Raw genomic sequence first — 71563 nt, forward strand, 5'->3', positions numbered from 1 at the left:
CAAATCGTGTCTATCTTGTACAGTTTTCCATCTAATGGGATGAACAGACTTTAAATATATGTTCAAACAAACTGTGAAAAGTGCTACATAGGAAATATACTGAGCACACTGAAAGTATGCAATAGGAGGACCTGACTCAATGGGTGGTGGGTGAAAAAGGTTCCATCAAAGTTGTGCCACTTAATCTAGAAGATGAAGGATAAGATGTTTGTCTTACAGGCCAAGTCTTACAGACTAAGACTGTAAAATGGGAAGAATACATATATGAGAAACTGATACATAAAGGCTGGCAATGGTAAATAATAGCCATTATAGATGATAAAAGGGCAGTGTACCCAAAACTTTGTGTCTCAAGAGTAAGTGGGAAGAGAAGGCCGGAGAGATAAACTGTGGGCAAATAACAGATGCTTGGATTTTATTCTAAGAATAAAAGGAAGATATTGCAAGGTTTTAAGCAGAGAAATGAAACAATTCAAATATCAACTGTTCAATCTAGCATCTTCACAATTATCAGGAATGTAACAGGAAGGATCATCTATTAGGATTGCTCTTAATATTAGTAATACTAACAGCACTTATACTTGTATATATATTATCTCATTTGATCATAATTTCAAGATATAGAAATAGCTGTTATTAGCATTTTGGGGGAACAGAAATTATGTGACTTATCCAAGATCCTACTAAGGATTAGCAGTGCTCTACACTGCTAATCTCAAAAGGAAACCTTTAGAATTCATATAATTTTAATAGCACAGCTCATGCAAATAAACATAAAATGATATAAGAATTTAAATATAGGCTGAAGAACATTAAGAATTAAAAATGTGTTTTAATGGATGGATCTGAAATTGCACTGCAAGAAATAAAGTTGGATGAATCATTTAGGGAATTACACAAGGAAATTTAAATTATAAAATCAAAAACACAATTTCCCCATATATATCCCTTAAGCTAGAAGGCAGGAGAGGAGACTCAAATTAATCAGGAAGAGAGAAAGGAAAAATATATTGAGGGAAAGAGACACCAGAGACTGATAACTGCATAATCTTTCAATAACAGTAATCAGGTTAATTTAGTAACCAAAAATTATATATGTAATTCCTTATGCATCAGAGAGCATTTAATTCCAGCAAAATTTTGTTCTCTGAGTATTTTAGTGTCTTTAAATATCAGAATATCACAGGGTGAAATAAAGACACTTTCTTTCAATCATTTATTCAAAACTTTTATTAAGAACCTATAATCCTCCAGTTACTGTGCTAATCATACAATAAATGGGGAGCTATTGAGAAACATATTCAAGAACCTAAAAAGAAAAAAAGCTTTGAAAACCATAGGAAACCGAAAAGGGAAAAATAGAAGTAGTCACGGGCTTATTTCCAAAGGAATCATAAATGCTCCAAAATTTTTGAAAAATGCAATGCCAAACTAATATTTGAAGTTTCTAAAATTTGGTCAAGAACAAAGACTTAGATTTATTTCCTCATATCTCTTGGATTTTAAGGATGTGCTCAAAGTTAACAGATGGGTTGTAATTTGCTAAAACTGGTAACTTTTAAAGGGGAATTGAAATGAGCAGATGTTTAAAGAAAATTTTTTTTAATAGAAAGCATGAGGAACTACATGGCTTTAAAAACAACTGGACACATGCTATTTATTTAACTACATTTGAGAATATTAGTAGTTGACTGAGCACTTTTGATGTGAATGGTTTGTAGAATCCAGCAGTCAAGGTTGTCACAATCTCTAAGGAATCATAATCTTCACTTATGGACTCTTTAAGGAAGTACATATTTAGAAAAATGTGAGATGTTGCTTTGTTATTGATGAATATGCATATATTAATGGTTTTAGTCAACATGAGCAAACAGAATAGAAGTTATACTAGTCTAAAAGAACATACAAACACAAATATTCTGGGTTGGAAAAAGAATAAGCTTGTGTAGCGATTGCAAACATTTAAAAAGATGTTTTAAATTTTAAGTTCTGCAAAATTACCTAGGAACTGTGCAAGATGAGTTTGGAAAAAGGTGGTCTAACTTAAAAATTAAAGACTTCCGAAAATACAAAATTTACTTTCACACTTTAAGTTGAATTAAGTTACACTGAGACTAATCGACAAAAAGAAAACAAAGGAAATTTGCATTCCTTATACCACAAATGAACACCTTTAGAAACACCAGTAACATGCACTAAATTGGAATAGGATAGCTACTTACCAAATAAAAAGAACCCCAATGACCAAGGCAGTAAGAAAGGACTTTCCACAAATTAACTGAGACTAGGCTCAGTAGACCCGTATTAATACTTAATTGAATTCAAAGTTATCCCTGAAATTGGGGTTTCCTTCACTAATCCTCTCCTCACCCAGACCAAGGAAACTGGGGATAATGGGCTTGAGAAACTTGAACTCGCCGGTCCCTGAGCCTCCCCTCAGACACACCTCATACTGGTAGCTGTGGGACAGGGTCCCCGTGCCGCTGACGTCCACCAGGTGGCCCGCAAACGGGCCCTCGGGCACCGAGCAGCCGCCCCCCGACGCCGCCCGGCTCCGCCTGCACAGCCGCACCGCCACGAACACCAGCACCGACACCAGGAAGAGCGACGACACCGACGCCAAGGCGATGACCAAGTAGACGGTGAGCGGGTCGGCCCGGGCCTCGGCCGCCGCCACGTCCGGCAGCGGCAGGTAGGGCTGCGAGAAGCCGTCCACCAGCAGCACGTGCAGCGTGACGCTGGCCGACAGCGGCGGCTCGCCATTGTCCTTGACCAGCACCAGCAGCCTGTGCTTGACGGCGTCGCGCTCGCTCAGCAGCCGGGCCGTGCGCACCTCGCCGTTGTGCGCCCACACGCCGAACAGCCCGGGCTCCGTGGCCTTGAGCAGCTGGTACGACAGCCAGGCGTTCTGGCCCGAGTCGCCGTCCACCGCCACCACCTTGGTCACCAGGTAGCCCGCCTCGGCCGCCCTGGGCACCAGCTCGGTGCAGGGCGCCGAGCCGTTCTGCAGCGGGTACAGCACGAAGGGCGCGTTGTCGTTGGCGTCCACCACCAGCACGCGCACCAGCGCCTGGCTGCTGAGCGCGGGCGAGCCGCGGTCGGCCGCGCGCACGCCGAACTCGAACGCCTGCAGCGCCTCGTAATCCAGCGCCCTGAGCGCGAACAGCTGCCCGTTGTCCGCGTTGATGGACACCAGCGAGGCCAGGGGCAGGTGCGGGTCGTGGGGCGGCAGCAGCAGCGAGTAGGTGACCTGGGCGTTGGCGCCCGCGTCTCTGTCGGTGGCGCTCACGCTGCCGATGTGCAGGGCGGGGCTGTTGTTCTCGAGGACCCGCAGGGTGTAGGAGCTTTGGCTGAAGGCGGGGGCGTTGTCGTTGACGTCAGACACCATCACTGTTAAGTTGTGCTGGGTTTTCAGCCTGGGGGTGCCCAGGTCGGTGACGGTGATGGTGATGTTGTACTGGGCTCTTTCTTCTCTGTCTAGTGGTCTCTCTGTTACCAAGGTGTAAAAGTTCTTGACTGAAGGTTTTAGAAGAAAAGGAAGGTCACCCTGGATAGAGGAAATGGTCTTCCCGTTGTCCCCAGAATCAGGATCTGAAACACTGAAAACAGCAACTACAATCTCAGGTGAGTTCTCTGGGATGGGACTGGTAAGTGCAGACATGGTCACTTCTGGAGGATTGTCATTCACATCCACTACCTGGAGGAGAAGAGTGCATTTTCCTGATAGACCTCCGCCATCAGTGGCCTTGATGTCTACTTCATAGGATAAAACTGTTTCAAAATCTACTTGCTTTTTCAGTCGAATTTCTCCTGTTACAGGATTTACTTCCAAAGTTTTGCTGATATCTTCTGAAGGCTGAAAGAGTGTGTAGGATATTTTTCCATAGATTCCGCTGTCTAAATCGCTGGCAGAAACAGTGACAACGAGGGAGCCTACCGGGCTGTTCTCAGGAATATGCACCTTGTAGATGGGCTGCCCAAACTCAGGGGCATTATCGTTGCTGTCCACCACTTCAATGCGCACTTGCGCTGTCCCATACCGAGGTGGAGAGCCGCCATCCAGCGCCGTCAGGGTTAATACGATTTCAGGCTCTTCCTCCCTGTCCAGCTCTTCTTCCAACACCAGCTCGGGGTACATTCTGCCATCACTGAGTTTGCGGGTTAGAACCCGGAAATGGGAATTGGGGCTGATTTTATAGTTTTGAACATTGTTGCTTCCTACATCCAAGTCCAGAGCATTACTCAGAGGGAATGCAATTCCTAGAGGACTGTTTTCCGGTATTTTTAGAATCATTTCTCTTTCAGTGAACACGGGAGAATGGTCATTTATGTCTTCCACCCTCAGTTCAGCCTGAAATACCTCTAAGGGTTTTTCCATTAAAAGTTGAAAATACAGTAAGCAAGGGTCAGTTGAACCACATAGCTCCTCTCGATCTAGTTTCTCATTTATGAGCAAATCCCCAGTCTGAACCTTGAGCTGCAAATACTCTTTGTTCCCCTGAGAAATGATCCGAGCCCCTCGGGTGGACAGCTCTGTCAATCCCAACCCCAGATCTTTTCCTAGATTTGCCACAAAGGAGCCTATTTCCATTTCTTCCGCTACTGAATAGGGCTCTAACTCGGCACCCACCCCAAACATGCTCAGCAAAACAAAGAAAACAAGGACTTGCCTTTGTCTCAGATAATGCATCCATCCAATCTCCATTGCTCTTCATGAAAATTTCATTCAGAGAAGCTTAGTGCATGCCCGGGATCCTGGTAGCCTGGCACTGCAGTCCAGATATCAAAACTATGCCACTGAATAGAGTTTTAAAGAGATTCCAGATTGACTTCTGCTGTGGCTAAGAAAACCGTTCAGAGCTTCCGGGCAGTGTGAACTGTTTGGCTGGATACTGAAGCTGCATAGGCAATTCTGTTTTCCATCATTTAACCTGCAGCGCCACCACGTGTTCTCATGGAATTCTTTATTTTCTACAGAATTCTCCTAAATGTACTAAATAAGTTGTGTAAAATGTGTTCTGTACTATAAAACAATGAGCTCTATTTTCATATGGTTGTGTGTGTGTGTGTGTGTGTGTGTGTGTTCAGCTAGAGCTCTGTGTTGTTGCCCAGGAGGAATACAAAGAGCAAACTGTCACTTACGTTACCATTTAAAACTGTTGAGGGTTAAAATAAAATAACATTTCGGTTGAAAAGAATCTAGGAGCAAAATGTTTTCTAAGTAACATGGGAACAGTTTCACAAGTACATCGTTTTCATGGTACATATCATAGAATTACAAATGAGTGGACACTGCAAAATTGCAATTAGTGTCAGTTCTAAAGAGAGTATTTAACCAATGCCTTATTAAATTACATACTTCCTCTTCTTTACAATACCTAAGCCTGAGAGCTGTGAAATTTTGCAATTTTCAATTTATTGGAAAATTATTTCCCAAACAGGAAGTAGGTAGATCGCAAGGTTAGGCCTGCCTTGCTTTTGGATTTTTTTTTTTTTTTGGATTCGTTTAAAAAAATGACAAGAATTATTTGTTTCACTCCTTTTTAAAAGTTTTAATGAGATATAATTCGCATACCATACATTTCATTCATTTAAAGTATACAATTCAGTGGCTTTTAGTATATTCAGAGGAGTAAATCCATCACCACAGTCCATTTTATTTGAGAGACAGCACACACGTGAGAGAGAGCACAAGCCGGGGTGGGTGGGGTGGGTTGGGAGGGGCAGAGGGAGAGGAGAAGCAGGATCCCTGCTGAGAGGGAGCCTGAAAAAGAGCTCTAACCCAGGACTCTGGGGTCATAACCTGAGCCAAAGGCAGATGCTTAACCAACTGAGGCACCCAGGCGCCCCACCATAGTCAATTTTAGAACATTTTCATCACCGCACAAAATCCATACCCTTTAGCTACCACCCTATTCCACTATCCCTCCTGTGCTGAGCCCTACTCAATAACTTTCTGTCTCTGTAGACTTCCCTACTCTGGACTCTCATATGAATGGATAATATAATATGTGGAGTTTTGTGACCAGCTTTTTTCATTTAGCATGTTTTCAAGGTTCATCCAAGTTGTAGCATGTATCCGAACCTCATTCCTTTCTATGGATGAATAATATTCCGTTGTATGATATATCACATTTTGATTATCCATTCATCTGTTGATCAACATTTGGGTTGTTTCCACCTTTTGCCTCTTCAGAGTAAAGCTGCTGCAAACATTCATATACAAGTGTTTGTGTGGACATAAATTTTCATTTCTCTAGGAGTAGAATTGCTAGATCATATGGTAGCTCTGTATTTTCCAAAGTGGCTGCATCATTTTACATTCCCACTAAATATATATCAGCATTCCAATTTTTCCACATCCTCCCAACACTTGTTATCTGACTTGTCAAAAAACTTTTGTTTTGTGTATTTATTTATTTATTTATTTATTTATAAAGACAGCATGCATACGCACACGCATAAGTGAGCCAGGGAAGGGCAGAAGGAGAGGGAGAGAGAGAATCTCAAGCTAACTCTGCTGAGTATAGAGCCTGAGCAGGGCTCCATCTCACCACCATGAGATCATGACCTGAGCAGAAATCAAGAGTCTGATGCTCAGCTGACTGAGCCACCCAGGAACCCCATGACTTTTTGATTCTAGCCACTCTAGTGGGTATGAAGTAGTATCTCATTATGATTTTGATTTGCATTTCTCTGATGACTACTGATGTTGGACTTATTGTCTATTTGCATATATTCCTTGGAGAAACATCTATTCAGATCTTTGACCATTTTAAAACTGGATTATTTGCCTTTTCATAATTGAATTGTAAGGATTCTTTGTATATTATAGATACAAGTCCCTTTAAGATTGTATTCATTTGTTCAGGTTTTCCATTTTTATAATTTGACTCTAACTGTAGTAAGGTTAATATCTTTATCAATTCGATGTTTTTCTTAATGTTAAATACTTTGGGGTTAAAGCATCTAATCAATGAGGCCTAAACTACTCTTATAAAGGCCTTTATTTGCCTTCCTTTGGCCACCAGTGGTACTGCTAGACTGGATAATTTTCTTCCAAGCAGCCAATCTGTGGTAGACAAGAATAATGGCCATACACACGAAGACATCCTAATTCCCCAAATCTGTAAATATGTATCTTACATGGCAAAAGGGAATTTATAGGTGTAATTAAGTAGAGGATCTTATGAAGGAAAGGTTATCCTGGATCATTTCGGTGGGACAAAATTTTGCTAGCTCTGGTCAGAGGTAATTATGAATATGGAAGAATTGGTTAAAGAGATACAATGTTGGGGGCCTGGGTGGCTCAGTAGGTTAAGTGTCTGCCTTCAGATCAGGTCATGACCCCGGGGTCCTGGGATCAAGCCCCACTTTGGGCTCCCCTGAGCAGGGAGCCCATTTCTCCCTCTCTCTCTGCCACTCCCCCTGCTTGTGCTCTTTTATGTTCTATCAAATAAATAAATAAAATCTTTAAAAAGAGAGAGAAAAGATACAATGTTGTTGGCTTTGAGGATGGATGAAAGGGGCTATGAGTCAACTAATATAGGCAGCATCTAGAAGCTGGAAAACACAAAGAAATGGATTCTTGTCTAGAGCCACCAGAAAGATATGCACTCTTGCCAACACTTTTAGCCCAGTAACACCCATATCAGACACCTAAAAAACTATAATACATTTTTTTGGTTTAAAGCCACTATGTTTGTGGTAATTTTTATAGCAGCAATGGAAAGCTAATACATAACACAAGGATAGATGTACATGCATCCAGCAGCTGTGTCAACAACATTTATCACCCTACAAGAAAAGTACTATCATGGCATTTGCTGGAAAATGTCTGATTCAGATCTGGTGAACCATCCTTTCAGAATAAAGTCATTAATGACCCCCTAAATCTTTTTTCAACATAATTTTTGAGGAGTTGCCAAAGACATGTGATTAATTTTAACAGAAAATAGCTAGAGCCTATCAGTTTCTTACTAAATTCCCAGTCTCTAAATTATTTAGTGAAAAAAATTCCTCCACACCATTGCCCATGCTTTTCTGAAATTAGTCGTTTCATTTAAAATTAATACTAGAAATATCAATTGCTTTCAAACAATAGTGTGCTAAAATGAATTACAGTATATTTAAGTTGAATTAGAGACTTAGAAAAAATATATAATAAAGTGAATTTCAACTTTCTAAAGAAAATGAAAAATTTATATCAGGATTGACAGAAAAGAGACTGAAGGCATAGTACAATAAATTTAAGAAATATAACCATAGGATAATTCTATTCCTTATTCAGGGCATTTGTTTCTGCAATAATGAATGTGGTATGTTGAAAAGATAAAGGAAAATTATCAGATTGCTTTGCTCCTAATGAAGATTAATTCTGTTGTCTGACCCAGCTTACTTAGGTCAGTGCTTTTATAAGAACTTTGGATCTACTGGTCCAGAGTAGTGTTTTAATCTATAGTAAAGAAACAAGTACAAACTATACACGCAAAGTTACATTTCTGCCTAGGAGTTCAGTTCATGGAATAGATGGATTTCATTTTGCTTAGTTAGGAAGACAATGCTACCTCCCGGGCATTATAACACATGGGTTAAGAACTGGAGTATTCCATTCAAATAGACTTAGAATATATTTCAAATTTTTCCTTTCATTACTTTGGAATTGTTAGCAAGTTTCTAACCTTCTAAGCTTCAGTTTCCTCATCTGTAAAAAAGGGCAATATGCCAACTTCCTTAGGGTTTGGCATAAGATTAAAAAGAGAATGAATGTAAAGCACTCTGTACTCTACTTTTAACTAAATTAGAAATCAAGAATAAGAGCTTTAAAAGATCAGTTATATCAACCCATACACTTAAGATCTGTGCATTTTACTATAGTGAAGATCATTTTAATACAAAATCTTACTGTTAAAGCTTTAGGATTGGATTCCACTGGAGGCAGCACAAAATCTAAAATGATGGTGGCTTAAATGAGATAGAAGTTCCTTTACTTCTCTAGTACAAAACAAAACAAAACAAAACAAAACAAAACAAAACACCTCAGAAGTAGGCACTCCAGGGATGACATGATGATTCCATAATTACCAGAGACTCACATCTCTTTTAAGTTTATTCTATACTGACTTGTCTTTGTACATTATTTCCATCCTTAGTTTTGCTTTATGATGCAACATGGCTAATTGTGTTCCTGCTATGACTTACACATTCCTAGCTGTAAGGAGCAGTTAGAGAAGGACCAAAAGGGACCTCGACCTTTAAATAGCCTTCATGAAAGTCTCCTACAACATTTCTATATACATTCCATTGGCAATAACCTAGTCAAGTGCTCCATTCCAGCTGCCAAGGTGGGATAATGTACTCTTTTGACTAAATATACTACTGCCCTACATGAAATTCGGGACCTGTTACTTAAGGAAGGAAAGATGAATGGATTTGGGTGGCCAGTACATTTTCTGTCACACATGCTCAATGTTTCTCAAATAGAAAAAGTCCATTTTGTGACTCTGCTATTTCACGTCACTGGATAAACATGATGTTAACAGCAATGACACTAAATGGAAGGCAATAAAATAATTACATTAAAATTAACATCTAGTATATTAATGAGTATATTAATGAGAGGAAGTGCAGTTAGTATAATATTTTTAAAAGAAAACAATTATCAGAGTTAAGGGCTATGAGACCAGAATAAAGCAAGAACCAGATTCTCACTGTACCAGTTATTTCCTTCCCCATTAGGCATTCTTCGTGTGTTAGTGTCTTACTGCTCTTATTTACCTAATGATTTAAAGTAAAAACTCAAGGGGATACAACTGATCATATAGAATTAAATTTTCACTGTTTTTCCTAATCTATTCCTAAGCCATTCCACAAGAATTTGTACAACTACTGACTTCATTAGTGTTTTGAGGGCAAGATTTAGAGCCATTCATCTTCTTATAGTAATGAAAAAAAAGGATACTGTTCTTTAAAACTATTCTTTAAAAAAGGATACTATTCTTTAAAACAAACAATATAAGAAATTGTGCAGGCAGTGGGATTTAAATGTTCTTAATAGGTTGCCAGAAAATCCATATCTTGAACTTACCAATTTTAAATAGCTGTAAGATGAAAAGAATACAGTCACTGAATACTAAAACCGAAGTCATTCCTAAAGTTGGGGTTTTCTTCTACTGCTGGCCCAGGGGAGTGGCCCTGGAAATTGGGCATGATCGGTTTGAGGAACTTGAACTCGCCCGTCCCTGAGCCTCCCCTCAGACACACCTCATACTGGTAGCTGTGGGACAAGGTCCCCGTGCCGCTGACGTCCACCAGGTGGCCCGCAAACGGGCCCTCGGGCACCGAGCAGCCGCCCCCCGACGCCGCCCGGCGCCGCCTGCACAGCCGCACCGCCACGAACACCAGCACCGACACCAGGAAGAGCGACGACACCGACGCCAAGGCGATGACCAAGTAGACGGTGAGCGGGTCGGCCCGGGCCTCGGCCGCCGCCACGTCCGGCAGCGGCAGGTAGGGCTGCGAGAAACCGTCCACCAGCAGCACGTGCAGCGTGACGCTGGCCGACAGCGGCGGCTCGCCATTGTCCTTGACCAGCACCAGCAGCCTGTGCTTGACCGCGTCGCGCTCGCTCAGCAGCCGGGCCGTGCGCACCTCGCCGTTGTGCGCCCACACGCCGAACAGCCCGGGCTCCGTGGCCTTGAGCAGCTGGTACGACAGCCAGGCGTTCTGGCCCGAGTCGCCGTCCACCGCCACCACCTTGGTCACCAGGTAGCCCGCCTCGGCCGCCCTGGGCACCAGCTCGGTGCAGGGCGCCGAGCCGTTCTGCAGCGGGTACAGCACGAAGGGCGCGTTGTCGTTGGCGTCCACCACCAGCACGCGCACCAGCGCCTGGCTGCTGAGCGCCGGCGAGCCGCGGTCGGCCGCGCACACGCCGAACTCGAACGCCTGCAGCGCCTCGTAATCCAGCGCCCTGAGCGCGAACAGCTGCCCGTTGTCCGCGTTGATGGACACCAGCGAGGCCAGGGGCAGGTGCGGGTCGTGGGGCGGCAGCAGCAGCGAGTAGGTGACCTGCGCGTTGGCGCCCGCGTCTCTGTCGGTGGCGCTCACGCTGCCGATGTGCAGGGCGGGGCTGTTGTTCTCGAGGACCCGCAGGGTGTAGGAGCTTTGGTTGAAGGCGGGGGCGTTGTCGTTGACGTCGGACACCGTCACGGTTAAGTTGAGTTGGGTTTTCAGCCTGGGGGTCCCCAGGTCGGTGACGGTGATGGTGACGTTGTACTCGGCCTGGCTCTCTCTGTCGAGTGGTCTCTCTGTAACTAGGGTGTAGAAATTTTCCAAGGAAGATTTCAGAAGAAAGGGTAGATCATCCTGAATGGAGCAATTTATTTTCCCGTTTTCTTCTGAATCAAGGTCTGAAACACTGAGAACTGCAACCACAGCCTCAGGCGAGTTCTCAGGTATGTGCCTAGTGAATGCAGACAGGGTGACTTCTGGGGCATTGTCGTTCACATCCATCACTTGAGTCAGAACGGTGCATTTTCCAGAAAGGCTGCCAGCATCTCTGGCCTCGATATTGATCTCATAGAAAGGTATTCTTTCGAAATCAAGTTGTTTTTTCAGTCGAATTTCTCCTGTCTCAGAGAGGATCTCAAAAGTTTTGCAGATCTCTTCAGAAGCCTGGAAAAGTGAATAGGAAATCTCTCCGTTGACTCCTATGTCTTCATCCGTAGCAGAGACCGTGACAATCAGGAAGCCAACGGGACTGTCCTCAGGAACCTGCACCCTATATAGAGGCTGCTCAAATTCAGGGGCATTATCGTTGATGTCCACGACCTCAATGTAGATCTGAGCGATGCCAGATCTGGGTGGAGAGCCACCATCCTGAGCTGTAAGGGTTAACCTGAGCTCAGATTCCTGCTCTCGATCCAGCGCTTTGTCCAGCACCAGTTCGGGATATTTGCTGCCATCGCTGCGTTTGCGGGTAAGGACCCGAAAGTAAGAATTGGGGCTAATTACATAGTTCTCAATATTATTCCGGCCCACATCCACATCCTGAGCATTCTTCAGTGGAAATGTAGTTCCAGGTGGACTGCTCTCTGATATTTTTAGCAACATATCTCTGTCTATGAATACGGGGGAATGGTCATTTATGTCTATTACTTGTAACTCAGCTTGAAAAAACTCTAAGGGATTTTCTAGCAACACCTGGAAACGCAGCACACAGGGGTCTGTGTGACCACACAATTCCTCCCGGTCCAGTTTTTTAGTTAGCAACAAATCTCCAGTTTCCCAATCAAGCTGCAAATGTAGTTTGTTCCCTTTGGAAATGACCCTAGCTCCCCGCTTGGAGAGTTCGCTCTGACCCAGACCCAGGTCCTTTGCTAAATTGGTTACAAATGAGCGCCCCTCAGTTTCCTCCACCACAGAATAGCGCCTAGGTTCCAAGCCCGCACGAGATAAGCCCAAGAGGAGAAAGAATAAAAGGACTTGCCTTTGTCTGGAAATGAGCTTCCCGCTGGTCTCCATTGTTCTTGTCTGGTAAAGCCTCCTTCCAGGGTGGTTCTGCTGAACTGTAAAGACTTCAGAATCCAAGACTGTGGCTCTTTCCCAAGATACCTCAGAAATATTCCAGTGGGTGGTCCTATCAGAGGACCCAGTCCTCTCTTCTGTGGCACCCAAGCTTCCCGCCGGCTTCCATGTTCTGCCGCTTAGTTTTGTCTGTTAATGGAGCCGCAGCTGCAGTGCTGATTTGTACCTTCTTATCCTGCAGCGCCACCAGGCGTCGTCATAGAATCATACATTTTCCGGGATGAAAATGGATGCAGTATTCAGAACTCTTGCCTGTGTATATTATACGGAGCCTTACCTTTACTATCCCTAGACTTTACAGTGTAGACAATTGTCTCAGGGCCACAGAAGAGAAAAAAAAACACTAGTAGGGACTTCCTGCTTTTCTACTTTCAGGAAAAATAAAATGTTTATGTAACAGCCTACCTAAGAATAAATATATACAGAAAATTCTTTAAAATACACAGTTGGAGTCATATAGAAAACTTTGAGAGTTATATACTTTTATTGCCATGAACTATGGAAATAATTAATAGCTATGAACCTTGGACAAATTATTTAAACTCTGTCTCAGTTTCCTTACCTGTAAGGTGGAGATATCTACCACATAGGGCTACAGTGAGTTTCCCCACCTTACAGATGAGGAACTGAGGCAGAAAGATATTAACCATGCGTGTGTGTGTGTGCGCGCGCACACACACAGAGACACAGACACACACCAGGCATGTAATTTGATGCCATCAGGTAGCAGAGCTTACATGAGTCCATTGACTAGAAAAACACCCAAGATTCAAGATTCATGTGGTAGAATGCATGAGCAGGATTATTCAGATAGAAGTTACCATGTCAAATGATGAAACAAGGAAAGGCTGGAGAGTTTGTCTAATAGAGGTATCATCTGTAACTGCAGTGGTGATTCTGTATCTCAGAAGGATGTCCTAATTTTTTTAATTTTTTAATTTTTTTATAATTTATATTTTGTTATATTAGTTACCATACAGTACATCCCCAGTTTGTGATGCAACGTTCTATGATTCATTATTTGCGTATAACACCCACTGCGCCATGCAATATGTGCCCTCCTTAATACCCACCACCAGCCTATCCCAATCCCCCACCCCCCTCCCCTCTGAAGACCTCAGTTTGTTTCCCAGAGTCCACAGTCTCTCATGGTTCATTCCCCCTTCTGTTTACCCCCCCTTCATTCTTTCCTTCCTAATTTTGTTAACTCCTCTTCTTACATTTGTAAAAAACTTGTTATTATAAGAAATCCAAACCCCATAAAGAAGAATAGTATGATGAATCTCCAGGTACTCATAACTAGCTTCAACAATTACCAATATTTTGCCATATTTGCCCACTTTATCTGCCTATCATTTTTCCCATCTCAAACTAAGTTTTCACCCATAAATACTTCATTATACATCTCCAACTTTTAATGACTCAAAAAACCCCAACTACAATGCCATTCCTATACCTAAGAAATTAGGTTAACATTATTTAATATCCACCTAGGTTCAAATTTCTCCAATTCATTCAAAATTGTTATGGTTGTTTGAATCAAGACCCAAACAAGATCCACCAAGCATTATATTTCCTTAGTATATGTCTTAATTTCTTTCATTGTGTAAAATTCCATCCTCCCTTTCTCCCTTTCACCAATTTGTTGGGAAAACTGGATAATTTTATCCTAACATTATGAAAACAATATAAGATTTTACTGCTATGAGGGTTTTTTCTTTTGCCCTTAGACTATATCCCATTAATAATTCACAGTAATAGTACTATTTTAAGAGTTACCAGTACTTCACTTATAATACATTCAGAATACGGTTATGTAAAAATTATCTGGGTAATTGTTAGAGAAAAAGCAGTGAGATTATTATAACAAACAAAGCTTCTCCTTAATTCTTCAGAATCTCTAAGCAATTTGATAAATTGTTTCTTTAACATGGCATATTTAAACTATTCTTATACTTTCCCGATTCAGCAACTGCAACATATTGAATAGGAACGTTTTTTTAAAAAAACTTTAAAATTAAGGAAGGAAATGTATTTTAAAAGTAGGAAGGGACCACTGTAGAAGAATTACTGCAAAGTAAGAAAAAATAAACTAATAAAATAATCAAAATTATGTATTATGTCTATTCAGGGCCATTAACTTTTCTGTGAAATGAAGGTCATGTGTTCAGATAACAAGGAAAAAGCACAGATTGATCTTCCAATATTTTTTTACTTAAGCTTTGGTCAGATCACAGCTTTAATAATAATAGTTGAATAATTGATCCAGAAAAGCCGGATTATGGGTATATAAGAACATATGACCACAGACCACTACATACATTATTATTTCCAAATGTAGAAAAGACTGAACAGGGATATTAACATGAGAAGATTTCTTCTCCTTAATCAGAGAGAAACTTGCCAGGTGATATCTAAAGACAAAACAATATAGCATCACAGCAAGTCCTCAGAGTCAGACCTAGGAGAGATGCTCAAGTCTACCATTTATTAGCTGGTGACCCTAGTGAATTCACTGGACCTCTCCATAGAGGTCTATTTGTTCATTTCTAAGAATACCTCATAGGTTCACTTCTAAGATTAAAAGTGTTAACATAATGTATGATGCATGGTAAGTGCTTTTTGAAAAGCTTTAAAAGATACTCTACAACCAATACTTCTAAAATTTAGTACAACACTCCAACTCAGAAAATAAGAGTAGCAACAAACTTTAAAGACAAAACCAATTTACAACATCTCAAACAAGATTTATCATGTAATAGATTGCAAACAATGCGAAATTGTTTGAGATGATTTACAAGACATATATATTCCATGCTTTGTGGAAGTTTCCTAGGGCTAAAGCTGGATCCGTGTCTCTGTGAATAAATTTGTTCTAGGACTTTAACAATATTTGAAAAATATGAAAGCACTCCTCTACAGGTACTCGGGATGAATTACATAATAAAAATATATTTACAGACACAATATGAGCATTTATTTTTCATCCTTTATCAGAAACCCAAATCATTCTGACATGAGGGATACTCTTCCACTTCCCTCCCCGTGCTCTGAAGCTGCAGATTAGGGATAATCGGCTTCAAGAACTTGAACTCACCGGCCCCTGAGCCTCCCCTCAGACACACCTCATACTGGTAGCTGTGGGACAGGGTCCCCGTGCCGCTGACGTCCACCAGGTGGCCCGCAAACGGGCCCTCGGGCACCGAGCAGCCGCCCCCCGACGCCGCCCGGCTCCGCCTGCACAGCCGCACCGCCACGAACACCAGCACCGACACCAGGAAGAGCGACGACACCGACGCCAAGGCGATGACCAAGTAGACGGTGAGCGGGTCGGCCCGGGCCTCGGCCGCCGCCACGTCCGGCAGCGGCAGGTAGGGCTGCGAGAAGCCGTCCACCAGCAGCACGTGCAGCGTGACGCTGGCCGACAGCGGCGGCTCGCCATTGTCCTTGACCAGCACCAGCAGCCTGTGCTTGACGGCGTCGCGCTCGCTCAGCAGCCGGGCCGTGCGCACCTCGCCGTTGTGCGCCCACACGCCGAACAGCCCGGGCTCCGTGGCCTTGAGCAGCTGGTACGACAGCCAGGCGTTCTGGCCCGAGTCGCCGTCCACCGCCACCACCTTGGTCACCAGGTAGCCCGCCTCGGCCGCCCTGGGCACCAGCTCGGTGCAGGGCGCCGAGCCGTTCTGCAGCGGGTACAGCACGAAGGGCGCGTTGTCGTTGGCGTCCACCACCAGCACGCGCACCAGCGCCTGGCTGCTGAGCGCCGGCGAGCCGCGGTCGACCGCGCGCACGCCGAACTCGAACGCCTGCAGCGCCTCGTAATCCAGCGCCCTGAGCGCGAACAGCTGCCCGTTGTCCGCGTTGATGGACACCAGCGAGGCCAGGGGCAGGTGCGGGTCGTGGGGCGGCAGCAGCAGCGAGTAGGTGACCTGCGCGTTGGCGCCCGCGTCTCTGTCGGTGGCGCTCACGCTGCCGATGTGCAGGGCGGGGCTGTTGTTCTCGCGGACCCGCAGGGTGTAGGAGCTTTGGCTGAAGGCGGGGGCGTTGTCGTTGACGTCGGACACCGTCACGGTTAAGTTGTGCTGGGTTTTCAGGCTGGGGGTCCCCAGGTCGGTGACGGTGATGGTGATATTGTACTCGGCCTGGCTTTCTCTGTCGAGGGGGCTTTCTGTTACCAGGGTGTAGAAATTCTCTACTGATGGCTTCAGGACGAAGGGGAGATGATCTTGGATGGAGCACACCATCTTTGCATTGTTCCCCGAATCCCTGTCTCTAATCCTAAAGACAGCTACTACTGTCTCTGGGGAGTTTTCTGCAATTGGGCTAGTAAGTGATGACAGGAGCAGTTCCGGTGGATTATCATTTATATCTGTTACTTGGACCACCACAGTACATTTTCCAGAAAGCCCTCCACCGTCTTTGGCCTGAATAGTCAATGTATAAGTTTGTATTGCCTCGTAGTTCAATTCGGCTTTAAGATGAAGATTGCCAGATGTTGAGTTGATTCGAAATGTTTTGAGAATTCTTTCAGTAGCGTAAAAAAATGCATAGACTATTTCTCCATTACTTCCAGCATCTAAATCTCTAGCTGACACAGTGACAATCAGGGAGCCAACAGGGCTGTTCTCAGGCACCTGCACCTTGTAAAGCGACTCTACAAATTCAGGGACGTTGTCGTTTATGTCCAAAACCAGGATGGGTATGAGGGTGTTTCCAGATCTGGGCGGAGAGCCGCCATCCAAGGCGGTGAGGGTTAAAATGAGCTCAGGAACCTCTTCACGATCCAGCACTCTATCCAGTACCAATTCGGGATAAACATTCCCCTCCCCACTATCGCGGACATTAATATGGAAATAGACATTGGAGCTGATGGTGTAGTTTCTCAGGTTGTTGATTCCAACATCTGAATCCTGTGCACTTCCTAGGAGAAATGTTGCCCCTGGAGCGGTACTTTCTAAAATGTTTAAGGTAATCTCTCTATCTAGAAATACTGGAGAATTATCATTGATGTCTGTGACCTGTAGTTCAGCACGGAAAATCTGAAAAGGTTTTTCAAGTAACAACTGGAAAGGCAGCACACAAGGCTCTGTGGGGCCGCACAGTTCTTCTCGGTCTAATTTCTCGTTTAGAAGTAAATCACCAGTAAGCGGATTGAGGAGTACAAATCGTATGTTCTCATCTGAAACGATTCTAGATCCCCGAGCTGACAGTTCCCCCGCCCCCAACCCCAAATCAATTGCTAAGTTGGCCAGAAAGGTCCCTCTCTCCGTTTCCTCTGCCACAATATACCGAAGCGGTTCTGCACCAGCCCAAGACACTCCCAGAAACACATAAAGAAATAACACTTGCCTTTTCTGCGCTGCACGCACCACTCTGGCCTCCATTCTTTGTTTATGCAATCTTTCAAAACCACGTTCACTCGGACTCAAGCAGCTCTCAGAAATGGCAGAAACCGAATCCTTAGAAATGAGCTGGATAATAGCAATACTCATGGGGAAGAGTCCCACTTTTCCCCAACTCCATCACCACAGTTTCCTTTCCTCTATTTTTCTTGTCTGGCCAGCTTTCCTCTGAACACTGGAATTTATAACATCCTTTGTGTGAATATTTTCCCCTCTTTTTAGCCAGCAGCGCCACCTTGCGTTTTGTGGATGTTATTCCCGTTTTCAAGAATAGAACGAAAAGATGGCGGATCAAAGGAACTGCAACAGGAGTGACTTTTTTACCCCCAAGTGTCTTTGCGGTTTTATTACAACTTTTTCTTCAAATGGTCACAGTAACGTTAGTAGTTCACATTGCTTTTTTCTCTGATAGTCTGAATTTGTAGAAAAATAAAGTTGTTTTCCTTAATCTGGGAACATGCAATTAAACTCTGGCTTCCCACCAGGATTAAATCTTAAGAAAACTTTCTCCAGTTTTTAAATGAGTTGGTTTTGTGGCTTTGCTGGTGGTATATCTATGACTGTATTTCCCATTTTACTTTTGGTTATCAATCTGTCCAGGTTTTGTTTACTTTTAAAGTAATTTATGTTTAATTTTATAAGCTATTCATTTTTTCTAGGTTTGCAAAATTCGTTTTTTTTTTTATCTTCAGGTATATCCCTATTATTAGTAATGTTTAATATTTTGTCTTTCCTTTATCCTTGGGGAGACTTGCAAGGTCTCTATTCTGCTGATCTTTTAATATGCATTTTTCCCCAAAATAATATATGAACTTGGTTCAAAATCAAATATTACTAAATGGCTTAGAATAAAATACAATAGTTTTCTGCCCTTTGTTTCTTCACTTTCCTAGCTCCTTCCTAATAGCAAGCCACTTTAATCTCTTTTAGTTATCTCTTCTGCTTTATTCTGTATTCCATATTTTGATTAATTTTAGACATGATCAATTGACTCCTTACTATGTTGGGACTAGGTTTTAGCTCTTGTATACTTTCAAGGCCCATTCTTGCCTTCCTTAAGTTGCAGTATCATTGGGAACATTGTTGTGTACAAATTATATTTTCTCACTTTTTTCCTCAAAGTTAATAATTTCCTTGCTTTTTCATTTACTTGATTTTCTTTTTTTTTAGATTTATTTATTTATTTATTTATTTGAGAGAGAGAGAGCACAAGCAGGGGGAGAGCAAGAGGGAGAGGGAAAGGAAGAAGCAGACTCCCCACTGAGTGCAGAGTGGGAAGCTGAGCTGGATACCAGGATGCTGAGATCATGACCTGAACTGAAGTCAGACGCTTAAGTGACTGAGCCACCCAGGCGCCCCTACTTGATCTTCTTTATATTTACCACTTGTTCTTCCCATACTTCCCACTGCTTCCCAGTACAATTTTCCACATGATCATTCTCATATCTTTTGAGATAGCAATTTTCTTTCAATTGGGTGGTGGTTCTCGAAATGTGTTGCATTGCTATCATCCTGCAACATTCCTTTGCTGTTGTGCTTGGAATTCTCTTTGCCTTTTATTCTGGTTGGATTTCCTATTTTGAGGGTTTTATTTCTTCCGCCTTTTTCGTTTACTCTATGACTTTAATAGATCACATCCTATAATACCTATAACAGTTTCATCTGATTGAAGAGATGTCAGGGGACTTGCTGATGATATCCTCCAAATGACTGTCTCTTGAGTTATACAGCTTCAAATTGGACTACTTTGTCCTTGAGACACAGTTGTCATCATGGGATCATCCTTGAACATCATCTAGAGATTCATTTCACTTCTTTTTTCAAAATTGTCTTTTGTTTCTTCTGACTTCCTCTCTCTTGGACTACTCTAACATTTTGATAGATATCTTCTAGTAGTTTCCAGAGAAGAGTATATGAGAGTTAAATTTTGTTGTGACCTTGAGTATATTAAAATATCTTTAGTCTACCCTCAAACTTGATTGAAAATTTGATTATAGAGTTCTAGGTTGAAAATATTTTTTCTTCAGAACTTCAAAATATTTTGTCAGTGAGTTCCCTAAACCAATGTATTTATTAAGAACTCTAAGGCAAACCTTATTTTATATCTTTCTATATGTGACCTGTATTTTTATTTCTTTTTTTTTAAAGATTTTATTTATTTATTTGACAGGGAGAGCCAGCAGAGAGGGAACACAAGCAGGGGGAGTGGGAGAGGAAGAAGCAGGCTCCTAGCGGAGGAGCCTGATGTGGGGCTCGATCTGAGAACGCTGGGATCACGCCCTGAGCCGAAGGCAGACACTTAACAACTGTGCCACCCAGGCGCCCCTGTATTTTTATTTCTTGTAGTATTTAGTCATTGCACCAAACATTTTCAAATTAAACACTGATGTATTGTGGTTTGAGTTTATGTTCACCCACTGACAATTAGTAAGACCTTTATACTAAGAAACTAATTTCCTTCAGCTCTTAGAAATTTTCTTGAATTACTTCATGGATAATTTCTCTCTCTCTCTCTCTCTCTCTCTCTCTCTCTCAATTACTACAAACCAGATGTTGGGCCTCTACGATCTCTAATTTCCTTATTTTTTCTCTCCTGTTTGTCATTTTAAAATACTTTCTGCAATATTTCCTGGAATATTTTCTTAACTTTACCTTCAAGCTCTTCTTGAGATTTTCATTTCGTTATGTTCATATTTTACAAGAGCCCTACTTTTTCAAGAGAGGCCTCTGTACTTATTTCTCAGATGTAACAGCTTCTTTTCTCATCTGATGATATTAATTATAGTTGTTTTTTCAAGTCTTCTTCTCTGCAAACGTTTTCTCCAATTTACCTTCTTTCGTCTTTGCTTGCTTTTTGTTTCTGTTTTTCTTTTTAGAAATTTTCTTCAGGTGTCTCATTCAGGTGTCCGTTCTTAATCTAATTTGGTAGACTAAGTAATAGCTCTGAGCATGTTGGCAGGACTTATTCATTTTTAATGTGTACTAAGGTGAACCGAGAGCACTCTTAGTTGGAGAAACTCCAGTGTTAGTCTGATTAGGTTTTTCCACTTGGACTGGTCAGATTGCCCAACTCTATAAAATCTCCTACCCAAAAGAAAAAGGCATAGATTGAAAAGGTAAAGAATTGATGGGAGAAGAGGAGTGGAGATCTGCATCACTCAGGATATGCTAGGTAATGCTTCATTATCAAACAACTCCAAACTTCAATGGCTTGAGACAATGAAGGTTGATTCCTTTCTTATACTACATGTCCTATACAGTTCAGCATGGAGCCCATATAGTGGTCAGTCAGGGATCCAGGCTTCTGGAGACTCCATCTCCACCTATGCTTTCAGGATTACTATGTTGGAGAAAGTAAATGTGTTAAACCATGCACAGTCTCTGAAAGCTTTAGCCCAGAAGTAATATATATCATTTCTTCTCACGTTTTATTGGCCAAAGGAAATTACATGGTCATACATAATTTAAAGAGGAAATAGAATTAATATTCTGCCAGGGGTGCCTGGGTGGCTTAGTCAATTAAGTATCCAACTCTTGATTTCAGCTCAGGTCATGATCTCAGGGTCATGAAATCGAGCCCTGAATCAGGCTCCGCACTGAGCATGGTGCCTGTTTAAGATTCTCTCTCCCTCTGCCCCCTCCCCCCACCTTGGTGCACCTACGCTTTCTCGAAAGAAGGAAGGAAGGAAGGAAGGAAGGAAGGGAGGGAGGGAGGGAGGGAGGGAGGGAGGGAGGGAGGAAGGAAGGAAGGAAGGAAGGAAGGAAGTTAATTCTGCCATGTGTCTGAAAGGAGAACTGAAACATCTGTAATTGGTCCCAGTGATTATCATAGCATTTTAACAATCAGTCAGCATTCAATGTTTAGATGGTCACTTATTCCCACTACCCATATTACACTGCCCTCAATTTTTTTTTGCCAGTGGAACCTCTAATTTAATGACTCTCCTTTTTGCTGTCACGAGAAATCAAAACTCCAGGATCAGAGAAATAGGTTGCTCACTGACTGCAGTGGGGAAAAGTTATCTGTTACAGATTTAACCATTTTTCAGGCAATGATGATGACCCTCCATATTTGGCACCCCATCATCATTTCCAGAGTCTCCAGGGCTGACAGCTCTGATGCCTCTGAAAATCCTGCAGTCTAAATAGGATTGGTTCTCAGCTTTCCCACTCCAGGACTGGTAGTTGTTTTGTCAGTCTACTACGTCATTCATCTACTTCCTAGCTACTAAGGTTTTTCTCTGTTGTCTTCTATTTTATTCTTTCCATTCTGTTAAGTTTATGTTTTTGAAAATAGCTCTTCACTTTTATGTTAATGCATATTTAGAGGAAGTCATATTAGAGATATATCTCCAATCACCAATTTAACTCAAAATAAATACCCTTGAATTTTTCAGAGAAATAGACTTATGTTTAAATCTTCTATGGTTATTACTCTTTTAATTAATTTATGCTTTTATACTTAGAATCAGTTTCTTTTATTTTCTTCATTTTAAAAAATTATTTTTTTTTAAATCTTGGGTTGTTTCCTTTGCCTATTCTCAATAAACCTTGATTATTTTCTTTAATCATGTTTTCTTTAATCATTCTTTGGTTCTTTTTTTTTTAAGATTTTATTTATTTATTGGACAGAGATAGAGACAGCCAGCGAGAGAGGGAACACAAGCAGGGGGAGTGGAAGAGGAAGAAGCAGGCTCCCAGTGGAAGAGCCTGACGTGGGGCTCGATCCCAGAACTCCGGGATCACGCCCTGAGCCGAAGACAGACGCTTAACGACTGAGCCAGCCAGGTGCCCCCATTCTTTGGTTCTTATCTTAAATATCACTTTGTTAAAGAAGTTTACTATATCAGCCGGAATTATGTTCTATAATATCTATGTATAAATATGTCCTCTGTAATTTCAACCTATTATAGAAGAACCTATAATGACAATGGCTAGCACAAAATAGAATTTTATTTTCTCTCATAAAAGGCTAGTGGCTTGAAATGCATTCAGTGTTATCTCTGATAGTCACTTTCCATCTTGTTTCCATCTTCAAATCATGGCCTTTAGTTTATAGTCCAAGAGAGCTGGTTAATATTCACCCATTAGATCTCCATTCAGACCAACAAATGGGAGAAAGGGAAGGTTTTGTCTTCCTTTTTAAAGACTACTTCCATGAAATAGTCCATGGCACTTGTACTCCTATCTCAATGGCCATAACTTAGTCACAAGACCAATTCCAATCACAACAGAAGTTGGGAAATACAATCTATAATCCACATATCCACATGGGCAACTAAAAATGAGAGGTCTATTAGTAACAAATAAGGGAAGAACATATATTTGGGTGAAATGAGTAGTTTATGTCATACCCACTCAGACCACACCTATAGTTCCCACTGCCCACCAGGAGCAGATAGGGTCAACTAAATTGCCTGTTTGCATTGATTATTAGAGGAGCATATGATTGCATTGCTACATATTGGTGGTGTGATCTGTAGCCAAAAGAATTCTTATTCCACAGAACACTTAGCCCCAAAGCAATAAATGACTTCAATTGCTGGGACAAGATTCTCTTTGAACTAATAATGCTTCCCCAGTGTGCTACTGGCAACTGTCATCCATTTCTACTTCCTTTTATGATTTTTAAAAAAAAAACCTTGGGTCCAGAAATCATAAAACTCCATTTTAAGGACTCCTTTGAACTATTCTGGATGCAAATTAGGCTTTACCAGTGAAATGCCTTCAGATGAGCCTGAGAAGACAGGCAAAGGTCATCTACCCACTGTTGTTCCTGTTGACCAGCAAGGTCAGAGAGATGTGCATGCTTGCAGCCAAGCCAGCATTTCTGTGTCTAGCCATCAGTTTCAGAAAGAATTGGAGGCCATTGTGGCAGCAAGACACTAAGTTTCTGGGCATTGTCACTAGTTTTGGAGGTGATGGTGGGAGAGGACATTGTGGGAGCAACAGTTTTGGCAGTAATAACGGCTTCCTGATTTCTGTACTGCAGCAATAGGAGAATGCCTTTAAAACTCGGAGTTCAGTGCTGGTTCTCTCAGTTTTGCTTGTCCAGTTCTTCTGATTTTGTAATTCCTTCTAGTAAGGATCTTTTTTTGGTTAGATATACATAGAGCGGCTTCTGGGTTTTTTTGTCCTGAAGTCTGAATAATTCACCTAAACTCAAAATTGTACATCTTCACTCAAATTATAAGGAATAGGAGCTTCTCAATTAGAGTTTGTAAAGGAAAAGAAGTAAAGTATAAAATCATCAAGCAGTTAAAGCACTATTCCCTTAAGCTAACACATCTTAGTTGGTTTAAGAATATGGAAAAATAAAAAAATTACAGGTGTATTCCTGAGAAACCAAGGATGAAAATGTTTAATAAATTTAATATATATTTTTATATTTAAGATATATTTAAATGTAATATATATATTTAAATGTAATATATATATATAAAGTATATATATACATATGTATATATATATATATATATATACTTTAAAACAGACCATCGTCTGAAAACAGTCATAGACACTTTCTTTCTCCCCTTATGTGTAACACAATAAGTTTAAAAATTTAATTATTTGGAGCACCTGGGTGACTCAGTTGGTTAAACGTCCAACTCTTGGTTTTGGCTCAGGTCATGATCTCATGGGTCATGAAAAGGAGCCCCCTCTTGCTCAGGCTCTGTGCTCCGTGGGTTGTCTACTTGAAGATTCTCTCCCTCTGCCCCTCCCACCTCTCTCTCTCTCTCTCAAATAAATAAATATATATATTTAAAAAATTTCAGGGGTGCCTGGGTGGCTCAATTGGTTAAGTCCCTGACTCTTGATTTTAGCTCAGCTCATAATCTCAGGGTCGTGGGATCTGAGTCCCAAGTAGGGCTCCAGCTCAGGCAAGGAGTCTTGGGATTCTCTCTCTCCTTTTCCCTCTCTCTCTGCCCCTCCCCCCTCTCTCTCCAAAATAAAATTTTTAAAAAACTTCATTGTTTGTGAATAAATAAGAAAAGTGCTCAACATCACATCATACAGTTTAAAAGATGATAGTTGGCTCACTAGGTGATAGTCTAATGATATTCTAAATGATAAATTGTTAGGTGAACAAAGCAAATATCAAATAGTGTAAATAGTACATGAGCATTTTATAAAAATAAGTAATTTTGTTGTAGTTTTTAAGTTTATAAAGCCAGATGATAAAACACACTGAAATTCATTAATTTATTCAACTCTCATTCATCTATATTTACTGCAATTTGTATTTTCCTAAGCGTAATAGAAAAAGAGCCCACTTTATGAGGAGATTAAACTTTAGTGGGGAAAGATCATTTGTCTGGGTGGAGTGCCCAGTGACTGGAACATTGACTTCAAAGAAAAATAGACTCATATATCATCGGAATGATGGCAAAACTGAATCTTCAAATTGAAAAGATGTTAGGCAGAGCTTCTCATTTCTGAAATTGATGGTATAGATAATATGGATGACCCTCACATAGAAAATAATAAAAAATAATCAACAAGACTTTTAAAAAACATTAAAAATATTGAAGAGCCAAAAACAGTAGAAAACATAGTGAAAAGAAACCCCAGTTTTTGATGGAAGCCTGCAACGGAGGGGTAAACAATGTATCAGAACAATGAAACTTATTATTCCTTCAGGGCATTTAAAAATATCTGCCTTTGGGCTTGATTTGATGCTATTCATGAGATTAAATAAATATCAACCAAGGCTCAAGGCCAAACTAATTTGCAGCATGTCATACAAAGATCCTCCCCATTTTAAGGGACCCCCAGGGCTACACCCCATACACACACACATACACACACATATAAATGTTTATGCAATGTAAACATTAACAAATCTAAAGATTCTCTCTTTCCCCAACTCCTAGGAATTATATAGAAGCCCCCCTGATGTCAAGTACAGCAAAAGAAAAAGAAAAGAAAAGATGTCTGGGAACCGGTAGCTACAGGTTGGTCCTCACGTGTGTTTATATTTTCAATATGCACACCTTGGGTTGTGAGAAACATCAAGCCTTAAACTTGGTTTGCAGTGGTTCCCTACTGATTGATAGCGTTTCAAGGGTCCTAGCTGAAACCAATGAAAATACATTATGAAGGATGAAACATACAACCGAGGCTTTGAGGGCATCCTACAAATAAATTTTCAAGGGCAATCAACCATATGAGTCACACAAAGAAACAAAGGTAACATGCATGCGAAGCATCAGCAACAATACAGCACAAATAGACCCATACAGACTTCAGCTATCAGAAGTATCAGATAGATTTAAAAACCAATCATGCTTCCCATACATAAGCAAATAAATGATGTGCTTGAACATTTGCATTAACAGACTGAAAAGGTACACTGACTTTTAAACCATAAAGGGTCTAGGGGCACCTGGGTGGCTCCATCGGTTAAGTTTCTGCCTTCAGCTTGGGTCATGATCCCCAGAGTCTTGGGATGGAGCACAGCGGCTTGCCTGGCTTAGGGCTCCCTGCTCAACAGGGAGCCTGCTTCTCCCTCTTCCTCTGCCACTCCCCCTGCTTGGGCTTTCACTCTCTCTCAAATAAATAAAATCTTAAAAAAAAATAAAAGGTCTAAACAATTATGGGGATTATCTTTTAAAAATACATCGTAAATACTATAAACATTGATAAGGTACTATATATAACAAAAAGCATAAAGTAAGGTGAGGAGAGGAGGCAGGATGTGTAAGAATGTTTCTTTGCTCATTTTCAGCAGGCAGTTAAGTGATGCCAATTCTTAATATGCATCATATTCTTTTTTTTATTGACCTTATAGGGATTATTTATCTAAGCTTTGCAAGATCTATAGTTTCATATAATTTTGCTTTTTATATTCAAGTAAAACATGATAGCTTTAATTATGAATCTAGCAATTTATTATAGATCCATTTTATGAAATGATTTTCATCTATTAACTTATTCTTATGTGCATCCATAGAAATATTTTAAGGATATTGACAATAATTATTTGAGTGGTGAAATAATTATGTTAATTTCCTATGTTTTCCAGTATGGGGTTTCCTCAAAAAGTTAAAAATAGAACTACCCTTGCATCCAGCAACTGCACTACTGGCATTTAACAAAAGGATACAAAACTATAGTTTTGAAGGAGTACATGCACCCCAATGTTTGTAGCATCATTACCAACAATAGCCAAACTACGGAAGGAGCCCAAATATCCATCGACTGATGAATGAATAAAGAAGATGCGGTACATACACACAATGGACTATTACTCATTCATCAAAAAGAATGAAATATTGCCCTTTGCAACAATCCAGATGGAGCTAGAGTATATTATTCTAAGTGAAATAAATCAGAGAAAGACAAATACCACATGATTTCACTCGTATGTGGAATTTAAGAAACAAAGCAGATGAACATATGAGAAGGGGGGAAAAAAGAGAGAAGGAAACAAACCATAAGAGATTTTTCATGATAGAGGAAAAACTGAGGGTTGATGGAGGGAGGTGGGTGGGGGATAGGTTAAATGGATGATGGGTATTAAGGGGGGCACTTGTTATGATGAGCACCGGGTATGTAAGTGATGAATCACTACATTCTACTCCTGAAACCAATATTATACTGTATGTTAACTATAATTTAAATAAAAATTTGAAAAAGAAAACAATTCCTTTGTTTTCTCTTCATATTAAATGTGTTTGAATCATGTAACCCTATATCATATATATATATATACATTTTTTAAAGAATAAGAATCATTATTTACATACCCAAACCATTTATTATGAAAAAATAATCATCAGTCCACTAACACCTTTTCTACTTTTTCTATTTCACAGGGATTGAATTCTTTAAAATCTTATCAGAGAGTCTTGTTCAAAGATATCAATTTTGAAAGAAAATACTCAATTCAGGAAACATCCAGATAAAATACTAGTTCCTTTGAGAAAAGACAATACTGTTTTCAAAACAACACTACCAGAAATCCAACCATTTCCAAGGTAAGAAAAATTTTTGTATAAATGAGAAGTATTTTTAAAGTTGAAAGCCATCATTTACAAGACACTATGCTGATAATAATCAGAAAACACAATTCCCTTAGTCACAAGAAGCTATCGGTGAACAAGCTCAAACATCAGGCATCTGAAAACATTTCCCGACCCCCCAAAACTGAGAAACACCATTTCTCCACTATTGTATGAACATGCAAAATGTGACCTGGCTAAAAACAACAGCAAAAGCAACAAGCACCCAGAGATTCAGAATGTAAAATATTTAAACAAGCTGAAATAACTGTAAATATGACAATAATTATTAATGTATGAATAAGTAGCTCTTTATGTGAAAAAACGGGTTGCGAACTAATCATACATTAATGTTATCATTTATCTCCTCTTAAGGTGAGATGCCTAACTGAACCCAAAATGATTTCTAAAGTGAGAGTTTTCCTCCGTGCCCCTATCAGCCCCTTCACCCACGAAATTGGGGATAATGGGCTTGAGGAACTTGAACTCGCCCGTGCCTGAGCCTCCCCTCAGACACACCTCATACTGGTAGCTGTGGGACAGGGTCCCCGTGCCGCTGACGTCCACCAGGTGGCCCGCAAATGGGCCCTCGGGCACCGAGCAGCCGCCCCCCGACGCCGCCCGGCTCCGCCTGCACAGCCGCACCGCCACGAACACCAGCACCGACACCAGGAAGAGCGACGACACCGACGCCAAGGCGATGACCAAGTAGACGGTGAGCGGGTCGGCCCGGGCCTCGGCCGCCGCCACGTCCGGCAGCGGCAGGTAGGGCTGCGAGAAGCCGTCCACCAGCAGCACGTGCAGCGTGACGCTGGCCGACAGCGGCGGCTCGCCATTGTCCTTGACCAGCACCAGCAGCCTGTGCTTGACGGCGTCGCGCTCGCTCAGCAGCCGGGCCGTGCGCACCTCGCCGTTGTGCGCCCACACGCTGAACAGCCCGGGCTCCGTGGCCTTGAGCAGCTGGTACGACAGCCAGGCGTTCTGGCCCGAGTCGCCGTCCACCGCCACCACCTTGGTCACCAGGTAGCCCGCCTCGGCCGCCCTGGGCACCAGCTCGGTGCAGGGCGCCGAGCCGTTCTGCAGCGGGTACAGCACGAAGGGCGCGTTGTCGTTGGCGTCCACCACCAGCACGCGCACCAGCGCCTGGCTGCTGAGCGCGGGCGAGCCGCGGTCGGCCGCGCGCACGCCGAACTCGAACGCCTGCAGCGCCTCGTAATCCAGCGCCCTGAGCGCGAACAGCTGCCCGTTGTCCGCGTTGATGGACACCAGCGAGGCCAGGGGCAGGTGCGAGTCGTGGGGCGGCAGCAGCAGCGAGTAGGTGACCTGCGCGTTGGCGCCCGCGTCTCTGTCGGTGGCGCTCACGCTGCCGATGTGCAGGGCGGGGCTGTTGTTCTCGCGGACCCGCAGGGTGTAGGAGCTTTGGCTGAAGGCGGGGGCGTTGTCGTTGACGTCGGACACCGTCACTGTTAAGTTGTGTTGGGTTTTCAGCCTGGGGGTGCCCAGGTCGGTGACGGTGATGGTGATGTTGTACTCGGCCTGGGTCTCTCTGTCGAGTGGTCTCTCTGTAACTAGGGTGTAGAAATTTTCTACACTAAGTTTCAGAAGGAAGGGAAGATGGTCTTGGATGGAACACATCATTTTGCCATTTTCCCCAGAGTCTGGATCTGAAATTCCAAAAATAGCGACCACCGTGTCGGGGGTATTTTCTGGAATATCACTAGTGAACACGGACATAGTCAGTTCGGGTGTGTTGTCGTTTACATCCATCACTTCTATGGCTATAGTGCATTTTCCTGATAGTCCCCCGCCATCTGAGGCCTCAATTTCCATACGATAAGATTGAATTTCCTCATAATCCAACAGTTTTTTTAATCGAATTTCCCCTGTGACTGCGTTTATTTCAAAGGCCTGCATCACTTGATTTGAGGACTGGAAAAATGAGTAGGAGAGCTCTCCGTGGGTCCCAGCATCTAAATCTCTAGCAGTCACGGTGATGACATGGGAGCCTATGGGGCTGTTCTCTGGGATTTGCACCTTATAGAGCAGCTGAGCAAATTCAGGAGCATTATCATTTATGTCCAAGACTACAATGACAACCTGAGACGTTCCAGTCCTAGGCGGTGACCCACCATCCAGGGCCGTGAGCGTTAACCTGAGCTCTGACTGCTCCTCCCGGTCCAGCACTTTGTCCAGCACCAGCTCGGGGTATCTCCTGCCATCGCTGTGATTTCGAGTGAAAAGGTGGAAATGGGAGTTGGTGCTAATAGTGTAGTTCTGAACTGTGTTACTGCCCACGTCTAAATCTTGAGCTATTTTCAAAGGAAATGCAGTCCCTGGATGGCTGCTTTCTGAGATTTTCAGGAGGATTTCATTTTCCAGGAATTCTGGGGCATGGTCATTTATGTCTCGTAGCTGTAGTTCACCTTGAATAAACTGCACTGGGCTTTTTAGTAACAACTGGAAATGCAGTATACATGGATCTGTGTCACCGCACAACTCTTCCCGATCCAATTTTTCTTTTAGGAGCAAATTCCCACTCTTCTGCTCGAGCTGCAAATACTGTTGATTCCCTTTGGAAAGAATTCGAGCACCCCGCTCAGCCAGCTCCCCCAAGCCAAGCCCCAGATCTTTTGCGAGGTTGGCCACAAAGGAGCCGCTTTCCCTCTCTTCTAGAACCGAATACTTAATGGTCGTACTGCCCACTTCCCACAGTATTAACAGTATTAGGATAATAATGGCGGTCACTTGCCTTTTCTGCGGCGCTTTGGGTACCGGTGTCTCCATCGTTCCTCGGGGTCCAAAAGATGCAATATTTAATCACAAATTAATTGCTGCACAGCCAACTCTGCTATCTTGATTCAATGATCTTGAGTTAGTTCCTAACATTGACTGACATGGGGATAGCGGCCTCTCTGAAACCTACTATCCCTCAATAGTGAAAAACGTTTCCTTTTCAAGTAGCCAGAAACTGCTCAGCTGTTATGGAGACTGCAGAGAGTTTTTCACTTTCTTAGCCTGCAGCGCCACCAAGCGTCCTGCTTTACAACTTCAGCTTTTAGTTTTTTCGTGGTTTTTGTTGTTGTTGTTGTTTTTCATTTCAAAGCATCATGCAACAGTTAAAACAAATAGAAAGCCTTTTGGGGTATAAACTTCCCTCCACCCCATCGTGCAGTATTCTTCAGGTAGATAACAACATTTGTGAGAGCAAAAGTAATACTTATCTATATCTATATGCATTTTCCTTAAAGGTACAAGTTCAGGACACAAAACTCTGCTCAAGACAAATTCATTTATTCATTTAACCAATATTTCTCTATGCAGGCATTTTTCTAACTTCTAATGGTAAATTAAACACAAAATTCTTGCTCTTGGGTGCTTGCATTCAATTACAAAAATAGTAATTTGCTGTGTTGTGTTAGAAGTTATGAATTTTAAAATCCGCTTTCTACTCCCAAATTGCAATGTGCCTGTACTCCCGAAAAAAATTTAAAATGTGATTTCTTTGCAGTCTCTGGGCTAGATACCTTTGGCAATTTTTTTCCTTCATAAATTCACTCTGTGTAATACTCAGTAAGACTAAGGGGAAATGGCCATTTGTTTTGTTAAAAATCAATGTAAGTTCAGAATTCAGACAATGTTTCTACTACAAACATGTAGAAGGCAAAAAAATTCAGTGGAGTCAAAGATATACTTTCTTGGGAGGGGTTTTGACCTGTCAATATTGGACAGTGGCCCATCCCAGTGTACATCCCCTGGGACTATGGAAATGAGTATTTTGAAAAACACCACAGCACCAACTAAAGTCAAGTGGTTGCAGTGACACGAGCAGGAAAAGTAGTTTCCCAGAAAGAAGAATGCTTTTCTAAGGAGGAGGAGATAAGTATCTAAGAACACAAAACAGTAAGTGTTCCCTATACTCATTGTACCAAATGGTAATCATCTATGACAATTCACTTATTTGGACACAAACCTCAGTGAAATATAATTTAGTTAAGGCTAGTTCCATTTTAATTAAGGATAAAAACAAAGTGTTCATTCAGCTATCAGTTTAGTATAAATTACCTGACTTTGATGGAGAGTTGAAAAGAGAAATTTTTCTTAAAATACTACAAATAAGACACAAGAAAATATGGCCTAAACTGTGAAAGTAAATGATTTTATGATCAATAAGATAAATGATACTTTCACAGCACTTTATTTATGACATTACCTAATAACCTGCCATTAATACATACTTAGTTCTTGGCAGATACCACACATGAGAAACTAGGAGGAAGAGTTTGAAAAATATAATTTGGATTTTATTAAATAATACATTTTAAGGAGCACCTGGGTGGCTCAGTCAGTGAAGTGACTGCCTTCAGACTATGTCCTAATCCCAGGGATCGAAACCTATAGCCTGCTTCTCCCTCTCCCTCTGGTTGTTTCTCCCTCTCCCTGCCTCTCCCCCTGCTTGTGCTCTCTCTCCCTGTCAAATAAATAAATAAATAAAATCTTTAAAAATATACATTTGAACTTTCAAATTGGTTGACAAAGACAAGGAGATAAAATATACTCTCAACATTTTATATTCCGTAATAGAGTTTAGGGTGTGTGGAGGGTGGTTTCTGTTTAGGAAGAAAGTAAAAGAATGATATTTAATTTCACTTATTGACAAAGGTACCACATTGTAGAGAGAATATTAGCATTTTTCTGTATTCCCTGAAATTAATTTTTAAAATTCACTGTTGGAATGTTAATAACATTCATCAAATATTTATTATGCATTTAGAATTGGCTTGGTATTATTAAAAATACTATCATATGCTTACGTGAAGCTTACAAACTGGAGTTTAATTTATTGACACTTTTGCAAAGTTTATATGCATAGAAACATGTATTAACTATTATGGTATATTGAAATACACATAAATATGAATGGCTATCTTAGCATTTAGCCATCTTTAGTGTTTATCACATTGTAGCCATTACTCCAAAATGAGACTTACACTGGCAGATTAAATAACATCAAACACTCACATTTTATTCTTTTTTTTTTAAAGTAGACTCTATGCCCAGTATGGGGCTTGAACTCACTACCAAGATCTACAGTCCCATTCTCTACCAACTGAGCCAGGCAGGCACCGCCAAACATTCACACTTTAAAAATTTCCCTACATGGTAATAGTGATGCTAATTGTCACCAATAGTTAGATATACAATCTTACCTAAGGTCTTTGTATTACAATTTTTCTAAAATGAATAGATGATTGAATTTCAAAAATTTTAAGCTATGCAAATAAAAATTTATTTTATTCAGATTGTCAAATAAAGTTGACAGTAATACAAATCTACTAAGTATGATATAGGGAAAACACTGTGTATACCCAGTATCTGACTTTTTTTTTCAACCTAAGTAGGTGTAGTAAAATAATTAAAAAACAGACTATCAATAACATGTAACTAAGTTAAAAGAGATTTTCAAACTTACTAAGTAGGGCTTAATACGATAATCCAATACTTAACTGAATAGGAAACTATCCCGAACGGTGGGGTTCTCCTCCATTTCCTTCCCAGTGCCCTGGGGAGGGAAGTTGGGAATAATGGGCTTGAGGAACTTGAACTCGCCCGTGCCTGAGCCTCCCCTCAGACACACCTCATACTGGTAGCTGTGGGACAGGGTCCCCGTGCCGCTGACGTCCACCAGGTGGCCCGCAAACGGGCCCTCGGGCACCGAGCAGCCGCCCCCCGACGCCGCCCGGCTCCGCCTGCACAGCCGCACCGCCACGAACACCAGCACCGACACCAGGAAGAGCGACGACACCGACGCCAAGGCGATGACCAAGTAGACGGTGAGCGGGTCGGCCCGGGCCTCGGCCGCCGCCACGTCCGGCAGCGGCAGGTAGGGCTGCGAGAAGCCGTCCACCAGCAGCACGTGCAGCGTGACGCTGGCCGACAGCGGCGGCTCGCCATTGTCCTTGACCAGCACCAGCAGCCTGTGCTTGACGGCGTCGCGCTCGCTCAGCAGCCGGGCCGTGCGCACCTCGCCGTTGTGCGCCCACACGCCGAACAGCCCGGGCTCCGTGGCCTTGAGCAGCTGGTACGACAGCCAGGCGTTCTGGCCCGAGTCGCCGTCCACCGCCACCACCTTGGTCACCAGGTAGCCCGCCTCGGCCGCCCTGGGCACCAGCTCGGTGCAGGGCGCCGAGCCGTTCTGCAGCGGGTACAGCACGAAGGGCGCGTTGTCGTTGGCGTCCACCACCAGCACGCGCACCAGCGCCTGGCTGCTGAGCGCGGGCGAGCCGCGGTCGGCCGCGCGCACGCCGAACTCGAACGCCTGCAGCGCCTCGTAATCCAGCGCCCTGAGCGCGAACAGCTGCCCGTTGTCCGCGTTGATGGACACCAGCGAGGCCAGGGGCAGGTGCGGGTCGTGGGGCGGCAGCAGCAGCGAGTAGGTGACCTGCGCGTTGGCGCCCGCGTCTCTGTCGGTGGCGCTCACGCTGCCGATGTGCAGGGCGGGGCTGTTGTTCTCGCGGACCCGCAGGGTGTAGGAGCTTTGGTTGAAGGCGGGGGCGTTGTCGTTGACGTCGGACACCGTCACCGTTAAGTTGTGCTGGGTTTTCAGCCTGGGGGTGCCCAGGTCGGTGACGGTGATGGTGATGTTGTACTCGGCCTGGCTCTCTCTATCTAGCGCTCCTTCAGTTACCAAGGTGTAGAAATTCTCTACTGATGGTCTTAGAAGAAAGGGCAGATTGTCATCTATAGAACAAAGAACCTGTTGATTTTGTCCAGAATCTGCATCTGACACAGTGAAAACCGCTACTATGATTTCTGGCAGGTTTTCGGGGATGGGACTGATGAGTGACGACATGGTCAATTGAGGAGCGTTGTCATTTACGTCCAGAACCTTGATGACTAAAGAGCATTTTCCTGATAGTCCCCCGCCATCTGTAGCCTCAATATCCACGTGATAAGATTGAATTTCCTCAAAATCCAAAGTCTTTCTCAGTCGAATTTCTCCTGTAATTGCGTTTATTTCAAAGGGTTGATTAATGTCATCTACCTGAAATAGGGCATAAGATACCTCCCCAAAGGATCCTGCATCTAAATCTCTGGCTGAGACAGTGATAATCAGAGAGCCCAGGGAATTGTTTTCAGGGATTTGTGCCTCATAGAGCTCCTGAGCAAACTCGGGAGCATTGTCATTGATGTCCAAGACCAGGATCTTAATCTCCGTGGTCCCAGACCGGGGCGGAGACCCACCATCCAGCGCTGTGAGGGTAAGCCTAAGCTCGGGCTGCTCCTCGCGGTCCAAGGCTTTGTCCAGCACCAGCTCCGGGAACTTCCTGCCGTCGCTGCGATGGCGAGTGAGAACGTGGAAATGAGGATTGGAGCTAATTATGTAGGTCTGAAGACTGTTGCTACCAGCGTCTAAATCCTGTGCCATTTTCAAAGGAAATAGCTTTCCTGGTGTAGTGATTTCTGATATTTTAAGTAGCATTTCTCTGGCTGGGAACTCCGGGGCGTGGTCATTTATATCTCTGACTCGTAAAGCAGCCTGAAAAAACTGCAAGGGATTTTCCAGTAACACTTGGAAAGGTAGCACACATGGCTCAGTGGAGCCGCACAGCTCTTCCCGGTCCAGTTTCTCATTTAGCAGTAAATCATGGGTCTGTGGGTCAAGCTGCAAATGCTGTCTGTTCCCTTTGAAAACAACCCGGGCACCCCGCGCAGCCAGTTCTCCTCTCCCGAGTCCCAGGTCCTTTGTCAAATTGGCCACAAACGTGCCCCTTTCTGACTCCTCCAATACAGAATATTGAATCGATTCTGAACCGGCTTCCCACAAAAGCATCCATATAATGAGAATTGCCACTTGCCTTTTCTTGCGATGTACTTTTGTTCGCGCCATCTCCATTACGTCTGATACCAGAGGAAAAAATCCTTTTCCAGTCCCCATCAGCACGTCCACCATCTACCCTCCGAAATGTCTTTGCTGCTGAATTTCGAATTCGTCTTATAACTTGTCTGGTGACGACTGCCTTCCTGAATACGTCTATCTTAGCTTTAGCTGTAAGTGTGCTCTGTTTTGGGGGCGGGGGCTGGCTTCTGAATAAAATGGAGTCCACCGAATCCGCGAGCTCTTATTCACTCTCTTAGCCTGCACTGCCACCACGCGTTCAAATTAATAACTTCAGGAGGTGTGTACAGGCAACACCATTTCCAAAATCTGAGCCTTATAAAGACTTTCAGGTAGACTCTATTTCTCAAATTGTAGTGTGTGAACTATATGCATAAATAATTATCCGGGAGCCTTGAGTTGTTTTTTTTTTCAAGGTTGACTCCTGGGGTTTCCTCCAGACCTTGAATGAAATTCTCTGGTGGTGCTAAAGGCTGAAATTCTGCACTTCAATCTAAGTGATTCTCTTGCATACTAATGTTTAAGAATCACTCCCTCAGAAGCTTTTTATCTTGACGAAGTCCCACAAGTTCATTTTATCTTTTGTTCCTCTTGCTTTTGGAGATGTGTCATGAAAAAGATTGCTGTGGCTGATGTCGTAGAGGTTGCTGCCTATGTTCTCCTCTAGGATTTTGATGGATTCCTGTCTCACATCGAGGTCTTTCATCCATTTGGAGTTTATCTTTGTGTATGGTGTGAGAGAGTGGTCAAGTTTCATTCTTTTGCATATACTGTATGGTGACTAACATAATATAATAAATATTATAATAAAAAAAGAAAAAAAAAGGAAAAAAGAATCACGCCCTCAGGTAATGTAAACTTCCTACAATCAATTTTTATTCTTTGACAGTGAAATTTATCTCATGAGTAGTGTGATTTGTGAATCCAAGAAGTACACTATTTAATCGTCCCAACAAACAAGTCAATAAACTATACAAAATGTAAAAGTTGGTTAGCAACACCAATTATAAAACAAACAATTGTTTCTCTAAGTTATATGGCTCATAAAATGGCATGAACAACAGACCTAATTTATTTTATGGTTACACCTGCACAGTAAGGGGAACAATTAGGCTATTAGGAGGAAAATTGAGGCCAACACATACTTATGATAGGAGTACCAAATCAATTAAATTATTTAAAAGAGGAACTAGCAGGGCACCTCGGTGGTACAGTCAGCTAAGCCTTGGACTTTTGGTTTCAGCTCATGTCATGATCTCAGGGTTGTGAGATAGAGGCCCCAAATGGCTCTGAGCTCCCTGACAGTCTGCTTAAGACTCTTGCCCTCTCCCACTGCCCCTCCCTGCTGTGCTCTCTCAAATAAATAAGTAAATCTTTAAAAGAGGAACTAGCAACAATCAGTCTGTCTTAAGTAGGCATTTTAGGATTTTACTTCATTTTGTATGGGAAGAATTGGTCATGATTTTATTAGGTTTGTTCATTTTATTATAACTCTTAAATCAAATTTCCCTCCTATATTAATTAATCAAGGCCCAAATATATTGCCATATTGTAAGGACATAATGCAATGCAGAAAACAAAGATTCAAGAATCACCTCTACCATCCTCTCACAACAAGGATGACACTAGTTGCTATAAACACCAAATAAGGTAGTGAATTACATTTGAGTGGATTCCACAGAATTCAATGATGGTTCATCATGGCTATACCCATTTCTATCTCACCAGTTTCTGTTCAGATAAATAGGAAAATATGTCTTTAAATATCCTCAAACTATATGAAATGGGTCAGTGCACATATAAGAACACAAAATGTGCCAAACCTAATCTCATTTCAGATTGATTTCAGATTTCTTGGGAGGTGAAATCAATTGAGTTCAACCAAATTTCACTTCAGGTAAGAGCCAGAATGATGGAAGATTAAAAATGAGAATCTTTTTCAAGATGTTTCAACTCTACGTAAAATAAGTAAAGCTAAGTAAATCTAAACTCTGAACAGATGAAATAATTTTGTAGTTAAGAAGCATCTCTATCTACCCAGAAGGATAAAAAATAAGATCACTGTGACCAGTCTCCATGGTTCACTTGATAAATGTTACTGAGAATAGACTTCCTTGAGAGTATGAATGACAAAATAAACTGATGAAGCAAAACCAGCAATCATAAACATATGAGATGGGTTTAGTTTCTTTTTTGAAACAAAGTTATTTCCAATTCAATCCTAAGTGTTTCCGTCCTTCGTTGGGCATTCCAGTTCCAGCTTGACGCCCTCCCAGGTGTCTGTGTAGTCCTTCGTGCACTCTCTTTGCCTGTGGTGCCACCAGCCATCTTCACATACAGCTTACTGAATTATTTTTCACTTTAAAGCAAATTTTACTAGCAGGACAGTATCTGTGAAACTCAACTGAAACATTGAAGTGTCTTTGAGAATGTTGCTTGTTATGACGGAGAGGAAGAGGATAATATCTTAATGTATCATCCAAGGCTATCAGCTGGTATGTGAAGACACTGCCTTTTTATGGAAATGGATTACTTCAGATTCTTTCAGAAGAATGCTTCTCTGTGTTATTCTCTTTTGCTTTCCTTTGCTAGAGTAGAACTGAATTGACATTTATAAACTTGTCTCACAAGTAATAACTCACTAACGTTTGTGCGAAAAGTTCAACACATACAAAGCAAACAGCATAACTTCCATGTACACATCACCCCGCTTCACAACGTCTTCATCTATACCTTCCCCTCCACTCTCCACTTCCCACTTTTGAATCTTTTCTTAAGTTAATGTTTACACAAATTGAAATGCACCAATCTTAACTGAATAAATGGATCCATCCATGTCACCCACAGCTCTTTCAAGATATAGAATATTTCCATCATTCATTGGGAATCTTCTTAGTCATGGTTTCCAGCTTAATTTCAATAATTAGGTGGCAAAACCTTGGTCTTCTCTGGACACAACATGGAAAGTGTAAACTGTAAGAAAACCACCATGCCCTAGGCTCATTATGCGCATGTATGCTTATGTAAAGTGACATCATTAAGAGTAATTTAACTGATTATTACCAGTAAGCTGAAATAATACTTTGATGAAACATTGTAAAGTGAATTAAACTTAATTTTATTTAGTTAGCTTATAATTATTACGTAGCTGATCAAGCTGGTTTCCATTTTTATGCTATAAATGTTTGTTTTCCTCTCATTCCATTATAAATTTTTAAAATTATTTAAGTTCTAAATGTGAGAATCCATCAAAATCCTAGAGGAGAACACATGAGAACCTCTTTGACCTCGGCTGCAACAACTTTTTCCTAGACATGTCTCCAAAGGTAAGGAAAACAAAAGCAAAAATGAACTATTGAGACTTCATCAAGATAAAAAGCTTTTGTACAGCAAAGGAAACAGGCAACAAAACCAAAAGACCTACAGAATGGGAGAAGATATTTGCAAAGTCTTATTGGATAAAGGGTTAGTATCCAAGATCTATAAGGAACTTATCAAACTCAACACCCCCAAAATAAATAATCTAATCAAGAAATGGGCAGAAGACACGAACAGACATTTCTCCAAGGAACACATACAAATGCTACCAGACACGTGAAAAAATGCTCAACATCCCTCAGCATAAGGGAAATACAGATCAAAATCACAATGAGATACCACCTCACACCAGTCAGAATGGCTAAAACTAACAAGTCAGGAAATAACAAATGTTGGTGAAGATGTGAAGAAAGGAGAACCCTCTTACACTGCTGGTGGGAATGCAAGCTGGTGCAGCCACTCTGGAAAACAGTATGGAGGTTCCTCAAAAAGTTGAAAATAGAGCTACCCTACAACCCAGCAATTGCTCTACTAGGTATTTACCCAAAGGATACAAACAGTGATCCGAAGGGGCACCTGCACCCCAATGTTTATAGCAACAATGTCCACAATAGCCAAACTATGGAAAGAACCCAGATGTCCATCAACAAATGAATGGATGTGGATAAAGAAAATGTAGAATATATATATATATATATATATATATATATATATATATATATATATATATAATGCAATATTACTCAGGCATCAAAAATGAAATCTCACCATTTGCATTGACATGAATGGAACTAGACGGTATTAAGTCAAATCAGAGAAAGACAATTTTTATATGATTTCACTCATATGTGGAATTTAAGAAATAAAACAGGATCATAGGGGAAGGGAGGGGAAAATAAGATAAATCAGAGAGGGAGACAAACCATATGAGACTTTTAACTATAGGAAACAAACTGAGGGTTGCTGGAGGGGAGATGGGTGAGGGATGGGGTAACTGGGTGATGGGCATTAAGGAGGGAACATGATGTAATGAGCACTGGGTGTTACAGGCAACTGATGAATCACTGAACTCTACCTCTGAAACTAATAATACACTATATGTATAATACACTAATTGAATTTAAATAAAATTTAAAAAAACAAAAAATTAAAAAATAAAAATTCTTCAAGTTAACTAAAACTGAGAGACAAAGACTAACCTTTCTTCCAAATCTTCTTTTTGTTATGAATCTCTTAAAAATCTTATTTAATTTAGCTATATCCAAGGAAAAACAATAATTCAGGGCAAAGATGGAAATATGTAAGCAATCACTTAAAGAACTCTCTGAATTGATGGGAGAAATGATGCAGAAACGTTTGAAAATATAAAGGATTTTTAGGGGTTCTTGGGTGGCTCAGGCAGTTAAGCTTCCAACTCTCGATTTCAGCTCAGCTCATGATCTCAGGGTTGTGAGATCATTGAGCTCCGGGGCATGGCTCTGTGCTGGGCATGGAGCCTGCTTAAGATTTTCTCTCTCTGCCTTTCTCTCTGCCCCTTCCCCTCTAAAAACAAAAACAAACAAACAAAAAAAAAAAAAACAAAGAACTAGCTTTTTATTTCATTGATTTTCTCTCTTATTTTTATTTTGTATTTCATTGGTTTCTTCTATTATTTTTGTTATTTCCTTCCTCCTGCTTCTCCTGCTTGCTTTGGGTTTATTTTACTGTACTTCTTCTAGATTCTTGCGGTGGGAGATTAGACAATTGATTTGAGACTTTTCCTCTTTTCTAGAATGTATGCATTTTTATTGATGTCCCTCTCTGTACTGCTTTAGCTTTGTCTTACAAATTTTAATTTGTTGTCTTTTCATTTTCAATTCAGCTTGGTATATTTTTTATATCCCTTGAGACTTTGTCTTTGATCCAGGGATGACTTAGAAGTGTGTTGTTTAGTTCTCAAGTGTTTGAAGATTTTCCTGTTATTTTTATGTTGATTTTATAGTTTGATTCCTTTGTGATTGGAGAACACACATTGTACGATTTCAATTCTTGTAAATCGGTTGAAGTTTGTGCTATGGCCTTGTTTATGTAGTTTATCTTGTATATTTTCTGAAAGCATTTGTAAAGAATGTGTATTATAGTGTTTTTGGCTAGGAATTTCATAAATATGGATTAGATTCTGTTGGTTGATGGTGCTGTTTAGTTCTAAGTTCTTGCTGATTTTCTATCTAGTTGTTCTATCACTTGTTACGAGAGGGTGCTGAAATATCCAACTTTGATCGTAGATCTACTTTTCCTTTCACATCTGTCAGTTTTTGCTTCACATAATTTGCAACTTTGTTACTTGGTGTATACATACTATATGTATGGAATACATAGGAATGCTTTGTCTTCTTTTATCATTATATAATTTCCTACTCTGTCACTTTCTTCCCCACTTTCTGGTCAACTCTTCCCTCTGAAGTCTACTTTATCCGATATTACTATGGTCACTCCTGATATATTTTTATTAACATTTGCATAATATATTTCCCATCTTTTTACATTCAATCTGCCTATTTCATTATATATGAAGTGAAGTTTCTTGTAAGCAGCATACAGTTGGACATTTTTAACCCATTCTATTAATCTCTTTGCTTTAATTGATGTGTTTATAACCATTTACATGTAATGTGATAACTGATGTTAGAGCATAAGCCTAACATTTTTTTTGTTGTTTTCTATTTGTTCTCTTTTTTTTTCTTTTTTTTTAAAAGATTTTATTTATTTTTATTTATTTGACAGAGAGAGACAGGCAGTGAGAGAGGGAACCCAAGCCAGGGGAGTGGGAGAGGAAGAAGCAGGCTCCCAGCAGAGGAGCCCGATGTGGGGCTCGATCCCAGAACGCCGGGATCATGCCCTGAGCCGAAGGCAGACGCTTAACAACTGTACAATCCAGGTGCCCCATCTTTTTTTGTTTGTTTGTTTCTGTTTTCTTTTTCCTGCCTTCCTGCGGGTTATTAGAACATTTTTTAGAATTCCACTTTGATTTATCTATAGTGTTTTTTAGTGTATCACATTGTGTAGCTTTTACATTGGTTGCTCCATACATAACTTATTACAGTTTACTGGTATTGTCATTTTACCAGTTCAAGAGTAGGGTAGAAAACTTAACTCCCTTTATGTCCCTTTGCCATCTGCATTTATAATCATCTTAAAAATTTCTTCTCTATATACTTAGAACTGTATCAGACATAATCAAATATAATTTAGGATTTAACCATCAAACATAATTTAGGAAACTCAAGAGAAGGAAAGTCTATCACGTTTACCCATATTTTTGTTTACTGTGTTTTTCTTCTTTACTGATGTTCCAAGATGCCTTTTTTTAAAAAGTAGGCTCCATGTCCAACATGGGGCTCGAACTTATAACCCTGAAATCAAGAGTTGCATGCTCTCACTGAGTCCCAAGATTCCTTTCTTTTTAATTGATTCCTTTCCATTTGGAGAACTTCCATAAGCCACTCTTTAGGGTCGGTGTACAAATTCTCTTCCTGAAGGGTATTTTCACTAGATATAGGATTCTAGGTTAACATTTCTTTTCTCTCAGCACTTGAAAAATATGTGTCCTTCTTTCTGACCTCTATGGTTTTTGATGAGAAGTCTACTGTCATTCAAATTGTTATTGCTTTGTGAATAGTGTGTCATTTCTCTTTCTGCTTTCAAGATTTTTTCCTTGCCTTTAGTTTTCAGAAATTTGACTATGATGTCTTTTGGTGTGGATTACCAAATATGATGTCATGAGGCTTTCCCCCTATGTTTTCAGCATGTTGCTCCTCTGCTGTGAAGTTGCCAGGATCCCCCTGCTTCCTGTAGCAACAAATAACAACACTTCTCCTAGGGGAAGAAATAGAAATACTCAAAGTACAGTGAGGGACTCACTTTAAAAAGGGATGGAGAAGAAAAACCAAAAATGTAAAATAAAAGAGAAATATAAGAAACATAGAGAAATAATTGAGAATGTTCAATATCTGACAAACACGATTCTCAGAGGAAAAAACAGATAAAAATAGGAATACAGTTTTTAAGGAAATAATAGTAGAGATGAAATAATCCCAGATATGAAAAAGCATGAATTGTTAGAATATATAAGACATTAAATGACATACATAATACATATCAATGAAGTGTAAGAGAAAACTAAATGCATTTTCAGACATGGAGAGACAAGAGTTTATTTTTCATGTACCCTCTCAGGAACCCACTTGAGGATATACTGTAGCAAAGAGAGGGTTTTTTTAAAAAAGGAGATAAGTAATATATCAATGGACTTAACTAGGAGAGGTATGAAGTCAAGATGATAGTTTTGTCCACATTTAGAGATAATTTAGTCCATAAAGAAGCAGAAAGATAGAGGGCTTCAGGTAAGAAATACGGGAACCTGAATTATTGATTTAAAGATATTTGAGGATATGGTAAAGCCAACTGATGGAGTCTAAAATGGTGAATCTACTTGATCTTGATTCTAGGAACACTCTATTTTCAATGACACAGGAAACACAAGAATAGATCAAAGGAGCAGAAAACATAGTCCTTACCACTAAGTAATATGGCTCTGCAATGAACAATGTATTTTATTGTAGTTAAAAATATAACATAAAATTCACCATCATAATCATTTTTTGGTATACAGTTCAGCAGTGCTAAATATATTTACATTGTTGTGAAACAGATCTTAAGAACATTTTCGTTTTGCAAATCTGAAACTCTAAACCCATTAAACAAAACTCCCCTGTTCCTCCTCCCCCCATCCCTGGTAACCACCATTCTACTTTCTGTTTGTATGGATTTAACAATTTTTAAATACATGATTTAAGTGGAATCATACAGTATTTGCCTTTTTGTGACGATCTTATTTCACTTAGAATAATGCCCTCAAAGTTCATCCATGCTGTAGCATGTGATAGGCTTGCCTTCCTTTTTAAGGCTGAATAATATTCCATTCTTTACATATATATACACACACACCACATTTTGTTTATTCATTCATCCATATGTGGGTATTTGGGTTGCTTCCATCTCTTGCCAGTTGTGAATATGCTGCTATGAATATGGGTGCACAAATATCTCCTTGAGACCCTGCTTTCAATTCCTTTAGATATCCACTCTGGAATGAGATTTCTGGATTATATAGAAGTTCTCTTTTAAACTTTTTGAGGAGCCTCCATACTGTTTTTTTAGCAGTTGCACCATTTTACAATCTCACCAACAGTGCACAAAGGTACACGTTTCTCCACATCCTTGTGAACACTTGCTATTTCCTGGTTTTTGATAGCAGTCATCCTCGTGTGTGAGGTAATACCTCATTGTGGTTTGGATCTCCATTTCTCTGATGATTAGTGATGTTGAGCATTTTTTTCATATTTTTGTTGGTCATCTGCACATCATCTTTGGAGAAATGTCGATTCAAGTACTTTGTTCATTTTTTAGTGAGGTTACTTGATATTTTGTTGTTTCTGTTGGGTTGTAGGAATTCTTAAATGTTATGGACAATAACCTCTTATCAGACAAAAGATTTGCAAATATTTTCTCCCATTCAATAGGTTGCCTTTTTACCATTGACTGTGTTCTTTGATGCATAAAACTTTTTAAGTTTGATGTAGTGTCATTCGTCTATTTTTGCCTTTGTTGCTTTGGTGTCATATCCAAGAAATCATCGCCAAATTCAATGTCATGAAGCTTTTCTCTTGTGCTTTCTTCTAGGAATTTTATAGTGCAATGAATATTTTGAGAAAGAGAAAATCAGCCTCTTATAAATAGGAACTGGCCTAGCACTCACAAATAGGCCATGATCTTCTCCTGTTGAATATAAACAACTTCACAGAATGACATCATGAAAGATCATTGTGATAAGATAGAACCATAATAAGACGATATCATGATCATGCTTGAGCAGAGACAAAAATAAGAACATTGTAAAAACAAACCAAAAAAATGACCAAAGTCCTCTGTCCTGGCTTATTATGAATGAATGCTGGCTTTAAAAAAAACAATTACAGCTTTAACCTCACTTTGTTCTTCTCACCTCCTAAATAAAATTCAATAAGAGACCCTATAAGAGAATTACTGCCATTCACTAAAAGCACCCAATACCAGGGCTACTTCCTTGAACCCTATGCAAAATCACCCAACACAAGCCCAAAACCTATAGCTCCTTTTTAAGGCACTATTACTAAGGTGACCCATGCTCTCCCAGGGTGTGCAGTCTCCCTCATTACAACAAGTCAATAAACCCAACTTTGTTCTGATACAGTGTGTTCCTGGTGATCTTTGGCTGCGGGGCATTCATAATTTATATGTCATTAAAGGTGAAGTTTTAATATTGGTTTTCAGAAAATGGATCTACAGACAAAAGGGGAAATTCTTGGCTATGGTTGTAGGGTAAAAAATATCATCAGCCTTGGCAAAAGTAAAAGTTAATTTGATAGAGGTCTGAAAGTTTAAGGGAGAAAGAGGTAAGAGAAAAAAATAAAAATTGTATTCTATTCTGTTATACAAGTAAATGCAAAGGAACTGTTGTTAGTAGAATAATCAATGAAAGGTTTCAGTTTGTGCAGGGAAGTATTGGAAAATAGTGACACGGCCAATGTGAAGGATGGATGAGAGAAGTTTTAAGTGTGCTAGGTACTAAAGAACAGCAGAAAATTGAGGAAATTATTTAGTTTATTTTAAAAAGTTACAAAGACATTCTTTAGTAGAAAAGAAATGAATATAAAAAGAACTAGAAATAAAAGGTTTAAAAGTACTTTCCAATGGGATAAAATGAAAAACAAATAATACCAGGTGTTGGCAAAACTGTGGAGGACTGGTACACCCAGACCGTACTGACAGCAGTGTAAATTGGTTCCACCAGTTTGGAAAAAGTACATGTTTTCATGTACTTTGTAAATGAGCCGCAATTTCACTCCTAGGTATATGCCAACATAAAGGCACATACATGTTTGCCATAGGACATGTATGAGAATGTTCAAAGCAGTATTATTCAAACAGTCAAACCTTGCACCAACCCAAATATCCACCTACAGTAGGATGGGCAATAAATTGTGAAATAGTCACACAATGGAATACTATACAGCAATGAGAATAAAAAGCTAAAGTTAAAAGCAATATCATGGACAAATTTCATAAACATAATGTTCAGTGAAAGAAGCCCAACACAAAACAGTTCATACTCTACTATTCCATTGATATAAATTCAAAACAGGCAAAAACTAAAACAAAGTATTGGCAATCAGGATATTTCTTATACTTGGGCTGGTAATGACTTTAAGAGGTAATTTGTGTGCCACCTGAAATGCCAGCAATGTTTCATTTCTTCATCAAGATACTGGTACCAAGTATGTTCACTTTCTGAAAACACATTGAGCCAATGTTAGGATTTGTTCCCTTTTCAAGTGTATAATTCAATAAAAAATGTTTGTTTAAAAACAATGTTTGCCAGTATGGATCAGAGCTAGGAAAGAAGAGTAGAAGATTAAAACATAGAAGATAGAAAACATTACAAAGAGTAGACATAAAAAGCATTCACATATTTATTTGAGAGAGCGAGGAGGGGGGTGAGAAAGGGCAGAGGGAGAGAGAGAGAAAATTTCAAGCTGACTCCCTTGAGCCCAGAGCCCCACACAGGCAGATCCCCACCCTGAGATCAAGACCTGAGCCAAAATCATGAGTTAGACGCTTAACCCTCGGAGCAGGTGCCCAGAATATTGTTGCCTTTTGTCAGGTTTTCTCACATATTACATTTGTTACCATGTGCCTGTATTCCTTTGAAAACAAAATAAAATTATGCAAACACATTTTTATTTTTGCTATTTAGCATCAAAAAACACTTAGAGTGTGATGAAACAACGGACAGAATACAGAGGAAAACAATATTTGACTTCATTAAAATAGCTCACCCTGACAAATACCATCAGGAGCAAACATTTCAGAAAAATCAAGAGCATGCATAGATTTGGAGTGGCACTGGGTAAATAGATGCAACGATGCAGAATTCGGTTTTTCAAAACTAGACGAGATAAAGTTCAAAGGATAAATTAGCTACAAAAGGGAAATCATACCTGAGGGTAGGGTTTTTCTCCACGACGCTCTCACACTCGGTATTTGGGGAAATTAGAGATAAATGGTCAAACACACGACATTACAATCAGATCCCTAATTGAATCCAAAGCTATTCCGGAAGGTGGCGTTTCCCTCTATTTCTTTGACAGCGCCATGGGGCGGAAATTTGGGGATAATAGGCTTCAAGAACTTGAACTCACCGGCCCCAGGGCCTTCCCTCAGACACACCTCATACTGGTAGCTGTGGGACAGGGTCCCCGTGCCGCTGACGTCCACCAGGTGGCCCGCAAACGGGCCCTCGGGCACCGAGCAGCCACCCCCCGACGCCGCCCGGCTCCGCCTGCACAGCCGCACCGCCACGAACACCAGCACCGACACCAGGAAGAGCGACGACACCGACGCCAAGGCGATGACCAAGTAGACGGTGAGCGGGTCGGCCCGGGCCTCGGCCGCCGCCACGTCCGGCAGCGGCAGGTAGGGCTGCGAGAAGCCGTCCACCAGCAGCACGTGCAGCGTGACGCTGGCCGACAGCGGCGGCTCGCCATTGTCCTTGACCAGCACCAGCAGCCTGTGCTTGACGGCGTCGCGCTCGCTCAGCAGCCGGGCCGTGCGCACCTCGCCGTTGTGCGCCCACACGCCGAACAGCCCGGGCTCCGTGGCCTTGAGCAGCTGGTACGACAGCCAGGCGTTCTGGCCCGAGTCGCCGTCCACCGCCACCACCTTGGTCACCAGGTAGCCCGCCTCGGCCGCCCTGGGCACCAGCTCGGTGCAGGGCGCCGAGCCGTTCTGCAGCGGGTACAGCACGAAGGGCGCGTTGTCGTTGGCGTCCACCACCAGCACGCGCACCAGCGCCTGGCTGCTGAGCGCCGGCGAGCCGCGGTCGGCCGCGCGCACGCCGAACTCGAACGCCTGCAGCGCCTCGTAATCCAGCGCCCTGAGCGCGAACAGCTGCCCGTTGTCCGCGTTGATGGACACCAGCGAGGCCAGGGGCAGGTGCGGGTCGTGGGGCGGCAGCAGCAGCGAGTAGGTGACCTGGGCGTTGGCGCCCGCGTCTCTGTCGGTGGCGCTCACGCTGCCGATGTGCAGGGCGGGGCTGTTGTTCTCGCGGACCCGCAGGGTGTAGGAGCTTTGGCTGAAGGCGGGGGCGTTGTCGTTGACGTCGGACACCGTCACTGTTAAGTTGTGCTGGGTTTTCAGCCTGGGGGTGCCCAGGTCGGTGACGGTGATGGTGATGTTATACTCGGCCTGGCTCTCTCTGTCGAGTGGTCTCTCTGTAACTAGGGTGTAAAAGTTCTTGAATGTGGGTTTCAGGAGAAAGGGGAGATCGTTCTGGATGGAGCAAACCATCCTACCGTTGTCCCCGGAGTCTGGATCAGAAACACTGAAAACAGCCACTACGGTCTCTGGTGAGTTTTCTGGGGTAGAGCTTGCGAGCGTCGACATGGTAAGTTCAGGGGCGTTGTCGTTCACATCCACAACCTCTATAGCTACAGTGCATTTTCCTGAAAGGCCCCCGCCGTCTGTGCCTGCAATTTCCACATTATAGTATCGAGTTGCCTCAAAATCCAATGCCTTTTTCAGACGTATTTCTCCTGTAATTTCATCTATTACAAATGGTTGAGTAACTTCATCGCCTTGGAATAGAGTGTAGACTACATTCCCGTATGTTCCTGAATCTAAATCTTGGGCAGAGACAGCGACAACTAAGGAGTTTAGGGGGCTGTTCTCGGGGACCTGTACCTCATAGAGAGACTGTAAAAACTGAGGGGCGTTATCATTGATGTCCACGACTTCAATGCGGACTGCAGCGGTGCCTGACCTGGGCGGAGTCCCACCATCCAGCGCCGTGAGGGTTAAACTGAGCTCAGACTGCTCCTCCCGATCCAGAGCTCTGTCCAGCATGAGCTCTGGGTATATTCTGCCAACTCCGCGATTACGGGTGACAACGTGAAAATGGGAGTTGGGGCTGATTGTGTAGTTCTGCACAGTGTTGATACCTACGTCCAAGTCCTGAGCTATTTTCAAAGGAAATGTGGTCCCTGGCTGAATGCTCTCTGGGATTTTTAGGAGCATTTCCTTGTCTAGGAACTCTGGGGAATGGTCATTTATATCCGTAAGCTGCAGATCAGCCTGAAAAAACTGCACAGGGTTTTCCAGTAATAACTGGAAATATAGTACACAGGGATCTGTCGCCCCGCACAGCACCTCCCGGTCTAGTTTTTCATACAGCAGCAAATTCCCGGTTTCTATATCCAGCTGCAAGACCTGTTTGTTTCCTTTGTAATGGATTCGCGCGCCCCGAGTCGGTAGCTCCCCCACCCTGAGCCCCAGGTCTTTTGCCAGGTTGGCCACAAAGGAGCCACTTTCTGTTTCTTCTGGCATGGAATACCTAATCGCATCAGAGCCAGCCTCCCACAAAAGCAACAATATAGCAAGAAAGATAACTTGCCTTTTCTGTGGCGTTTTTGCTAGCGCAGTCTCCATTGTTCAGATCCAATTCAAGAAGGTGCAGTTTCTTCAACTCTGTATACAATCAACCCAGATGATTTGGCTAAATAACCTCGATTTAGATATTTCTGACTGACTTGCCCTAGAATGATGTCCCCTCTGAAGATATCTGCCCCTAGATCTTACTAAAATGCTTCCTTCTTTTAGGAAGCACTCCTCGTTCTGATTCCCAGCTTAATGGCGTCCGGGACAGCCACAGAGCCTTTCATTCATACTGCTAGCCTGCAGCGCCACCAGGCGTCCTTATTTACTATGGCATGTAGTATTTGCCATTTCATTCCAAATTATCACCGTATACTATCAAAGTTCTCTTAAGTCACAGAAGTGCGCCCGATCGTAACTCCAGTTCTTAGGCATTGGAAATTCTAAAGAAATATTTGTTGAGTTAACTTTCAGTGCAATAATACTTTTCAGAACAAACTAAATGATATATTAGTGTTCTTCATAAAATACAATTTGAGAAGAAACCTTCTCTTGTTGGGTTTCTTACTTGATTACATTCAAGAAATAAGTGACACCTGATGTTTACAAAAGTTTACCATTTTACAGAAGTTATTTTTATTTTGAAATATAACATATCAGAAAGGGTACAAGTGATAAGTGTACAACTCAATACATTTTCAGGAAGTGAACACACTTCTGTAAGTAGAAACTAAACTAAAACTAAAATGTTACCAAAACTGTAGAAGCTCCCTTATGTTTTTGTTTGGTAATTACTCTTTCCCCTAAAGGTAAGCATGCTTCTTATATTTATTATCACAGATTTTTTTCTTTTTTTTTTTGAACTTTTATACAAATGGACTTATGTAGTATTTCTCTTTTATGTTTGGCTTCTTTTACTCGACATTATGTTTTTAAAAATTCATCTATTATGTATTGTCCTAATTTATTTTATTCTCGGTGCTTTATATTATTCTGTTGTATGACTGTACTACTGTATATCTGTTCTCCAGTTGATGCACATTGGGGTTTTCCAGTTTGGGGATATTTTGGATAGTGCTGTTACCGACATTCTTGTTCTTGTCTTTTGGTTTCTATGTGACCATTTATGTTGAATATATTCCTAGGAGTTAGGCTTCTATGTGCAAAGATGTGCACATATATTTAGCTTTAACAGATATTGCAAAAGTTTACAAATGTGGTTTTACCGAAACCAGCAAAAAAAATGACAGTTCCAGTTGCTCCATGTCCTTGTCAACATTTGACACTGTCTTTTAATTTTAACCACTCTGATGGGTGTGTAGTGATACTATATTGTAACTTTAATTAGCATCTCCCTGATTAATTAAATTGAGCACTTTTTTCACATGTTTAATGGCCATTAGGGTACATTCTTGTGAAGTGCTTGTCTTTTGTTTCTCTTTCTATTTATGGTATTTGATTTTTTTCCCCATCAATCATTAGAAGTTCCTTATATATCTGGAGTATAAATGCTTTTTCAGAAGTACGTATTGCAAATATCTTCTCCCACTCTATGGCTTGCATTTCACCTCTCTTCTGCTATCTTTGATGAACAAAACTTCTTACTGTTAGTCTAATTTATCAATATTTTTCATTTATGGTTAGGGCTTGTGTTCTCTTTAAATCTTTGCATATATCCCAAGATCATGAAAATATTCTTGTATATTTTTTAAATCAATTGCTTTACTAATTTCACATTTAGAGCAATAATCATCTTGAATTTGATTTTTTTCATGTGAATGAGGTTAGGGTTACATTATTTTTTCATAAAAATATCCAAATGACTTTGCACTATCTACTGAAAAGAAGATCCATTCCCTATTGTTTCTGAAGTGTCATTTTGTTGTAAGTTAGGTGACCATAGGTCTGTTCAAGACCCTTTTTTCAATTTTTCTCTTCATTTATCCTGCAATACCATATTGGCTTAATAACTATATCTTTATAATAGGCTTTATTATCTGATAGGTAAATCCTCCACTTTTGGGGGGCTTACTATTTATATATGACAAATACCCACATCCAAGATCCTTTCCAGAAGTTCTTTGAAACGACTTCGGCATTGGCCAGTTTGAGGATGGAGTCATCTGACTCACCCATTCTGGGAATGGCCCCGCAGATGGCATAGGTTTTAAACTGGCCATTGAACCTGCCTGTCATCTTCTCAACCTTGGCCACGTTCATCTGGGTGGATGTGTGGTCCTTGGCGCTGACGATGCGGTTGCTGGCGGAGCGTTTCCGCGGTACTTAGAGGTGCAGGAACCGCCAGGGGTGTGAGCACAGAAAGAAGTCCTCCACTTTTATTCTTTTTCTTCAAGATGGTTTTGGTTCTTATTATCCCTTTGTATTTCTATATAAATTTTAGATTTGGCTTGTCGATTTTCACAAAGAAATCTGCTGAAATTTTGTTTAGAATTGTATGCCATCTATAGATTGCTTGGGGAGAACTGCCATATTCCCAACATCGAGTCTTCCAATTATTGAAAATTATATATCCCTCTATTTTAGGTCTTTAATTTTTCTCAATATTTTATAGTTTTTCAGTATATAAGTCATACACACGTTGTTAGATTTGTTTCTAGATATTTGGTATTTTTTAAACTATTGTAAATGATACTCAAAATCTTAAATTTTATGATTTTTGTTGTTACCAGAAATACAATTTATATTTGTATGCTACTTTATATCCAGTGGAATTGCTAACTTAATTTATTAATCCTAATCATCAATAGATTCCTTATCACTTTTTATATCTAAAGCCATGTCATTTTTTAAAAAAGACATTCTTATTTCTCCCCTTTCAATCATTGTGCCTTTTATCTTTTCTTTGCCTTATTCCACTGGTTAGGATGTATGGTATAATACTGAAATGAAATAGTAAAGGCAGGCATCCTTGTCTCATTCTTGTTAAGTAAGGGAAACTTCAATAATTTACCATTAAAGATAATTTTTCCTGTAGGTTTTAAAATACAATTGAATGTTCCCTTCTATTTTGAATTTGCTGAATACCATGAATGTGGGCTGAATTTTATCAAAGGACTTTTTCTGTATTCACTGAGATAATCATATTTTTCTTCATCTGTCCATGTAACTAATTATATTAATTTTCAAATATTAAATTGGATTTGCATCCTTAAAATAACACATTTTCTCATAATTTATTATTTCCCTTTCATATATTTCTGAATTTTATTTGCTGATATTTTGTTTAGAATTTTCCCGTCTATGTTTATAAATGAGATTGGCCTCTGCTTTTCCTCTCTTGTCTTATTCAGGTTTGGATGCCATAACCCATTGAAGTTATGCTAGCACTGAAATGATTTGAGAAACATTTCCTATTTTTCTATTCTCTGAAAGAGTCTGCAAAAACTGGTGTTAGTTCTTCTATAAGTATTTTGGAAGAATTCACAAGTGTGAATTGGACTGGCAAGGTTTCTTTAATAACAAGTTTAATTTACTTAATAGATATGCCTAATCAGATTTTATATATCTTCTTGTTGCAGTTTTAGTATATTGTGTTTTTCAAATATGTTTTCCATTTTAAATAGTCAAATTTATTGGCATAAAGTTATTCATAAAATCCCTTTTTATTTTTTTAATGTCTGTGAGATTGGTAGTGATGTTCCTTTTCATTCCTGATATTGATAGTTGGCGTTTTATTCTTTCTTGATTAGTTTTACCTAGACGGTTTTTTAAAAAAGGTTTTATTATTTATTTATTTATTTATTTATTTATTTATTTTTGAGAGAGAGAGGAGAGGGTCAGAGAGAGGGGCAGAGGGGGAGGGAGAAAGAGAGAGAAAGAATCTGAAGCAGACTAGGGGTTGAGCATAATGACCCCAAGATTATGACCTGAGCCAAAACCAAGAGTCTGACTCTTAACCAACTGAGCTACCCAGGTGCCTCATAAGAATTTTTAATTGTATTAATCATTACAAAGAGCTAACTTTCAGTTTTGTTGATTTTCTGTGCTATTTGTCATCTATTTGTTTATATATGTTTTCTTCCTTATTTGTATTTGTTATTTTTCTAGCTTCTTCAGAGGAACTCTTGGATTAGTGATTTTTAATATTTTTCTAAAATGCACATTTAAAGTTTTTAAATTTCCTTCTAAGAGCTGTTTTGATGCAGCAAATCTTAATATTTACCCAGTTCAAAATATATGGAAATTTCTGCTATGACATCTTCTTTAACCCACGGATTATATTATTTACTTTTGAAGCATCTGGGGATTTCTTGTTATATTTTTATTTTAAATTATATTAAATTAAATTTATTTCATTTAATTTCATTTTATTTCACTTCAAGTAGGCTCCACATCTAGCATGGAGCCAACATGGGGCTTGAACTCACAACTGCGAGATCAAAACCTGAGCTGAAATCAAGAATCAGACTGAGCCACCCACGTGCCCCTTAGTTACATTTTTAATTCTGTCCTAATTCCACTGTCAAAAAGCATACTCTGAGTCATTTCAATTATTTTAAAATTTTTGATGTTTGTCTTTGACCCAGAATATGGATAATTTTGATATCTTTCAAATGCACATAAAATATCGTGTATTCTCCAGTGTGCTGTGTATGTCAGTTTATTCCAATATGATTATTGTGTTGCTCAGATTTTGAATATTCTTGGTATTTGTATGTTTGTGTGTATATGTCTTCTTTTTCTACCAGGAATCAAGAGAGTTGCATTAAGTCTGTTATGACCATTTGTGTATTTTGTGTATTTTTCATTTATATTCTCTCAGTTTAACTTCTATATTTTGTAATTATCTTATGGGCATATATTCAGTCTTAGAACTGACATAATGCTGGTAGATTTACGTCTTTATCATTATGAAACATCTCTTTTATCTCTATGCATGCAATGCATCTTTCCTCAAAGTCTCTTTGTCTTATATGACTACAGCTACACTAGGTTTATTTTGGTTAGTGTCTGTATTGTATCTTTTCCTATTTTTTTAAACTTTCAACCTTTTTGTTATATCTCACACAAACACACATTTATATGATACCATATACAATAGTTGAAATATTCTTTTTTTTTTTAAAGATTTTATTTATTTATTTGACAGAGAGAGGGATAGCCAGCAAGAGAGGGAACACAGGCAGGGGGAGTGGGAGAGGAAGAAGCAGGCTCCCAGCAGAGGAGCCTGATGTGGGGCTCGATCCCAGGACTCTGGGACCACGCCCTGAGCCGAAGGCAGACGCTTAATGACTGAGCCACCCAGGCGCCCCAATAGTTGAAATATTCTTATACCTACTCTGAAAATTTTCAGTTGTATAATGGGATCATTTAATCTAATCACAATAAATGTAATATTTGATAATTCTCTATTTATACTTACCATCTACTTTTTAAATTTGTCCTTAAAGTTTTATTCTTTTTTGGATTATTCATATATTTGTTATTTTTCATTTTCCTTCAATTCGTTTTTTCGTTAATCTTGTGGTAATTATCCTACACATTAAAGCATGCATCTTTTATCTAGAAGAGTCTAATATATATATTTTTAATTTTACTGCTTCCATGATAATGCTTAGAACTAATTAACTGTATTTATACCATCTTCCTTGTACATTATTGTCATGAATTTAAATCTTATATATATTTTAAATCCTTTAAGAAACTTCTATTTTTGCCTTCTATAGCCAATATTAATTTATATTTACCCTTCCTGTTACTCTTCATTTTTTCCTGCAAGCCTGATTCCTTTAGGACTGTTTTCCCTCTGCCCAGTGAATTCCACTAAAAGTGTTTCTTTTAGTGCAAACATGACTATGTTTAATTCTCTTGGTTTTCATTTGTCTGAAAGCTGTATTTTTGAAATATATATTTTCTGGTAATATAAGAGTGCTAGTCTGTTTTAAAGGCATCATTTCCTTGTCTTTTGGTTTCATGATTTATGTGGAAAAGTCCGCTATTTTATTGTTGCTCCCTTAAGAGTAATGTCTCATTTTTTGGTGGTTGCTTTTAAGGTTTTCTCTTTGACTCTGGTCTTCAGCATCTTTCCTATGATACATCTAGGTGTACTTTGTATTTTATTTCTCTTCATTGGGTCTCCCCAAGCATCTTAAGTGGTGAAGGATTTTCACAAATTTTGGAAAATTCTTGGCCATTATCTCTTCAAACATCGCTTATTCTCTATTTCTAACATCTCCTCTCCTTTTAGGATTACAATCATATGTATGTTACAGTTTTTCATTATATCCCACATGTCAGTAATGTTCTTTTCTGTATTTTTCATTATTTTCTCCTATGCTTCTATTTGGACATTTTATATTGGCTTGTCTTGCATTCACTAATCCTGTATTCCTGTATATCTACTAAGCTATAAACTACCGAAATAGTTTTTAATTTCAGATTTTATTTCTTTCAGTTCCATAATGAATTTCCATTTTAAATTTCAGTTCTGTGGTGAAATTCTCTTTTATTTCTTTCCTCTATTCTTCATTTGTAACCTATTAGTCCCACTTATTTTAACATCACTGTCAGTAAGTTTTAGTATCTGTTTCTTCTTTGGATCATTTGTATTGTCTGTTTTTTTCCTCTAGGTTTTACTCATGTCAACCAGTTTTTTTTGTATGTGTGCCTAGTAGTTTTTAATTGAATGCAGAATATATACGTAAAAAGCTGCCCAGGATCCAGATGATATTATCTTTTTCCAAAAAGAGTTCACCTTTTCAACTCTGTTAACTTGATAGAGTCATGTCTCATCAAATTTCCTTAATCCAAACAGGCTCTGTGCTTAGTCAAGGTGCTTTGCAGTCCTGATAAGCACCTAATTCTCCAGAATTATCAGTTGAGAACTTAGTGTATTTTCCACAGTCCCTTCTCATGACAGGTTTTAAACCCTAGTCTTTATGTATCAAGACTATCAAAACTGACTCTGCTATTCAGAGATTTTTTTACTTAGGCTTTTAGTCTTCTTCCTTCTCATGACAGGTTTTAAACCCTAGTCTTTATGTATCAAGACTATCAAAACTGACTCTGCTATTCAGAGATTTTTTTACTTAGGCTTTTAGTCTTCTTCCTTGGACTGTCCCTGAGTTTGACTGAGGGGAAAAATTGGCCATGAGCTTGACTCTTCCAGTCTGCCAAAGGCTACTGAAGTTGCTCTAGCCCATAGCAGGAGCCTTTTGTCTGTTCCAAGACTTAGCAAATTTCTGCAGGTCAAACTGCAGAAGTCAGTTCACAACTCCAAGAAATCTTAGCCCTTTGAGTTCTTATTATATTATCTGCTGTCTGTTGTGTCAAACAGATAATTTCTGAATTTTAACAAGTTTTTATGCTGTTAGGTAATCCATCCATTCTACCTGGAAGGAGACTTCCACCAAATAACTACATAACTTTTAACCTTCAGTTAAAGTTCTGCCCCCAAAACAGCATATGTTCAACTCACTATGTGCTGTGCCTAAAAAAATAAAGGAATTGTAAAAGATGTATATCTCAGATGGATGTTAGCTAAACCTATTTTGTGTGGTAGTCACTTCACAATATATGTAATTCAAAGCATCATGTTGTACACCTTAAATTTGCACAGTGATGTATTTCAATTATTTTTAACTAAAACTGGGGGGAAATGTACATATAACAGAAGCATGTAAGAAAACGTAAGATTGAAATGACCGTAATTATCAAGATATTTGGCCTCCATTCTTTATTTTTGTTTTGAAACAATGGAACTGGCCTATTTTTCATAAGGTATGCATTTTGTAGAAGTTATTTGGGTCACATTTACTATTAAATTCAAATTATTGAATTTCAAAATATTGACCCATTCTACACCAAAGTCTGGTGTACAGAATGATCCATGTGTTATGGTAAGGAATGGTCTGTGCTTTATGAATATACACAGTAACCAATAAAATAATACACAAAGTAATTCACAAATTTACACAGAAATTCATAAAGGTGGGTTTGGGTGTTTATTTGGCCAGTCTCATTTGGGCAGTTATACAAATTGGCCTTTTCTGGCATAAACAAAAAAAAAAAAGGGAACTTGGATTTTCATAATGTTGCAATATACTGGTGAAAACTTCAGTCAGATTTCTTATCACATATAAAAGCCATTCATTTAAATTGCTAATAAATGGAGTAGTCATTAAAGTTGACTACCATATTTTTGTCTAAATATACTTGTGTTTAATTTTGTTCTCATTTTTGTCACTTTCTCATTTCAATTTTTAGACTGGATGAAGACTAAAAATTATGTTTCAAGAATAACTTAACCAGTAATTTTCCTTTTTTATGTCATTATTATATCCTTAGGGAAAAAAAGTAATTCAGGGTTAAGTACAAATAATTAAATGCCAGTATGATCCTGATATTTAAAAATAAATATTTAGATTATAAAGCACGCTCTTCAATTGATCACATTGTGTCAAAAGTTCAACTAAGAGGTGTTTCACTTATATCCATATAAATTTAGTTGGACACCACATGATCAGCTTACTTTGCTTATTGAACATGACATAAAACAATTATACTTCAGATAAGTTCATTTCTTAATTAATTGCTATTTCTATTCTATTGTCCAAAATGACAACATAATGCTTATTTCTTATCAATGAAAGTTTAGCATAATTGATAAAGTAAATTTACATAAAACACCTCAAAGCTCCATTGAACAGAAGATAACTTGGACATCAAAAATAAAACATTATTTTGTTGATAAAGGATGTTCATGTCTGCAAAGTACTTTAAAGTGAAAACCTCCTATCACCCAATAACCTTGAATAGGCCTGAACAGAATAACCCAAATTCAGAAGAAATTCTCTGACTCTTTTGAAAAGTGGGGAGAAGCTGCAAGAAAACCAAAAGAAACATATACATTAAATTTCACTTGAACTTCTATTTATAGGGCAAAAGGAAGGACAAGGAAGATATGATATCCTTCATATCTTGAATCCTTTGAAAGGATTTAAGGTTCATTTAAGGTCTGAAATTGCTTTAAAGGATTTTATCAATCAGTGATTTAGTTTTGGTTAGTGAGCATGATGCCAAATGATAGATTTTCAATTATTACTTATAAATGAAAGTAATTTTTTAAATTTAGTATTAGTGTTTACAGAACACATACAGTGTGCTAGGTAAGTAGCAATCAAAAATTTTAAAAAAATTCTAGCATGTATGGTGTTCACATTAGGAAGTCACAATTTTAGTGTTTTAATATTTTAATCAAAGTGCATGTTCATGTACAATTTCAGAGAAACAAGTAGGTTAAGTTATATGCTCATGGCTTTCCAGGGGCATAGACTGGAGAACAGTCAAAAAGGCCTAGGTAGCTAAAACAAGTCCAAACACTCTAAAGATAAAGCTGATGGTAAAGACAAACACCACAAATACATAGAAATGCACAATTACATAAAAGCTTTAAGACAGTAAGGAGTGGATGTAAATAAAAATTTCTTCTTAAACTACTTGAGTAATTTATAGTTATGGACAGATTAATCATGAAGAAAAGGTCAAATATGGAGAATATACATACTCCATAATCAGTGTAAGTGAAAATGCTACATTCAATGAATATCAATAAAAGGAGGAAAATTTAGCACAATCAGGGACATGCATAAGTTTGGAATAGAGATATACATATTTAGACAACAGAATTTCTTAAAAGAAAGGCATTGCAAAGGGAGTTAGGTTTGCCAAAATTAAGGAGAGGCTGACTTAACCAAATACACTCTTTAACTGAATACAAAGCTATTCCTGCAGTTGGGGTTTTCTTCAATTTCTCTCCCAATGTCCTCAATCAAGAGATTGGGAAATACTGGCTTCAAGAATTTGAACTCACCAGTCCTAGGAACTCCCGTCAGACGCACGTCATACTGGTAGCTGTGGGACAGGGTCCCCGTGCCGCTGACGTCCACCAGGTGGCCCGCAAACGGGCCCTCAGGCACCGAGCAGCCGCCCCCCGACACCGCCCGGCTCCGCCTGCACAGCCGCACCGCCACGAACACCAGCACCGACACCAGGAAGAGCGACGACACCGACGCCAAGGCGATGACCAAGTAGACGGTGAGCGGGTCGGCCCGGGCCTCGGCCGCCGCCACGTCCGGCAGCGGCAGGTAGGGCTGCGAGAAACCGTCCACCAGCAGCACGTGCAGCGTGACGCTGGCCGACAGCGGCGGCTCGCCATTGTCCTTGACCAGCACCAGCAGCCTGTGCTTGACGGCGTCGCGCTCGCTCAGCAGCCGGGCCGTGCGCACCTCGCCGTTGTGCGCCCACACGCCGAACAGCCCGGGCTCCGTGGCCTTGAGCAGCTGGTACGACAGCCAGGCGTTCTGGCCCGAGTCGCCGTCCACCGCCACCACCTTGGTCACCAGGTAGCCCGCCTCGGCCGCCCTGGGCACCAGCTCGGTGCAGGGCGCCGAGCCGTTCTGCAGCGGGTACAGCACGAAGGGCGCGTTGTCGTTGGCGTCCACCACCAGCAGGCGCACCAGCGCCTGGCTGCTGAGCGCCGGCGAGCCGCGGTCGGCCGCGCGCACGCCGAACTCGAACGCCTGCAGCGCCTCGTAATCCAGCGCCCTGAGCGCGAACAGCTGCCCATTGTCCGCGTTGATGGACACCAGCGAGGCCAGGGGCAGGTGCGGGTCGTGGGGCGGCAGCAGCAGCGAGTAGATGACCTGGGCGTTGGCGCCCGCGTCTCTGTCGGTGGCGCTCACGCTGCCGATGTGCAGAGCGGGGCTGTTGTTCTCGCGGACCCGCAGGGTGTAGGAGCTTTGGCTGAAGGCGGGGGCGTTGTCGTTGACGTCGGACACCGTCACGGTTAAGTTGTGCTGGGTTTTCAGCTTGGGGGTCCCCAGGTCGGTGACGGTGATGGTGATGTTGTACTCGGCCTGGCTCTCTCTGTCGAGGGGGCTTTCTGTTACCAGGGTGTAAAAGTTCTTGAATGTCGGTTTCAGAAGGAATGGCAGATTATCTGGTATAGAGCAAATCATCTTTCCATTGTCTCCAGAGTCTCGATCTCGAATTCTGAAGATAGAGACTACAGTCTCAGGAGCATTTTCTGGTACGGAGCTGGTGAGTGAAGATATGGTAAGTTCAGGGGCGTTGTCGTTCACATCCACCACATCTATGACAACGGTGCATTTTCCAGAAAGGCCTCCTCCGTCTATAGCTTCAATTTCCACGTGGTAAGATTTAATTTGTTCAAAATCCAGTTTCTTTGTCAGTCGGATTTCTCCTGTGACTCCATTTATTGAGAAAGTTTGTTTAATTTCATCTGATGCCTGGAACAAGCCATAGGAAACACTCCCGAAGTTTCCAGCATCTACATCTCTAGCGGAGACACTAAGTACTGGGGAGCCTAGTGGGCTGTTTTCCAAGACCTGCACCTTATACGGGGTGTGCACAAACTCCGGAGCATTGTCATTGACGTCCATGATCAGGATCCGCACTGTGGTGGTGCCAGACTTAGGTGGAGACCCACCATCCAGTGCAGTGAGGGTTAAGCTGAACTCAGGCTGCTCCTCTCGATCCAGCGCTTTGTCCTGCACCAAATCTGGGTATTTCTTGCCGTCACTATGATTTCGAGTTAGAACATGAAAATGAGAATTGGGGCTGATAGTGTATTTTTGAAGACCATTGCTGCCCACATCCAAATCCTGAGCTAATTTCAAGGGAAACAGAGTCCCTGGCTGGCTGTTTTCCAGTATTTTCAAGAGCATTTCCCCAGTCGGGAATACCGGGGAGTGGTCATTTACGTCCTGGATTGATAATTCTCCTTCAAAAAATTGAACCGGCTTTTCTAGGAACACTTGGAAATGCAGTACACACGGTTCAGTAGGGCCACATAGCTCTTCCCGGTCTAGTTTCTCCCTCAAAAGCAAATCTCCAGTCTGACGATCCAGCTGCAAGCGCTGCTTGTCATCGTCAGACACCACCCGGGCCGACCGGGCGGCCAGGTCCCTGATTCCCAGGCCCAGATCCTTGGTCAGATGGGCTACAAAGGAGCCACTCTCTGTTTCTTCCATCACAGAATAACGAATAGGCTCAGCAAGAGCCGGAGACAAGAACACCATCAAAATAAAGACCATCACTTGCCTGTTTGGTTGAATTCTCTCTAGCGTCTCCATGTTGGAGACCCGGTGCTTACATCCAATCCCTTCTGGCACCGACAGAGGTATTAAATTACGATTTCTTGTTTGGTAGAGTCCTCACAAAGTTGCCTTGAATCTTAAAATTCGTTTAGTATACCGCAGTCCAAACTCGCTGGTAACCCAGCACGGCTGGCAAAGCTCCTCTCGTGTATTTTTGATTCCTTTTGCAACAAAGGAATACGCGAGCTTTTTAGGGCTCTGTATTCACAACCTTAGCCTGCAGCGCCACCCTGCGTCTTGATTGAGAAATTAATATTCTCAAGTCAAAGTATATTTTGGAAGTGTCCAAAGTTAAGCTACTTTTTAAAGTGTATAGAACTTTCACAAACTTTTTAATTCCATTAACTTGCATAATTTATAAGGTTACTTCTTCATATTGCATGAGCTACAGTAACTGAGCACAAATCAGGAGGATAACCTGGTCTCCCCACACTCTAATCAGTGGAACTTCAAAGAACTCCGTTTCCCCTTTATGTAATCTAACCAGGGGAGATAAATTCTTATAAAATTATAAATCGAATTTGTTTATTTCCAAGTATGTGAGGAATTTATGATGATGCAAAAGTTTGTTAAGGTGCTCGCTATCACATGGTCTCAGGGAGACTATTTTTCAAAGAAACTTTCTCTGTCCCTACAAACAGTAGTATAGTTGAATGAAGAGGCATCTTGCTTTGTTATGAGTCCTTTTACAGTGTAAATCCGCATTAAATTTAGAAGGAAATCAAACATATTAGAGTCAGATTCTTAGACTGGAGAGCAAATGCCAGGGGTTTTACAGACAAGGAAACTGAAGCTCAGAGGGTGATAGGACTTGATTAATTGACTATTATCAGAATAATATAAAAACAAAATCAAGTGAGTAAAAATCATAAAATTTTGTTAAAGTAAAGGCTTTAAGATTAAACTTATTTAGAGCAAGTTTACTTCTTACTGCATTCATTCTTTGTATCCCAGATACCATATTCTTCAACCAGCTGATTTGGGCAAAATAAGAAGCCCTGATTTAAAGCATTTTAATCTGTGAGCAAAGGGTGCCTCAGGCCTTGTCTATTCATATATCATAAAGAGGAGAGACTTATTTATAAAATGGATTCCAGCACAGTGTGCAGCCATTGTGATTACCCTGATATAGTAAGTTAACTGAGATACAGTTAAGCAGTTTCTCGGTTACAATTAGTATATTGAGTGTATTGAGTAGAGTACCATTTATCTTGGCACATACAGGATTTCCCCTCTTTAAATATCTTGCTATTTTATTTAATTACTTAGTTAACTTAATAAATTATAATTCATGTTGAATGAATTATTTTAAAAGCATTAATATTTAAATTCTGAGAGTGACAGAACGTATTAGAAAAAATATTCTTGAAAGAAGCTTGGATTATGGTAGTCATTAAAAAATGTCAAACAAATAAATAAATTAATCCATTCTAATGATCATGTTTCTATTTATATATGAAGATTACTGCCAGATCATATATTCAGCCATAAACATGTCTGAAAATAAACAGAATTCTCAGAGTATAATACATGCTAAGTACTATTCAATTAAATTTACTTTGATTCTAGTTCTAGTAATTAATTCCTATAAGAGTCATAGCAATGGCAATAATAACATTAATACACTTTAGAATTCTTTCACATTTAAAGCAAATCAGAGGTGAATACAATATATATGACCATTAAGTGAAATAAAAAATGATAAAACACTGAAAAGAGCAAAAGGCAAAACTATTATTTTAGATATAAATGGAAAACAAATACCCTGGGCAAAACAAAAGAGCAAACTGTTTATAATAACCAAGCTCTAGTTAGATTCAAGTTGAGGTGTTCAAAACAAAACTTAAACTACATTTTGTTTATTTATTTATTCCTATATGTTGACGTTGAAATAGTGTTGCAAATCAGCTCTTTTCATTTTTGCCAACCCAAAGCAAATGAAATTTAGATAATATTAATGCATATGTGCAACTATATGCTAGATATTATTCTAAGCATTTCCACATATTAGTTCATTTTATCCCGCAACAATCCTACAAGGTAGACACTCTTATTAGCCACATTTTATAGATGAAGAAATTGAGGCATAGAGAGTTTAAATAACCTGCCCATAATCACACATCATATGAAATGGTAGAGCTAGGATTCACACCACTACAGTGTGGCTCCAGAATCTATTCTCTTACCCACATAAGTGGAATTGGAGAAGTGAACAACTTTTTAGATAATTTAGATCCAAACTTCAGCCTTGCCTTGGTTACAGAGATATCACAGGTGATATATTTGTGTTCAAGTTTGCAATTAATATAAGAACCTTTAAAATGGTCTGTCTGCCTTTAGAGATAGATACCAGCAAAAACAGGTGCTTACACAACTTAGAAATCGGAAGGGAAACTAGTAGTGTTTTGTTGAGATCATTAATTAGGTAAAAATAAATACAAGAGCGATATATATCATGAATTCCCTGTAGCCTTGATTACGGAAGAAAAAAATACCTATGTATGGATCTTTTGGAATGTTATTAGGGTATAAAGTTAAAAACAAGAAAAACAATCTAAGAGGGCAGTCTTACATCATGGATTATCCCCCCCCCCAAAAAAACTGCTAAACTTGGAAAAAATACCTCTTATGTTGTACCTGCATGGAGGAAGAGTTAATGATATCGAGGATGATCACCTGAAAAACCATTCTATTCCAGTCAGGAAAGCTGCATTTTCCACTCTGAAGGACTCATACGACTACAATTTACACAATTTTCACCAGACCTGAAGCATGACATTTAAAGTATTTTTTCCATGTTGAATATACAAAGAGAGAGAGAATAGTTTTGATTCCTCCCTGGTGTAGTATAAGCAAGAATTTTTAATTTCCTTGAAGAAAAGATAAAAATCATTTTAAAGGAATTTGATACAAGTAGGCCAGAAGTTCAAAATGCAAAATCCATACTCTGAAGTTTTGAATATTCTCACTTGTTTAAAAAAAAAGTGAACGAATGTTTTTTAAACCTCATGATGACTTGAGGGCTGTTTTGTTCTTAATGTGAAGAGGGAGAGTAGAGGGAAATTAAACCAATTGTTGAGAGAAAGATTAATTGGTGAAATAGGAATTAGATTTTAACTAGTATTTTTAGTTCCTTAAATCACACTTCAATAGTATTATTTCAAAATATTAAACTAACATTAACAATCGGTTCATGTTGATGGCGTGTGGATTTTGTTAGAAATTCTTACAAATTTTTGAGTTCCTCTACTAGACAGATAAATTAGATACATCAGGCTGGCCATTTGAGTGCAATAACTATAAAGCAAACGATACTGCTCACTGGTGAAAGCAAATTAAATTTAATATCAGTTAAAATTCCAAACTAAACCTGTAGGATATTTTTAAAAATCACATTTATTGGGACACCTGGGTGGTCAGTGGGTGAACATCCAACTCTTGATTTTGGCTCAGGTCATGATCTCAGGGTCCTGAGTTTGAGCCCAGCACTGGGCTCCATGCTAAGTGTGCAGCCAGCTTAAGATTCTCTCTCCCCTCTCCCTCTCTCCCTCTGCTGCTCCCCATTCACAGTCTCGTGTTCACTCTCTCAAATAAATAAATAAATAAATAAATAAATAAAATCACATTTATTGAAATGCAAATTTTGAAAGGAGATATCTGAATGATGAGAATTTGGCTAGAGAAATTTATGATGGCATCTAAGATAATTTCTAATAATTTCTTGTAGAACATTCTAAATGAAAAGAGTATTTGTATGTTTAATGTATCGAAATGTTCAAAATCTAATGTCTAACTTTAAACTCAGGAAGTATGAGTCCTCCAACTCTGTTGTTCTTTTTCAAGATTATTTTGGCTCTTCTGGGTCCCTTGCATTTCCATATGAATTTTAAGGTCAATTTGCCAATGTCTGAAAAAAGAAAAGCCTGCTGGGATTCTGATAGGGATTGCATTGAATCTGCAGACCAATTTGGGAGGTATCACCATCTCAACAATATTGAGTCTTTCAATCCATGAACACTTTCCATTTACTTAGGTCTTCTTTAACTTCTTTCAGTGATGTTTGGTTGTGCTCAGTGTAAAGTCTTGCACTTCTTTTGTTAAATTTGTTCCTAAGCACTTTATTCTTTTTGATGCTATCACAAGTGGAATTGTTTTCATTTCAGTTTTCGATTGATTTTTAAAGACTATTTATTTATTTATTTGGAGAGTGTGTGCATAAGCAGGGGTGGGGTGGGGGAGGGGCAGAGGGCGAGAGCAAAGAAGCAGTCTCTCCACTGAGCCAGGAGCCCTGTGTGGGGCTCTATCCCAGGACTCTGAGATCATGACCTGAGCTGAAATCAAGAGTTGGATGTTCAACCAACTGAGCCACCCAGACACCCCTCTTTAGGATTTAAAATTTTTATGCAAGATCATGTCATCCACAAATATACTTTAACTTCTTCATTTCCAATCTGAACTATTTTCTTTTTCTCACCTAATTGCCCTGGCTACAGTTCCAGTACAATATTAAATAAAGCAGTGAGAGGAGACATCCTTGTTCGTTCCTCATCTTAGGGAGAAAGTCCTTCACCATTAGATATGAAGTTAACTGTGGGTTTTATAGTTGTCCTTAATCAGGTTGAGGATATTCCCTATTCTTCCTGGTTTATTGAGTGTTTTTTATCATGAAAAGGTATTGGATTTTGTAAAGTGATTTTTCTGTGTTAATTGAGATGGTAATATGGTGTATTGCTCTGATTGATTTTCATATGTTAAAACAACCTTTAATTTCTGGGATGAATTCTACTTGGTCATGGTATATAATTCTTTTTATATGTTGCTGGAGTTAGTTTGCTAATGTTTTGTTGAGAATTTTTGCATCTATATTCATAAGGGATATGGTATATTATTTTATTTTCTTGTATTATCTTTGTCTGGTTTTAGCATCATGATAATACGGGCCCCATAGAATGAATTGGGAGATGTCTCTGGTCCTCTTTTTACAATTGGATTTGTGAAGGACTGGTGCTAATTCTTTAAACATTCAGTAGAATTCTAGTCCTGGGCCTTTCTTTATGGAAAGTTTTTGATTACTGATTAAATCTTGAATAGGATGAGACATTTAGGATGAAAAAATCCATTTCCCTAAAGATAAAAAAAATTTAGGTAAAACCCCTCCCACCTCAAAATGACAATATTTAGACAATACAGTTTTAATTTTTTATAAACCACCAGTCGTTTTAGAAGTTGAGTTTCTCATCAAAGCTCTTCCTCATAGTCAGCCCATATTAGCTGGAGACAACTGACTTCAGAAAGCTGAACCCATTAGTCTCTGACATTCCAGTCAGAAACCTCTCACATTAATAGTTCTTCAACTAAGTCCAAATGATGTTGATATCCCCCAAATGCTCAAAAAAAATGGCCTTATGAGCAGTAGTCCACTGAAGGTTCCCTGTTCATCCTCCACAACTGAACATCATTGAACAGGAGCAGAGAATCGAAAGAGGAGGATGGCCGGGTCATCTCACTGCTCAAGAGGACAGAGAACCTGCCAGCTGAGTAGACATCTGTGGAGGTTCAGTGAATGACAGGTCAGGCGGGGATAGGTCCTAGACCCTGTCAAATAGAGGTGACCTCTAGTCTTTAATCATAGCAGTAGCTTGTGCCTGGCTGTGCCTGTGACTTTGGAGCCTAGATATGCTTCAGCGCTCCGATACTTCCAGGTTGTGGGCCCACTTGCTAAACATCAAGTACTATGAAGCTTTGAATCATTGATGAAACAGTCCTGAGTTCTACTCAGATTGCCGTCCCGGTTACCACCTTGTCTGTGTGGCACCAGCTCAGTGCATAATATAAGATAGCTCCGCAGCACATTTTCTTGGTCATCCAGCACTACCATGTGCAACACTGTCACATATTAATCAAGACCTTGCTTTTTTGTCCTGTAGGGAATCCCCATGTATCAATTACTTCAGTTACAACTCGATTTTCCTCAAAACCGGCTTGTTTACTCTGCAAATTAGAAAGTAAAAAATGTCTCCACTAGCTCCCATGTCTACAGCCTCAGCCATCACCATGACAAACAAGAGGCAGAGGGTGACCTTCTCTGTGATTTTGCCTCACGGAGCAAATGCAGAGCAGGACCGTCCAAGGGAGACTGGGACCCAGACCAAATACATCATTAGGTGTTGGTCTCAAACTTCTCCCTGTGTGTGACAGAGCTGAGCTAAGCTTCTTCATTAAGGCTTGGATTTGCAGAGCCTGGGGCTGGAACCACCCTGAGACTCCTCCTTCCTCCCTTCCACAAGACTACCAACACCAGTACTGGCATGAGGGAAACCTCCAGAAGGGGATGAGTTGTCAATAAAATATCACCAAGCAAATGAGGAAGACTAACAGAGTGAAAAATGGACTCAACAGATAAAAGAATGTATACATAAGAAACAGAGATTCAGAACAATATGGAAAGAACTTAAGAGTAAAAGACATTTACTTTCCTCAAACAAAAAAGAAGGATAACAATTGTGACTAGAAAAAACAAGTTGTTGTGAAAACTGACCAAATGGAAGTTAAAAAAAAAACTAAAGTTACTGAAACAAAAACAATCAGCATATTGGGTAAATCTCAGGTTGGGACCTAGCAAGTACCAGCACATCAAGAATAAAGAAAAATATATATATATATAAAAAAAAAAAACAGAGTAAAGGCGGGGCACCTGGCTGACTCAGTGGGTAGAGCACAGGACTCTTGATCTTGGGACGTGAGTTAGAGCCCCATGCTGGGCATAGAGATTACTCTTAAAAAAATAAAGAAGTTTACAAATAAAAGAATGACAACTATACTGATTTCATACTTTTGATCAACAGTGTTGAATACCAAAAGAACAGGAGGAAAATTGTTTAAATTCAAAAATCTATATTCAACCAAACTATAACCAAGCTAAGAATATCAGTATTAGACATAAAAGTAACTTTGAATTAAAACTAACAGACTTCTAGCTTTAAAATATATAGTAAACTACTCTGAAAAGCCAGTATAAATAAAGAATAAAAGTAGTGGGATATGCAGAAAAACTGACTTTTTTTTAAAGTCCTCATTTACAAGGCAGCCATATTTAAGGAAGAGAAATTAAAATGGCCCCTCCCCCCAAACATACTCATGCAACAAATGTTATTCAAGCATCTACTGTGTGTGACACATTGTGCTATCTGAATAAAACAGAAACATACTCTACCGACAAGTTCCTTAGAGTCTAGTCAGGTTATTTAGTGTGTTTGGGGGGAGGGGCCATTTTAATTTCTCTTACTTTTTGAAAATTAGAATATTAGAGATCGATTTGGAAATAATTCACAGTAATGAACTTATTAGTCCTCATAGAAGACTACTAAAAATTATCATTAGCACAGGAAGTCATCCCTTTTACCCTGTACCAGACTTTCAGTATGGGAATTCCAAAAAGTGGCCACAATAGATAGTACTATACATATGGTGCCCTCTTTGTCCTGTACTTAATATCCAGATAAAGAGGTTTTTGAACATTGTCTTCAAATAAAAGAGTAAAAGGTCTTCAACAGCCCAGAAATAAAAGCAATTTTGAAACAAGACTAAGGTGTAATTACTTCTGATCTTCAAATTTAGTTCAGAGGATCTTTTCTGGCTTTACTAAATTCTGTTCACTTTCTCAACAGTATATGAATTCAACGGATTGACCAACTAAGTTATTAATAGTATCCATTCTTTTGTGTTCTGGGTATAAATGAATGCTCAGCATTTAGCCCCTCCAACTTTAGTCCTAGATCGTATACCATAATGGAAAAAAAAAAAAAACCTGCCTTCTATACCTTACAGAGAATACTTCCCTAGCTCTCACACTACCCAGGACTAAGCCTTTTTCTTCTCTTACTGAAAATTCAGCTACGTATGAAAAGAAGAAAAAAGATCTGACTAAAAGAGCCAGATTCAAACATCTCTATAAAGTGCTTCATCAGTGAAAGGAAATATTCTCTTTCCCCTGGTTAATAGGATTCATACATTTGATTCTCAGTTATATAAAATGACAGCATTTATAACTACACTTTAATGTATGATTGAAGGCAAGTCAATCTTAAATTCTTTTTCTCTTTTGGGAATTTTCAAAATCATTGAGAAACTTTACTTTCTTCTAGTCATCAGTTTTCAGTTCTTGGAAGTTTCTATCCATTTGGATGAGAAAATGCCTCTGAGAAGAAAACTGATTTTTTCCTAATCAACTTCTCTAATTGGGAACTAAATAATTTGTCACTTAAATATAAATTTTTCTGTTTCACCCAAAATAGCCATAAAATGTGTTTTGGTTGCTTCCAGATTTTATCCATAGGTGTAGCTAATTTAGACTTTCACAATGATACTGCTCTCTCTTCTTTAGAACTACCCTATTCTTGGACATCTTTTAATTACATTATAGGGGGTAGAATGCTGATGTGGATGGACAGTTTATCCCAGAAGGACCATATATAATCCTGAGTCATGACAGATTGAAATCAGGAGGAGGGAATCAAGACAGGAAACAAAAAATACATATGTATTTCCCTCATATATCACCATCTAAATGCCAGTGGGTATTAATTTAAATGGTTCTTCTTAAAAAGATTTACTCATTTATTTTAGAGAGAGAGAATGGAGGCAGGGTGGGGCAGAGGGAGAGGAAGAGAGAATTCAAGCAGACTCCAACTGGAGCACGGAGGCAGGGCTCAATCTCCTGATGCTGAGATCAGGACTGGAGCCGAAAACCAACAGTCAGTGGCTTAACTGACTGGGCCACCCAGGCGCCCCTAGGTATTAATTTTAAAAGTAGGATTGGATGGGACACCACTTTTACCATAATCCATTTAGAGGTCATATATGCATGTGCTTTCTTGAAAATTTTTAAAAATGACGCTTAGGTTGGATTACCTGGGTGGTCAGCCTGTTGAGCCCAAGACTCTTGGTTTCCCCTCAGGTTGTGATCTCAGGGTCCTGAGATGGAGCTAAGCATGGAGTCTGCTTGAGAGTCTCTCTCTCTCTCTCCTACCCATCTCCACACTGTCTTTGAAATAAATAAATAAATAAATAAATACATACATACATAAATAAATAAAACCTTTTAAAAAATGACTCGGGTTGATAACATTTATATCTCAGAATTTACAAACTTAATTGTCATTGCATCAGATGCCTCACTAAACAACGTTTTCGTGCAAAATGGAAAGGCACAATGTGTTGTTCAAAATGCTCTAGGTTTAATTTTTTTCTTCAGACATCATGAGAATACTCTAGGCAAATCCAAGAGTAATTTGCCTTATAGCCTATATTTTGTGTTCATTTTTGTCAATGTAAATGCATATAATATTGAAATATTAATTGCAAATGTCAAAACAGAAACTGAACTAAATGTATTACTTTCGTTTGATTACTATGTCCTTAAAAACATGTTGTACCTTAAATAAGGTGCATCTTAAAGAAAACAAATTATATCTATCCACAAACTTCATTAACTACGAAGCTGCTTTAAGTATATTGCAAAGAACAATATCTGACTGTATTCAACAAGGTAAATTATAAGATCGCTGGTGTGGAACTCTATCTACATTGCTCTGGATATAGAATTTGAGATGAGTTCCTTAAAGTAAACCTGTTAGAAATCATCATTAAAACAAAATGAATGTATTTTTGCTCACCTATTAGAAAAGGAAAAGGAGGCATTAAGACTGC

The 71563-nt window shown here is 40.1% G+C and overlaps 8 protein-coding genes across 8 annotated transcripts in view; all 8 read right to left on the reverse strand.

Annotated features, from left to right (window-relative positions):
* Nucleotides 1-1215: 1215 nt before the first annotated feature.
* LOC130543386 (protocadherin beta-16-like) lies at nucleotides 1216-5289 on the reverse strand. Its single transcript, XM_057310241.1, has one exon. It carries the CDS (start codon nucleotides 4703-4705, stop codon nucleotides 2312-2314), a length of 2394 nt encoding a protein of 797 aa, XP_057166224.1. The 5' UTR covers nucleotides 4706-5289; the 3' UTR covers nucleotides 1216-2311.
* Nucleotides 5290-5540: 251 nt separating this feature from the next.
* LOC130541835 (protocadherin beta-8-like) lies at nucleotides 5541-13658 on the reverse strand. The gene has a single exon (XM_048220902.2). It carries the CDS (start codon nucleotides 12520-12522, stop codon nucleotides 10123-10125), a length of 2400 nt encoding a protein of 799 aa, XP_048076859.2. The 5' UTR covers nucleotides 12523-13658; the 3' UTR covers nucleotides 5541-10122.
* A 1119-nt stretch (nucleotides 13659-14777) lies between these two features.
* On the reverse strand, nucleotides 14778-19165 carry LOC113261503 (protocadherin beta-7). Its single transcript, XM_048220901.2, has one exon. The coding sequence runs from the start codon at nucleotides 18075-18077 to the stop codon at nucleotides 15579-15581; it is 2499 nt and encodes an 832-aa protein (XP_048076858.2). The 5' UTR covers nucleotides 18078-19165; the 3' UTR covers nucleotides 14778-15578.
* An 8562-nt stretch (nucleotides 19166-27727) lies between these two features.
* Nucleotides 27728-33181, reverse strand: LOC130543387 (protocadherin beta-17-like). Its single transcript, XM_057310242.1, has one exon. The coding sequence runs from the start codon at nucleotides 30773-30775 to the stop codon at nucleotides 28376-28378; it is 2400 nt and encodes a 799-aa protein (XP_057166225.1). The 5' UTR covers nucleotides 30776-33181; the 3' UTR covers nucleotides 27728-28375.
* A 73-nt stretch (nucleotides 33182-33254) lies between these two features.
* On the reverse strand, nucleotides 33255-36742 carry LOC125282980 (protocadherin beta-6). The gene has a single exon (XM_048221132.2). The coding sequence runs from the start codon at nucleotides 35940-35942 to the stop codon at nucleotides 33492-33494; it is 2451 nt and encodes an 816-aa protein (XP_048077089.2). The 5' UTR covers nucleotides 35943-36742; the 3' UTR covers nucleotides 33255-33491.
* Nucleotides 36743-47007: 10265 nt separating this feature from the next.
* On the reverse strand, nucleotides 47008-53925 carry LOC130543388 (protocadherin beta-5-like). Its single transcript, XM_057310243.1, has one exon. It carries the CDS (start codon nucleotides 49767-49769, stop codon nucleotides 47379-47381), a length of 2391 nt encoding a protein of 796 aa, XP_057166226.1. The 5' UTR covers nucleotides 49770-53925; the 3' UTR covers nucleotides 47008-47378.
* Nucleotides 53926-53994: 69 nt separating this feature from the next.
* LOC113261501 (protocadherin beta-4) lies at nucleotides 53995-63126 on the reverse strand. Its single transcript, XM_048221116.2, has one exon. It carries the CDS (start codon nucleotides 61829-61831, stop codon nucleotides 59441-59443), a length of 2391 nt encoding a protein of 796 aa, XP_048077073.1. The 5' UTR covers nucleotides 61832-63126; the 3' UTR covers nucleotides 53995-59440.
* Nucleotides 63127-70995: 7869 nt separating this feature from the next.
* Nucleotides 70996-71563, reverse strand: part of LOC130543389 (protocadherin beta-3) — a 4511-nt gene continuing 3943 nt past the window's right edge. The window contains exon 1 of the mRNA XM_057310244.1: nucleotides 70996-71563. This exon is cut by the window's right edge and continues 3943 nt beyond it. The gene's annotated coding sequence lies outside the window, so the exon portion shown is untranslated.

The sequence above is a fragment of the Ursus arctos genome, unplaced genomic scaffold, assembly GCF_023065955.2.
Source record: "Ursus arctos isolate Adak ecotype North America unplaced genomic scaffold, UrsArc2.0 scaffold_118, whole genome shotgun sequence".
Taxonomy (NCBI): domain Eukaryota; kingdom Metazoa; phylum Chordata; class Mammalia; order Carnivora; family Ursidae; genus Ursus; species Ursus arctos.

Excerpts from the sequence above, each read along its gene's own strand:
- LOC130543386 (XM_057310241.1), bottom strand. The coding sequence starts at position 4,705 with ATGGAGATTGGATGGATGCATTATCTGAGACAAAGGCAAGTCCTTGTT.
- LOC130541835 (XM_048220902.2), bottom strand. The coding sequence starts at position 12,522 with ATGGAGACCAGCGGGAAGCTCATTTCCAGACAAAGGCAAGTCCTTTTA.
- LOC113261503 (XM_048220901.2), bottom strand. The coding sequence starts at position 18,077 with ATGAGTATTGCTATTATCCAGCTCATTTCTAAGGATTCGGTTTCTGCC.
- LOC130543387 (XM_057310242.1), bottom strand. The coding sequence starts at position 30,775 with ATGGAGACACCGGTACCCAAAGCGCCGCAGAAAAGGCAAGTGACCGCC.
- LOC125282980 (XM_048221132.2), bottom strand. The coding sequence starts at position 35,942 with ATGGTGGACGTGCTGATGGGGACTGGAAAAGGATTTTTTCCTCTGGTA.
- LOC130543388 (XM_057310243.1), bottom strand. The coding sequence starts at position 49,769 with ATGGAGACTGCGCTAGCAAAAACGCCACAGAAAAGGCAAGTTATCTTT.
- LOC113261501 (XM_048221116.2), bottom strand. The coding sequence starts at position 61,831 with ATGGAGACGCTAGAGAGAATTCAACCAAACAGGCAAGTGATGGTCTTT.